This window comes from Dioscorea cayenensis, chromosome 8 (genome assembly GCF_009730915.1).
Source record: "Dioscorea cayenensis subsp. rotundata cultivar TDr96_F1 chromosome 8, TDr96_F1_v2_PseudoChromosome.rev07_lg8_w22 25.fasta, whole genome shotgun sequence".
Taxonomy (NCBI): Eukaryota; Viridiplantae; Streptophyta; class Magnoliopsida; order Dioscoreales; family Dioscoreaceae; genus Dioscorea; species Dioscorea cayenensis.
In genome coordinates this window covers 2,304,758-2,365,594 of record NC_052478.1, presented here as the reverse complement: position 1 = coordinate 2,365,594, position 60,837 = coordinate 2,304,758, and the positions used below count along the sequence as shown (strand labels likewise).

Genomic DNA, 60,837 nt, shown 5'->3' with positions numbered 1-60,837 from the left:
GGTGAATATGAATTATATGCAGTGGGTCGAATCCAGATACAAAGCCGTAGCACGCAAAATAGCACGACTCCCACGCACTAGAAAGGGCGCTCGCTCCTAATAACATCGACGGGCAATAACTGGAGTCTTTTAATTAATGACTTTCGCCAACCCATTTTGGGTATGTACACGAGCCACCTGACGCTCAACATGTATTCCAACCGCCATACAATAATCATAAATGATTTTGATGAAAAATTCGCCAAAGATTATCAAGCACGTAATTGTCTTTTTATGGGATAATCTGAAATTGTGCTTTAAGCCCTCGATAATTTGTGCCAATAACCTCGCAGAAATGCTACATTTCTAGAGATAGAAGTAAAACATGGGACCATCTAGTCGATGCATCGATTATAACCATAAAATACCTAAAACTGGGTCCACATGATGGATGTATCAGTCCACATATGTCTCCTTGTATTCTTTCTAAAAATTTAGAGATTCACTAGTCACCTTAGTTATGAAGGTCTCGTTATTAGCTTTTCCCATTGCAAGTCGAAACATGATATTCATTATGTGTTAGGATTTTATAATCCTTCAAAGGTGTCCATGAGAACTAGTAATAATCCTACGCAAATATAATAAGGCATCTCGAACGTCCAAGTCTTCATGCCATATTTTAAATATTTCTAGGTCATTAACCTCTCGTTAATATCGATGCGATTCCATCACTTTAAGACGTAAAATATAATCCCTCAAGAGTATATAGCAAAGTTTTCAAGTACACGCTTTTGGCATGAAATAACTCTGTGAATATAAAGATATTCTTTTCCTTCCTTATCAACCGCCCTCTAAATAATATCCATTGAGACGATATCTTTAAAGTTTGAAAAGGTTCCTCCTAGACTTAGGGGAATATAGTAGTATTTTTCATCCGCAAAGACGCTCCATTCTGGCAACATCAATGCCGCTTTCTCCAGATTCTTCAACCATGTCTCACGACCCTCGCTATTGTAGCTATACATGCCTTTCCTCATCGATAAGGATATAAAATATATTTTTCTTTGTCAAAATAGTGACTGCTTGTCCCTAAATCAATAATGTATTCATCATCAGCCATATTATAACAAAACAGAAGAAAAACATAATTTAATAAAACACAAATACATATTACAAATTAGTCTATAAGGAAATCTGACATATCTAAATATGTATTTTCAGTTACATTTAAATTATTTATAGAATTATTCTCAATTGGATCAACTATAGGTTGTCAAGAAAAATTTGTCTCAATAGCTTTACCTTCTTGTTTTTTGAGCGATTGTTGGTAAAGATGGACAAAAATGTTTAGGGGTCCCGCAAAATTCGACCAACGACCTTCCGTGCCACAACGATAGTGTGTATCATTCTTTGTCTCCTGACCCCATCTTGTGGCTTTATTGCTTTTGTTGATGTACATCACTTTTGCTATCGCTAGGGTCCGATATTATTTCGGCTCCCATCACGACTGGGCCGTCCCCCACTCACCATAATATCCTCGCTCACCGTGGTTTTAAAGCCAACATCATGACCACGCCATTTTCGTCGCCTAAAATTAATTTCCTGCAAAGTCAGTCGATCCAGATGGTCGAGATCGATGATTCTCGCATCAACAATTCATTTTTGCTCCGCCACAAGGAGACAAGAAATTAATCTCGTAAAAATTTTGTGAAATTCTTTTCTCTATATTGTTGTTGTAATATAACATTTCGTGTGTGAAATGTTGTAAATGTTTTCTCGAGCATCATACCTTCCACATCGCTTTCTCCATAGAGACGTAGCATCGAAAACAATTTTAAATAGCTCGTAATTATATTCTCGCACGCTTTTAAAGTCTTGAAACCCCGAGGCTTCGACCAATCATTACGTGCTTTTGGGGTAAGTAGACCATTCTCGAGATGTTCAAAATCGCTCCCTCGTGGATAACCACAATTCCTGTGGATCCTCAATGGTCAAATATTCATTCTTCAGGCCATCATCAATATGATGTCTTATAAATACTAAGGCTTTCGCCTTATTATCATTCTGACTCATCGTTATTAGCCCCAATAGTTTTTGCTCGTGTTCTTTTGCTTTCAAATGGAGCTCGACATCGAGGCTCCGTGGATATATAATCGCTCCCCCGAGATTCAAGGGTCTCGAATTCACTTTTTGCGATATTTACCATTCTCTTCAAAATAATATAGCAGGTAATTAGAATAGAGTGTACATAATAAAATATAAATCTCATATATGATACTGTATATACATATGGTACTATTCATATATAATACTATTCATACACGGTACTGTTCATACACTGCAATTATTGCAGCATTGGGAAATGAAAATTTGTTTGAAAAATAGTATGAGTTAAGAGGGAAGAGGAAGGAAAGATAAGGGAGAGAAGGCCGACGGAGAAGAGAAGAGGACCGGCGGAGAAGAGGAGATCGGAGGTTCGTCGGTGAAATTTTACCTGATTTTGTCAATGATTGCCAGGATCGGAGTTTCGCCATGGCAAACTTGGGGCAGATCATACCAGATGGTTTGGATTTGATAGAAAAACTCATTGTAATATTAATATTATTGTTTTTCATGTTTATTTTAGATGTACTAGTGTTATTAGCCTTAGTGGCTTTTGTACTGTATGTTTTTATGTATGCTTCTAAGAAAATCTTATATATGGTTGACTGAAATTATGAATTAAATAAAATATATGGTTTGCTAGCAGTATTATGCTTACCTGTCGAACCTCCCTTCATTTAGTATTAAAAACATATTTCATATATAGGATATATATTAGATGAGCCAAAGAAAATTAAAGTCATATATATGAGCAAGTTCGTGCTGATAACATGTTAAGAATATATATTATAAATGTAAAGATAGTAATAAGAATAGAGAGCCAGAATATTTACCAATACCCTTCAAAATTCAACTCTTCCTTTTCTTCCCTCTTCTTTATTTCTCTTTCTCTTTTCCTTCTCTTCTTACATCAAATATACAAATGAGTGGGGGTATATATAGAGTTACAAGGGTTAAATGAACTGCTAGGATCGATTTGATCCGAAGGTCCAAAATACCCTGGTAGGTGTAATAATAACAGTACCGGCGGCTACTACAGTGCCACATGGGCGGCTGCTACAGTATTTTCTAGATTGTTGCTGCAGTAATACCGTCTGCTACAGTGATTTATTATAGTAGCCATCCATTATAATATTTATTTATAACACATGCATCATTATTTTTTATTTTTATCATGAATTCTTGTTACCTGGTAATGAAACACTTAATTATAATGCTTACAACTATTTATCTTAACCATCAATATTTTATCCTTTCAATATGTTGTGAGGACTCTTTTATGTGTTGAACATGGACTTATAGAAATAGCTAGCTCAATAGTCTCCACATTTGAAACTTTAATCATGTTACTAGCTTATTAGTTTATATCGAATGTTTTCTTTGCAGGTTGATGATGATGATGTTGTTGCTATACTTTTGCAAATGGAGATAATACCTCTATGCATGCACAACATGGACTTTGCTTCTCCACTTGCAAAAGAGGTACGTATTACCATAAACCACTTTGATTTTTTTCTTCACTTTGTGAAGGCACTTCATGTGTGATGTTTGAGACATATCGAGTATTCTCTTGTATGTTTGTTTTAAGAAGGTAGGCTTATATCGCATCTATGCTTTTCTAACACAATAAATGGAGTTGTGAATGCACTTCTACCAAATCTGTAGAATTATTTTATGCTATATGTTTTACTTAGTATACCTTGCTCGATTTCCATTCCTAGCCACAAATCTGCATCATATTGCATTTTGCATATGAATATGACTTGCACTACTTATTTTGTATTGCAATGTGTTTTGCTTTTGTGGTTTAGTCATGTTAGGAATTGTAGATTATATTAAGGATTTAATGAGTTTTATCTTCATAGTTCAAATATTTCTTTTATGCATAATCAAGAAGAAAAGGAGAGGGAAGGAGAAGAAGAGTGGTTTGTCGAGGAGAAAATTGGATTATTCCCTTCACCTTCATTGGGAATTTACATAAATGACATAGGTTATAAATCAGGAAGATTACTAATTTTAGGAAAATTTTAGATCCTAAATTTATACAATTTAATACACGACCAACAACAAAGCATGCATCTCTCTCTCTCTCTCTCTCTCTCTCTCTCCATAATCAACATAGCCTGTACAACCTTACCATGCTCCAAATGCTCATCAATCCTAAGAATCACTTCTTCACAACACTATCCGATGATGACAATGATGATGTACAAACATACATGCAAACAGTTTTTGTGATGTAACATTATAAAGTTACAATTGACAATGACACTATACGCTTGATATGTGAAAGGTGACCATTGACCAACCTAGCTCCAAGAAACTTGAATAAAAATGACAAACGCCATAAACAAATATCATCATCTTAATTACAAGATATATAGTACTATACATTATGGACAATAAAATTTATCAACTAACTAATTAATTGCTTTTGCGCACCATATTGACAGAATAAAGAGGATAAGAAAACCGTTGAATTAATTCATGGGATCAAATTAAGAAGACTGTACTCCAGCGTATAAAACCTGACTGTATAACATTCTGGTTCTGAGAAAAACAGAACCATGCTGGATGCAACTCCAAGAATACAAGTCGATGCCATTATCAGAAACGATGACATGAAGCATTGCTGCCCGATGCAAGCGTGAATTGCAGAAGCCGAAGATTCCTTGTCGTATATAAACCCGACAATTCTAACAGAAAGGATGTAAGATCCGATTGGGCTTGCTATGGCAATGGGGTTGAAAATGGTAGCAAAATGCCTCAGACCAAAGATTTCTGACGAGATGCCCGGCATTAGCACACATATGAACCATAGCGCAAACCAACGAATGTAGAGCCCAAATACAGAGTACCAGGAAGACCGGACGAGATAATTACATGCCCGATGCTCATAACAGCAAGAGTTAAGACCATGAACAATGTCCGTGCATAGCCTCGTGAACGGAGGAAGTAATCTGAAATGTAACCAATTGCAAAACGGGCGGGAAAATTCCATATGCCCCACAAGGATACCATGCTACTTGTCTCCTTGGTTGAACATCCAATCTAACTTGCTATTTGGCTTATATTGTTTATTGTGGCTAGTCCTCAACCCAAGCCACAAGCTACCGCAAGAAAAAGTAACCAGAATTCACATGTCAGCATTGACTGTAATACATTCAAGTCTTCTCCTCTTGAAGTTTGGCACATGTCTTGGCTGGATAATGCCCGCCCAATCACACTGGAAGCCTCTTCTTCTATAAGTCCATCAGACCTCTGGTCAGTAACTACATAATTTCCAACGCCTATCAAAACACATAAGCAACAACGGAAGTATAGCAGGTAGGTATGCAAGCATTAGAATGAAATCCCCAGCATTTCCATTAAACAGAGTGATATATCTGAGTTTGGATTGCGCTACTAAGACCCACAAACCCCTACAAAGAACAATGAATCAGAAAGAGCTTTTAGATAATCAAAATGCTATCTAATATTTAAATGATAACGAATATGCCTTGAATAAAAGAAAAAAAAAATGATACAATAAACGAATGATTGATAATACCATGACAATAAGTCTAGTGGGTAACCACAACAAAAGTGTTTATAAGAGAACTAACAGTATCTTATAAATTCTTATCCATTAAAATCAGAGCAAATGCCCCTCCTACTTCCACAGTGAGAAAAAATTAATGTAGAAACAAACATTGTCCCCTCAAAAGTCTCCTTTCACCATCAACTAATTAGTATTCTTTGCATACAATTAATGAAGCCAAGAATAAATACTGTACAACTTGCTACTCCAAATGAATGCTGATTCAATTCTCATATAATTAATATATATTAAATACTTAAACATAATACCCACATATATAGGGTTAAGTTGATGTTTTTACCCTAGATTTCTCTCCTCACAGTATCTCTTTATCTTTCTACTTAAGCCTTAACACATGGCTACAAGACTGCTGTAAGGGACGAGTGCCGCGCGGTGATCGTTGGGGCGATCGGGAAGGCCGTGACAACTGCCACCTCTCGCTTCCATGCTATCTATTAGATCATTATTAACTCCAAATAATACCAGAAGAATAACAAGAAGAGCTATGGATTTCTGAAAAAATCTTCACTCAAACCAATATCAATGAAAGGTAAACCAGCAGGACCTAGCTAGTCTTCTCAAAATTGGGAAGAACAAAACCCAAGGAGATAATATAATCTTTTAAATATCACCCAGACAAAAGGCAGGATAGCAAGATTAAAACTTGTGCATAGTGCATGTACTGCAAATATTAAAATGGCAAGCAACCGTCAAGATGATCACTTTTTAAGAATCATGAGCACAAACTAAAGGAGTTCAAACAATTAAATTCAAAGATAAAACAATTATCATCATACATACACACGTTTATCAACATTTTCAATTCACAACAGCAATCATGCAAGTGAAGAACATATATAATTTATTTCACATCTCAAAAAACTTGGTTTGATCTTGATAAAACTAGTATTTTTGTTGAATAAAAGATAGATTTCGAATCAGAAAAAAAAAATTATATATTAGGATAAAAAAGAGGGTGTAGGGATTTTCACCTTCATGATCCCAATAACAGTGCCTCGATTTTCCGGAAAGTTCTCCACGGCGGTGACCACATCCGCCGTGTTAAAGGTCTGCGCCTGCACAGCAAGCAGCATCGACACGCACATGACCGGAAGTGGAGGGTGAGGGACAGTGGCAGTGACAGAGAACCAGATCAGGAAGTAACCAAAGAAGCAGAGCACAGAGCCGACCAACAAGACGACCCACGGTGCACCGACGCGGGAGGAGGAAAGGATTCTAGCAAAGACACCGAGGTTCTCGCTGACATCCTTGAAGAAGGCCACGGAATCGAGCGTGGATTGATCGTAGGCCTGAGAGTTCTCGAGAAGAGAGGAGTAGACACAGAAGCAGTAGGACGATCCTGAGGTGGACTGGATATAAATGCTCGCCGCCAGGGCCAGCCACTTGCCGCCGAGCACCGCCAATCTCGGCGAAGGGAGGCAGAGGAGCTTCATCTCTGGCGAGCTGGTGTCACTTTGTGAAATTCACCTCATTTTTATTTTTTATATTAAAACAAGCTATATTTCTGCTGCTCCTTATGACATCTTGTTTTGATTGAATAAAAAAAGCTTGGCAAGCTTATAATGTGAGTTTCGGTTATGGTGAGACAGAAGCACTCAAACTTCACAACTGTATCTGATGATGAGAATGATGATGTAAAATGATGCGAATTGTTGTTGTGATATAACATGGGAGCACATTTCCTAGAGACTTGTTAACATACACTAATTAGTGCCAACCATAACACCCTTATCTCACTCTCACTCTCACTCTCACTCTCACTCTGTCCCCTACTTTCTGTTCTCTGCACGTCTAATAACGGTCCCAGTATAACATATAAAGTTACAATTGACAAAATTGTACCACGCTTGAGATGTGAAAGATGACCAGCGTTCCAAGAAACTTGAACAACAATGGAATACCAAGCATGACAAAGGCCATAAACAGATAATCATCGTCTTACAAAACAAATAGTAGTCATTATGGATGATAAAATATATCAACTTACATGTCCGCCGTATTGACAGAATGAAGAGATAAAGAACACCATTGAATTCATGGGATGAAATTAAGAAGACTGTACTGCAGCATATATAACCTGACTGTAAAACTTTCTGGTTCTGAGAAACAGTGCCACGCTGGATGCAACTCCAAGAAGAGAAGTTGATGCCATTATCAGAAACGATGACATGAAGCAGTGTCGTCCCATGCAAGCATGAATTGCAGAAGACGAAGATTCCTTGTCATATATATATCCAACAACTCTAACAGAGAGGATGTAAGATCCGACTGGGCTTGCTATGGCAATGGTGTTGAAAATGGTACCAAAGTCCCTTAGACCAAAGATTTCTGAAGTGATGCTTGGCATTAGCACCCATATAGAACCATAGCACAGACCAACAAATGTAGAGCCCAAATACAGAGTACCAGGAAGACCGGATGAGATAATTACATGCCCGATGCTCATCACAGCAAGAGTTAAGACCATGAACAATGTCCGTGCATAGCCTCGTGAACGAAGGAAGTAATCTGAAATGTAACCAATTGCAAAACGCCCGAGAAAATTCCATATGCTCCATAAGGATACCAAGCTACTTATCTCTTTGATTGAATATCCAAGTGAACTTCCTATTTGGCTTATATTGTTTATTGTCGCTAACCCTGAACCCAAGCCACAGGCAACCGCAAGAAAAAGTAACCAGAATTCACTTGTCAGCATTGACTGTAATACACTCAAGTCTTCTCTTGAAGCTTGGCACATGTCTTGGCTGGATGATTCCCGCCCAATCACACTGGAAGAAGCCTCTTCTTCTACAAGTCCATCAGACTTCAGGTCTGTAACCGCATAATTTATGTCACCTATCAACGGCCGGATACTTTCGTCGCATGATTCAGATAGTGTCTTCCAATCATGAAGCTGAGCTTTCATTGCGACAATTAAAGGTGACATCAGCAGGAGGAGCAACAGTAAAAATGCCACTATGCGGACAGATGTTTCCAATGTTAGAATATTTTCTCCCAGAATAACCAGCATCAGATAACCAGCAATGATCAGAGTTATTATGGAGAAAGCATCTAAATGTTTTTTGTCATCTCTTCCATCTGTTTGATGAATTTTGACAAAATACATAAGCAACAACGGAAGCAATGCAGGTAGGCATGCAAGCATTAGAACAAAAGCCCCAGCATTTCCATTATACAGAGTGCGATATATCTGGGTTAGGATTGCGCTACTAAGACCCAGAAACCCCTACACAGAACAATGAAACAGAAAGAGCTTTTAGATTTACCAAAACGCTATCTGATGTTCAAATGATAGGAGAAAGAAAACATGATACAATGAACTAATGATTGTTAATACCATGGCAATGAGTCCAGTGGGTAACCACAACAAAAGTGTTCCAGGAAACTTCATATGTACTCTTAAGTCTTAGAAATAAACAGAGTTGAATATGAAAATCACCAACGGATTTGGTCCAAATTGTAATGGTTTGAGTCGTTTAAACAAATTGTTTAGTGTTTGACCTCTTATATATATATATAAAACCTGTTGGTGAGGTCATCCCACTTAAAAAGCTTCACTCTTGACTCTACCTGAAAAAAGGAAATCCAACTCCACAAAGCTACATACCAGACCGGTCCAGACGTGTAATTTATTTTTTCAAGTAATAGATGCTCTTCTCCAAAAAAATATATATATATATATATATATATAGAAAAAGCTATCAATGGTATTTAGATGAGACTTATCAACAAGGCATAAGAAAGTAAGACGGGTAGGACAGAGCAATATAACATAAGAGAATTAACAGTATCTTATCGATTCTTATCCATTGTAATCAAAGCAAACGTCCCTCCTACTTCCACAGTGAGGAAAAATTAATGTTGAAACAAACATTGTCACCTCAAAAGTCTCCTTTCACCATAAGATATATCTGATGTTGCATTGACAATGAAGGCAGACTAAATAGCGTACAACGCACTTACTACTCCAAATGAGTGCGTGGCTTGGAACTAGAATGTGACACATCAACAACCATACAATTAATACAAACCAAAATCCAAACCTAATACCTAAATATATATATATGATTGGGTTGATCTTTTTACCGTAGATGTTTCTCTCTCTCTTTAATACCTTAACACGTGGTTATAAGACTGCCGTGGTATCCATAGGATCATTATTAACTCCAAATAATACCAGAAGAATAACAAGAGGAAAATGGAATTTCTGAAAAAATCTTTCACTCAAACCAACATCTATGAAAGGTAACCCAGCAGGACCTAGCTAGTCTTCTCAAAATTGGGAAGAAAAAAACCCAAGGAGATAATATAATCTTTTAAATATCACCAAGACAAATGAATGCACTAGAAATATAAAATATTACAATAGCTAGCAACCGTCAAGATGATCACTTTTTTAAGAATTATGAGCATAAACTAAAGGAATGCAACCAAATAAATTCAAAGTTCAAAGAATCAACATCATACATTAATTTCTTCAATTTACAACAGCAGTCATGCACCTCAAGATCATATGTCATTTCACATCTCAAAAAACTTGACCTGATCTTGATAAAACGAATAGTTTCAATGATTAAAAAGATAGATTTTGAATCAGAAAAAAAAGGAGGGGTTTAGGGATTTTCACCTTCATGATCCCAATAACAGTGCCCCGATTTCCCGGAAAGTTCTCGACGGCGGTGACCACATCAGCGGTGTTAAAGAAGGTCTGGGCCTGCGCAGCAAGCAGCATCGACAAGCACATAACCAGAAGGGGAGGGCGAGGGACGGCGCCGGTGACAGCGAGCCAGATCGGGAAGTAACCAGAGAAGCAGAGTACAGAGCCAGCCAACAGGACAACCCACGGTGCGCCGACGCGGGAGGAGGAGGAGAGGATTCCGGAAAGGACGCCGACGTTTGCGCCAAAATCCTTGGAGAAGGCGACGGAATCGAGCGTGAATTGATCGTAGGCCTGGGAGTTCTTGAGAAGAGAGGAGTAGATACCGAAGCAGTAGGACGATCCCGAGGTGCACTGGATGTAGATGCTCGCTGCCAGGGCGAGCCACTTGCCACCGCGCACCGCCGATCTCGGCGGAGGGAGGCAGAGGAGCTTCATCTCCGGCGAGCTGGTGGCACTACGCGAAAACCTCCTCATATCTATACATTACATAAATACATGATGTTAATTTCATCCCTTTAGCGGTCTCGGGAAGTTGACACGTGGCACATCTTGCAATAAAAATCATCTTTTACAATAAGATTTTTAGAAAAGTGTCAAGCGCCGGAACCAAAAGATAAATACGTGGGGGGAGCCACGCTCACCATCAAACCGTACCCTCACTTTACGTGAGATGGGGATCGAACTCGCCATTATCTTCTCTTTTCAATTAGTTTGGGGATATATATATAACAAAGTTAATAAATACTAATTTATTAGAAAAAAAAATAGTATAAATATATCCGACACGAATAAAAGATAAGGAAAAAAATTTATAAACATCATTACAGAACGGATGAAAGATGAGAGACAATCACCATTCACAATGGGTGAAGTCCATCTCAAATAAAAAATAATAAAACCACGTGAAAATAATAAAAAATAAATAAAATAACCAGAAAGACGAAGGCCACCGTCTATTTACTGATTTGTGTTTATTTTTTTAATTTAAATCTTAGCCTTTCTTTTTAGTTAAGGGACAAAAAACACAACCCCATTAGCTCATCCGTAATATTTTCAACTCAGTTAGATATTTTTTAATCTGTCCGATTTTGATTTCATTTTTTTTATTTTTTTTTTGACACAGGACGATAAACGTCATGGTCCCCTCAATAAAGGAAGTCAAGAACAGAGCCAGAGCATCACTCCACAACACCCTTACCCAAACACAAAGTATCGCGTGAAGCAAGGCTCGAACACGCGATCTCTATGAAACTCTTAGGGACTCGGTACCATTAGGCCAGTGATATTTTTTTGTTTTTTCTAAACAAACTTCTCTATTGTTTTTTTAAAAAAATTGACTGTGTCTTAAGGTTGGTGAGACATCATAGATTATTTATTTGTTTATTATTTTATTTTAAATATTGAAAAAAGGGTGTCACATACTTAACATTGCGTGTAGACTTGAGTTTTATTAGTGAAAGAGATTCACAAAAATAAGAAATAAAGCGAATTTATTAAACGTGTTTTATGTTTTTAAAAAAATCAAAGAGGCCAAGTTTTAAAATGGATTTTTGCTCTGCTTGCAGGCCCTCCAAAAATGAGAAATGTTTTAAACATCCTTTATAAAAAACAATATTTATTTACATATCTATACAAATCATTTTTTTATTTTTTAATAAATTAATGGTTTATTCACATTATTGTAAAAAAAAATCATTTTTATTTGCATATCTACTCCTTTTTTTTTTAATAAGCATATCTACTTTTTTAAACTAAACATCAGCTAAAAAATTATAAAGAAAAAAAACTTAACTATTATATACCCTCTTTTCTTATTTCATTTTGAAAAGCATGAAGATAAAGAAAAAAAATAAAACATGACATATTTTTTCATAAAATTTATAATTTGATTTTCAGCCTTCAAAATATATAAGCATATAAAGACATGCATTTTATAGCGGTATATAAGCAAATTTATGCGGGTATATTAGCAATTATACAGTTTTACAAGGGGTAAACAAACAATTTTCTCCATTAAAAAATTTGGAAAGGAATTCCACTCATAATGTGGTTAACACAAGTTTGGAATGCAGATAGATAGAAACTTACATTTAACTGCATTTGATTGATCTGATACTGATATATCAGCATCAGCATTTCTTTTCTGAATTTAAATTTACAATAATTAAAATGAAAGAAAACAAGAAAATTTGGATTTTTCCTGAGACGCATGGATGATCATGTTTCAGCTTTGGATGCTTCCGTGTCAAATTTTATCGGAATTAAATGCAGATGCTTGTTTCAATGTTGAAAAGATCAAATTGAGAATGTTATAATTCATGTTAAGCAAAACAGATTTTGATTTTCATCTAACAAGTATCACAGTAAAATATTTGCTGTGAATTTCTGATGCTTAGCATTATTTGATTCATTCAAGTGAATACCTCCATTTCAATAAAAGCCAATGGCAGAAACAACACAATGAACAGAATGAACCGGTAACAGAGCTCAATTCTGACTTGATTTAGCTTTTCAGGTCATCCATACTGATTAATGACCACTTGCTACAGTGGGAACAGCTAACACACACACAAAAATAAGAGATAGAACATCAATCAAACAAACAGTTTGGTTAAATCTAGCTAAAAGTTTTGCTCTTTCAATGGCAATCTTGTAGCAAAAGTCTCCAATATTTTGTTGTTCTTCAGCTGATAATTGTTGTCTTCTTTGCAGCAGGATTTAGCAACCTCTTCATCTTGAGCATTTATATTCTTCAGAAACTTTGCTAGTTCTTTCTCACTGTTAGACAAATCCATAACCAAATTAGTGAAACATACAATGTCATCTTCCATCTTCTCTCCCGCTGATGAGAACTGTTCAATGACTGCATTAAGAGTTTCTATCTCTCCTTTGAGAATGCAATTGTTTGACAGCAGGCATTTCAATTCCTTCTCAATTTCAACTGTTTTGTTTTCTGCCTCAAGCTTTTCTTTCTTTGAGTCAAATGATAGTTTGTCTGCAATTTCAAGTTTTTTCTGTAGAACAAGCGATTCCTTTTCTGCTTCAACAAGGAGCAAGCTTTTGTACTGAAGATCCAGTTTGTCAAGGATATGAGTCGACACAATTTTTTCTAAAGTATCATGAAGTCCTCCATTATCAAACCTCATGTCAGAAGGTTTCAAACTGCCAGCTGCTTCAGCCAACTCTGCAAAAGCTCTTTTCAGTGAAGAAACTTGTTGCTGGATAACATAAATAACACATTCTTTCTCCTTCATGGCTTCTAAAAACTTTGCTTTCTCTTGTTCAATCATTGCTGAAATTTCAACCTCCCTTGCTGCATATTCTTGTTCCTGACACTTCAGTCTTTCATATTCATCTTCTGCAACTGAAACCTTTCCGATATCCTCCACAGACTGTCTTGCTTGATGTTCTTCAAAAATAACAATTTGCTGCTGAAGCTCTTTGATTAACATGTCTTTCTCTTTGATATCTCTCTTCAAACCATTTTTTTCTTGCATAAATTTTTCTTCAGCCATCATCTTCTCAAGAGTGCAGGCATCCAAATCCTTTCTAACTGCTATGCATTCATCATGTGTTTTACTCAATTCAATTTCCAAATCAGACCTCAGCCTCTCCAGTTTCTCAACTACTGATTTAATTTCTAGCATTTGATATTCAAACTTAGCCGCTTCACTTGTTTTGTCAGCAAGAGTAGAATTTGCTTGATTTAAAGCAACTGTTGCTTTCTTCAATTCCTCCTGCAAGTCATTTTCCTTCTGGGAAGCTTGAGACACCTGTTCTTTTAAGCGAAGAATAACCCCAGATGATTCTACAAGCAGCACCTTGGACATGTCATGCTCTCTTGTTTTCTCCGCAAGAGAGAATTTTGCTTTCTCTAAAGCATCTGAGAATGTATTCAATTCCTCTTGCAGGGCCTTTTCCTTCATACAAGCTTTTTCTTTGAAACGACTAAAACTCTGAGATGACTCTGCAAGCATACTATTACACCTGTCAAGTTCCCGGCTTTTTTCAGCAAGAGCAGAATTTGCATCATCTAATGCATCGGAGACTCTCCTCATATTCTCTTGCAGCTCGCTTTCCTTCTGAGAAACTTGGTCTTTGAAGCTACTGAAACTCCGGGATGATTCCTCAAGCTTCTCTTTGTAGATGTCTAGTTCTTTCAGCTTTGAAACATGCTCCAGATTCACAGATTCTACGCATTCCATCTTTCTCTGCAGTTCAAGCACCATCTCATGTTCCAGCTTGATTTCAGACTGGGATAGAACAAGAGCACAATTCTTCTTATCCAACTGCTCCATTAGACATGCAATTCTTTCTTCTTGTTTTGCATTTCTTCTTTCAATCTCAAATTTCAAGCTTTCAAGGTTCATGTAGGACTCCATTAATGCTGATTTGAAGACAGCAAGAACAATTGACATCTCTTCATTCTCCAACTTTTGTTGCAACAACAAAGAATTGGTGCTTTCTAACTCAAGCTGCAATTCAGATATCTCTGTATTTTTGCCGCTTAACTTCAACGTGCACTCATCCAAATCTCTCCTTAATTTCTCTGTTTGAGTACTCCATTCAGCCTCTTTAGCCCTGAATTCCTCGGAACAACTTCTGTGCTTCTGTTCCAAAACTCTAAACTTTTGACGAAGAGTCTTCAGTGAAGCAGTAGCTTCCACTGCATTAATCTGTGCTTCCTGAAACTCTTTCAGAGAGCTCCGAAGCTCTATATTATCTTGTTCAAGCTGATCATTTCTAAATTCCATTTCCTTGAAACATGCTTCTTTGGTGGCCAATGAGTTACGAAGTGTGGCAATCTCCTCATCTCGCTTAGCTGTCAATACATCAATGCTAGATCTAACCTCTTCATACTCCATTACAACATTCTCATACCGAGTTTCAAATTCACTCATCTGAATTTCAAGTAATTTTCTTCTACTTTCTTCATGAGCAAGAGCTTGATTACACATCTCTAATCTCGAACGAAAATCTTCAACAGCTCTCTTTTGCAAGTCCAGATTCATCTGCAAAGATGAAATCTCATCATGCAAACCACATTTCTCCAGCTCCCATACTTTCTTACTTGACTGAAACTCATCCTGAAGTTTACAATGTGCTTCTTCCAAGTGCCGAAACTGCTCATTCTTCCACTTAAGCTTATCTTCCAACTTCTCATTCTCCCGCTCTACTCTCTGAATCATTTCCTCTCTCCTCCTCACTTCACCAAGAACATGAGCCTTCTCCTCAGCATCAGAACACTTCTTTTGAGACTGCACCAATTGAATTCGAAGCTCTTCGATCTCTTTCTTGCAAGAACTCAACTTTCGCTCCCCGTCTTCTCTTCTCGAGTTTGCTTCATCCAAAGCAGAAATAAGAGTTTTGTTCTCTTCTTCCAACTTCATCACCCTCTCCCTAGAACTCATCCTGATGTTGTCATTAGCCAAGCTGAGATTTTTTAGCAATAATTCCTTCTCTAAAAGAGTATTGTTCACATCTTCATACATAATTCTGGAGAGATTAATCTCTTCAGATTTGGCAGCAAGCTCTTGAGTTTGCTTTTCAACTGTAGCTTTAGCTTCTTGGAGCTTGGAATTTTGTTCATCATGAGCTCTTCTCAAGCTCTCCAACAACTTGGATTTCACTTGGCAGTCATCTCTCAGAACCTCCATTGCATGCTTCAGTTCATCCAACTCTTTGCAAACTGCTTCCATCTCCATTTTGCCTTAATTTGGACAAACTCAAACTAAACTATATATATAAAAAATAAATAAATAAATAACAAAACAAAAAATCATCATGAGATTCTTGTAAAAAATTGAAACTTCATAGATTATAAAACCCTTCTAGGTCAAAACAATCACATTTCAAAATCCACACAACCAATAAACTACAACATGGGATAAAAATCACAACTTTAAAAATAAAAATGAATTAAAACCAAACTGAAACTGAAAAGGAAGCAGTAAACCAACATTAGCATAAAGGAACTCGAAAGATCAGCATTTTCTCAAAACTGGAAACTCAAAATGGAAACAATAAAAGCTCGAAACTTGCAAAAGGATTGAAAGATCTGAAAGAAAATGATCATTTTTACCTGGATTCTTGACGAAAATGGAGAAAATCTAGGGCATTAATGGGGAAGAGACGCGCTATGTCTCCGGAGAAGAGGAAGACAACGGAAAAGGTTTTGCGCCGCCGGGGCTTTTCGTAATTTTCTTAATTTGAGCGGGCTCTTTCCAAAATTTCAAATTTTTGGGTTGTTTTTCAAAACAGGCCCATGTTCTTATGTGATGTCAGGATTTTTGGTGAGGGTTTCTTATAACCTACCCCTGAAAAATAGCGAAATTTCCTCCCATCCTCTTGCATGGCAGAAATATTTATAACATTTTCTTTCTAATTTTATTTTAATAATATGGAAGATTTTTTGATTTTTTAAGATTTTTATTTGGGTTGGGATATATATAAATTATTTATTAATCCCTTTTTATTATAAAAAAATTATTTAAAAATTACTCTAATCTCATGAGTAATTTTACTATATTCAAGATTTTTTTTTACAACATGGACAATATGTCTTTTACTTATAGAGTTTTTTATTTTTCAAACATCAACAATGTATTGCGTGGGAGTCGAATATTCGATCTTCCACATATTTTAACTGCTAAAGCAAGTGGCTATTGAGTTTTCTTATTTTATATATATACACACCCTACAAATTATTTGTTATGAAACTTCTATTTATCTACATTATCTCACAAAATATCAGATGCATGAAAAAACAAAATAACAAAAAAAAATTCAAATGCATGAAAACATTATATACCCATTATTTACATTCATACCAGCGGTAAATTAATTTTACAAGACTATAAATTGTGACAATTAGTTTGTTATGAAGCTTTGTTCAGATGCACTCAAAACAAAGGATTTGAAATTTGTGACAAATTGCATATAAATAGAACCATTACAAATGTAAATATGCACACATTCAAGCATCCAAATTCCTGCAAATAACGAACCAATGAGCATACAAATTATTTTCAGATATAATATCACACATTGACAACAACAATTCATTGATCATACAGCTTACAAGTCACAGTTTAGTATAATATTTCAACAAGAAATAAACCAAATCATTTATTCTTGAACAAAGCTTCTGAAAATGAAACACTGAGGACACATTGCATAATCAGCGATTACAAAACTGTTGAAAATTAAGCAGTGGCAACTGGTGCAGTCCTGGAGATGGTGGGAAAAGAGTATTTCCACATTGTCATGAACTCCTTGCAGAAGTAGTTCACCTTCATAAGTAACAACCTTTCTCTTCTTGGCAGCTCTCAAGGTTCCGACCAATGCTTCAAATATGTTTGCACATTTATCATCGTTGAAAAGAACTCCAAACTTCACCTGCAAAACAAGATTTGCGGCTTATAAACATACGGCAAATATTGAAAAAAATACAACTTGAAAGAGGTAGAGGAATTCAAGAGTACATGAACATACATGAGTTAATTGTAACCCAAATTGTGGAAGAAAAAGCAGTATGTTTATAATTAAAGCAATTATTATTCATGCAAAGGGCTATGTATTTGTCTCAAGAACAAAGGCTTAGAAGCATAAATGGTTTAGTAGTACACTAATTGAGACAGATACTGCTAATAATTGGGACTAATGGCTAAAGGGTTCAATGCATCCAGTACAAGGGATAGAAACATACATGGGTAAACAGTGCACCAATTATGACAGAGAAGACATATATTTACTCTTAAAAGCAGAATATGGGCCATTCAAAGATATCAATACTTCAAGCACAAAGACGGTGACTTGCTCCATTTGATCATTTTGGAGTAGAAAATAGCAAAATTTAGAATCTTGCCATATTATGCCTGAGCACTTATTGAATAGGTAACAAAAAGTAATCAATAATAAAAATATAAAAATCACTATTCTTTTACAATTATGAAGAGTTGTAACTTTTTACCACTCCAGCCAAAGTTAAGATTTTGTTTAATTATGAACCGCCTTTTTCAGTGAAAAATGAGAAATCACTTGCACAATAGAAATCACTTGCTTCTTTATCAGACAGTTCACTCAATGATCAAAAGTTCCATCCTCACAAACCTCAAAGCGATGCACATTGCCATTGTTATAACCCTGTCAAATGAAGCCAAGTACTATCTCCTTGATCCTCGGGTTTTCAAGTGGAGTACAAATCTTTTTTTCAACTGAATAGAAAGAGAAGGCAGCAAACTAAATGGTTTTAAGGGTATTTGGATCATATCTATAATCCTTACTTCATATGTCTATCAGGAATGATCAAACAGATTGTATATTCCTTGTTTTCATTGTTTTTCATGATTTCTACATGGTAATTTATATTTTTAGCCACTGCCTGTGGCCTTTGTTCAACATTTACAAGGGGAAAAAGGACAGGCGTGCATTAGTGGGCAAAATATCTATGAGAAGCTCCTCTTTAAAAACCCTGTGACAATCTTACCACTCAACATGAACAAAATGTGAATATATTCAATTAAGATCTAGATTTATACAAGCAGATAAATCATTCATTGTTCGTGAAGAAACAATCTCTGCATTTTTTAGGGTTTTATAATACTCCTTTAAGCAAAAAAAACATGTGAACAAGACCTGAAACGCACGGACCAAACTCATGAACAAATAATTCTTCAAAATCATTATGACTGCTTATCATGAACAAAATGTGAATAGAATAAGATTTGCATTTGTTCAACAAACAATCTCTCTGTTTTTTTTAGGGCTTACTTATGTTTCTAAAGTGAAAGATCAATATCTCAAACTCACGAAACAAATTCATGAACAAACATTTTTTCATCAAATTCCCATTCCCCTGCTCACATACCCATCTTTCTTGATTTAAATTTACAAAAATCAAACTTTTCTTTCAATCATCAAGCTACTCAGATCCAATCAATCAATACCACTCCAAAATTCATCAAATTCCATTAAAAAACACATCCATCAAATCTCCATTCTACTAACAAACACCAACAGTAATTTAAAAAAACAAAAACAATAAAGACACGAACTTTAAGATCTGATTAATAAAAACATAGAAAAAAAAAAAGGTATAGATCTACAGAATGAAATGGAAGAGGATTGATTGATTACCTTGTAAGTACCATCAGATTGGAGCTGACCCAAGCGCTGGATCTCTTCTTTCAATCTCCCCACTTCCTCTTCTACATTCATGGCTGCTCTCTCTCTCTCTCTCTCTCTCTCTCTCTCTCTCTCTCTTTCTCTCTGAACTACAACCCAACCATCCAAACAGAGAGCTTGAAAAAGAGAGAACACCAATGCTTAGTTGGACGGAGGATGACGTGTCATCTAATGATTGGTCCATGTCATCTGGGTCCCAGAATATGGTATCATTTTTTGGTAACTTTGCGTGTGTCACACTGCATTAGTTATATTAAAAAAATTCTCTGGATTTTTCTCTGGGTCTAATTACCGGAAAGTCCTCAGAACATTTGTGTGTCTTTCTTTTGTTTTTTTTATATGAAATTCTCGTAATATGTCAATTTTCATTAGATTTCTTTTATATTATTTATTTATTTTTCAGTTACAGAAGGTTATGTTTGTGATTTTTTTATATTATTTTTTAATTTTGTGCATTGTTTTTCTCAAACTTGCAAGATAAAATGTGATTCACACCACCCATATAACATAGTAGAGAATTATATATCATATAATTTTTTTTTAAATCATAGTTGAAAATTTTATACATATATATATATATATATATAAGGAAATGAAATATAGATTGAAAGTAGGATATACATAAATACATATAAATACAAGAATATATATATGTGTGTGTGTAAAAATCAGTAAAATTTCATATCATGTTGCATAACTTTAATAACAAAATTATTTTGATAAAAAACCTGAAAAAAAAATTTCCCTCAAATCATAACATCGCACCAAACATTTCTGCCTCCAAACTCACTCTATTACAATTGATTACATCCACATTTGTCTTTAAAAAAAAAAAAAATCAATGCACTGACAGTGCTCTCTCTTTGATTTCTTTTCTTCATTTAATAATAATAATTATAATAATTATTATTATTATTGAAGATAAAGCAAAAAATATATTCATTGTTCATCACCCAACAAATCTTTTTTCTGTTTATTTTCATCACACTTTTCCACCAAAAAAACAAGGACAATACATACATAACTTAAAAACCCAGTGCACATAATATTTATAATATATCCATTACACTCAAAAGAAAGCAAATAAGAAAGAAGGCAAAGATCACAAACATGATATTCATTCATTAATAATAATTAAGTGACAAATATAATTGAAGGATCACAGCAGCACTCATCAATCAAGCAGCAACAACACAAAGCTGCTAAGCTGAAAAAAATTAATCAAAATCACAACAAATCAATCATTAATTTATCTAACCCCAAATTAATACAAAAAAGAAAAAAAAAATCCTCAAATTTCTCTTCTTATATACTCTTTTTAAAAAAAAACAAATACAAAAAATGAAAAAAAAATCCTTAAATTTCTCTTCTTATAATAATAATAATAATAAGAAGAACCCCAAATTAATACAAAAAAGAAAAAAAAATCCTTAAATTTCTCTTCTTATATACTATTTTTAAAAAAACAAACTTTTTTTAGTTGTTATGGCAATCCGCAAAACTTTTTAAAAAATATATTTAATAATAATAATAATAATAATAAGAAGAAGAAGAAGAAGAAGAAGAAGAATACCATCCTTCAAGAAAGCCAGAACTTCTTCTTGGTGGTGGAGCTGCATAGTACTGAGGAGGTGCCATCACTGGAGGTCCTTGATAATAACCTTTTTTTTTAAAAAAAAAAATAGAAAACATGTTTGTAATTATAAACCAAAAAAAAAAAAACTCTTAGATACAAACAAATAAAAGATTGATACCTTGAGATGGATATGGATAAGCATACTTAGGATTATTCATCTTGTTATTGTATGCTTATGTGAACTAAAAATAAAATAAAATAAAGGCTTGTGAAGATGAAGATGATGGTGAATATATAGAAATGAGAAGGCAATGAAAAGCTAGTGGAGTAGATAGAACTGCACAGCGGTGGCTATAAGAGGCTAGAGAATAGTCAAAAAAATATGCCTGTATACACATATATATAAATATATATTTATGTTGTTTGGTTGGTTTTGCTTTATTATGTAACAGAAGGACATGGCTACCGTGGCCAAAGACAAATGTTTTGGGTTTAAAATTTTTTAAAAATTATGTATATATATATATATATGGAAATAAACAAAATAAGCTAATTAACAATTCTGGCAAATTAGATCCTAATCCAGCCCTGGAGTAGTGTTTTCCACTCTCATTTTTATTGACCTGTGTCCTCTGTTGGTGGCTTTCGTCTACAGAACTGTTTTATCTTCTCGTTGTTTTTTCTCCTTGTTATGTTTTTAGAAGCACTTGTGCCTCACCTCTGGTCAGAGTTTATGTTCTTTCTAATCTACCTATACTGTGCTTGTATGCTGTGTTTCATTTTCAATAAATTTGTGGTTTATTCACTTTTATTAAAAAAAAAAACTTTGTGTTTGTAGGCAGAATGTTATTTATGTAGAGTATTTGTATTTTACTAAAAGATTTGTTTGAATCTCATTTTATACAAAATGAAGGTACTGATGTTTTTAAAAATTAACACTATATTTATATATATTTATCCACGTCTTTAATATAATTTATTTAGGAGATGAGTTTGCACTCACAAAGTGAAGGTACTGATGTTTTTAAAGATTAATTCTATTTTTTATGTATATTTGTGTACATTTTTAATACAATTTATTTATATTTTATTAAAAAATAAATAATATATTTATTATATATTTCATAATTACTTTTTTATTGATTGTTTTACTATCTATTGTAAGTTTAGTTTTTAGTTTACTATTTGTAATTCTATATTATATATGTATAAATAATCATATTTTGCTGTTATAAATATAAATCTAAAATTTAAAAATCAAACTTTCAATGGTTTGTTTAGTAGTAGGATGAAAATGATGGGCAATTAATTTTTTGACAAAATATTTTTGCCATAATATTTATTTTATAAATTCTGACTTAAAGAAGAAGCAAAGTAATTAGTGGAGTTGTTAGAGAGAGGAAAGACAACAGGGGGGCCCTTTCTAAAAGGTTTTGATCTAAAACATTTAATTTGGAAATATAAATTAATTATGGTATTAAAAATTTATAAGAATATTAAAAGCAACCGCTTATTCTTTGACACCTACTTGTTGTTTTATAAAAAGCAAGATTAATTAATTCATTCATTCATTCATTCATTAATTGAAAAAATGATATGCACTAACAACTAGCAAGACAACAACGAAAAGAAAATACTAGCCAGAATTGAACATTGTGATCTGAAATTTATGACAACAATGAATAGACTTAAAGGGAAAGCATACCCCCCACATTTGTTTTTTTATCTCCTAATTGATCAGACATTCAGACTGTATAATCTACAAATTATTTAAACTCATTAATATTAGTATATTACACACTTATGAATATATATATATATATATTATATGTATATACACAAGACATGATTAATATTTTAGAAGTCATTTAATTAATTTCATTGTTCTAATTATTCATACTGAATATCAAGTTAAGTATAACTTCAAAATGAGAGAGAAATCTTCTCATCCACAAAGATATGATATCTGGAATAAGAGATTTGAATATGATATCTAGGATAAGAGTTTTAAATTTTATTATTTAAAAAGTTAAAAAAGTCTTTTTTATAAAAAAAATTTAAAACTCTAATTTAATTTTCTTAATAACTACGCTCTCACAGTCTCACTTTTCTATTTTCCACATTTTATTCAAGTTAATGAACAAAAAATTTACTTGTTTTATCAAAAAGATTCCTAATCAAAGATAGGTACTAGTTCCATTATAAAAAAATATTATGAGACTTTCAAATGTCTTAAGTTTAAATTTCACTAAACCTATATGATAATGACATATCCCTAACTAGTGTGAGTACAGATTTATAATTTAGCCCTAAAATTTTTATGTTACTAGGTGAGAATACATGGATTAGATGACCAATTTCTGACCAGTGTGCACTTCTATGACTAACTGTGTTTATCGCAATATTTGTTAAAAAAAAATTTAATTTATTTCAAAAGTATTTTTTTAGTCATATATTAGAATTTAGAAGAGATATATATTACGCATGCCCCTTGAAATGGCGAGTTATAATTATTATTTATGATTTAAAAATTCATCAAACATCCCTATCTCACAAATCAACGGAATAATAATAATAATAATAATAAAATAAAATAAAAAATCAAACTAAAACTCTCCCATTCATAGATCAAACTCACCAAAAATAATAAAAATAAAAAATAAAAAAAAGTGAAAGAAAAAACACATGGGTCTTTTACTAATTCTTCCTAAAACTCAGGAACCACCATCATCCCAAGTCTCCCCCCTTCCAGATCCAAAAAACCAAACCACCTCTCTTTCCTCCATTAACTCCATGCAACTCCTCCACCTCCATGCACCACTCTTCATCATCATCATCATCATCATCTTCACCCATGACTCTCAAAGGTGGAACCAGCCAAGCTTGCGCTGCATGCAAATACCAACGTAGAAAATGCACTTCTGACTGCCCTTTAGCTCCCTACTTCCCTCCTGACATGCCCAAACAATTCCAAAACGCTCACAAACTCTTCGGTGTAAGCAACATCCTCAAGATCATTAACAAACTTGACCCTTCTCGTCGGCCGGAGGCCATGAAGACCATCATCTATGAAGCTAACATCCGTGACCGGTCTCCGGTCCATGGCTGTCTTGGCATCATCTATGCTATTCACTTTCAAATTCATCAAGCTCAACTTGAGCTTGATGCACTCAATCAGCATCTTTCTTTGTTGCAACGGCATGCGGCCACTGCATCCTCGTCGGCGGCGTCTAACGATGATTATATGCCTTTCGATAATGCCGTCCCATTCGCTCCTATTTCTAATGCTTGCAATATTAAGTCTATGTTGCATGATTATGATGAGATTTCGCCTTATTTCGATGCTCTTGTTCAAGATGATCAGCAATCTTTTATTGATTCTAGAGAGTTCAAGTTCGTGTTTGTTTGTTTGTTTGTTTTTTTAATTTTTTATTTAATTTGAAGTTTGTTTTTGATTTTTTGTGTGTACTCATGATATATGTTGATTTTTTGTAGTTCTGTGTCATCTGGGGAGAAGGAGGGTGGAGATCAACAAGGAGAGCATATGACTGAGAATGAGCTCAAGAATGCTGCTGCTTGTTTTACTCTAACAAGCATTATGAACTGATAATTAAACCCTTTTTTTTCTTGTCTTTTTTTGTTTCATTTTATTTTGATTAATGAAGAGAAAGAACAAGCGGTTTACAGATAGTTAATTAAAGTTTTTCCTTCATTTTGTTTTTATATGAGTGAGGAATAAGCAGGTGACCAATTTTTGTTAAGGTTTTGCAGAGATCATTGAGAATCATAAATTAATGGAGTAATTAAAGTTTTTGTTTCTCTTGTAATGCACACAAGTCTTAAATCATTCTTCATCTCTCTAGCTATATATATATATTAGTTTAGTTAGTTTTTTTTAGATACATATATTTAATTATATATATAAAGTTTTAGTTCATATATATGGAGTTTGAATTCCTTGTTTCATTGCATCTAATTATAAGACTAGCTCTAAGCCATCCTCTCCTTCCTTTTGTGTGTAAAGCTCTTGCTTATGACATTAATTTGAACTCGTTGTTTTTGTTGATAAAATTAAATGGCTATAAGTGATACAGTTAAAACAATTGCATTAGAAAAGTTGGGAGGAGGTAAGAGCAGCAACAACATAAGGAAAAAAATACAAAGAATAAGTATGAGGGGTTTGATATTCGTGATAGAGTTTTTTTAGTTAAAATCTGGACTACATATATATAAAAAAAAATTAGAATACAAGTTTTAACAGATTAATGGGTGCATCAGTGTATGTGTGTGTGTGTGTGTGTGTATGAAAACATGTTTAAGGTTGTACATTATACAATATGTGAAAATGGCGAATTAATGTTCAGACATGCAAGCAAGTTTTATTTTTATTTCTTTTAATTAATTATATATATATGCTGAATGACTAACTTTTGTGTCTGATTAACTTCAATTCATTAGCTTTGTTTATGCTAATGTTTTTATGATCTCATCCAACTATTTTCTCTAATAAAATAATTATATTATTATCAAATTTTAAAATCATAATCAGGTGTTAGTAGTTCAGTACTGTAATAAATATAAAATCCCTTTTTAAATAATAATTAGGTGTTAGTCTATAATTTTATTCAATATTATTACAATATATGAAGAATGGGATTCGGTGATTGGTGTTACTTAATTGTTTCATGAATGTTTACATAGTTTACATGGGAGAGAAGCCTACAGGGGAAATCTCAGCTCATTCTCTCCGCTTGAAACTCCTTAATCAAGTCCTTGATGGCTTGTATGTTGTCTTTGTCTTTGCTCATAGCGATCATATGCAACACTGTTTGAGAGTTCTGTCACGCCCTGAATCCAGCTCTATGGACCCGAAACGTCGACAAACGGCCGTACATCTACAAGGCCGAAACCAACCAAACATACAAAGCCTCAAAACCTGATCCAAAACAAAACAAAGAATCAAACTCAGTGGATTGCAAAAACAATACAAGCTTATTCAAATAAAACACAGACCCACAATAAACGAGACTTATTACATGTTAAAACTTGACGATTGTTTAACGATCCCCGCTAAGCTATCCGCCACTCAACTCTACTCTTGATCTCAAAAATTATTAAACAACAAATTATATGAGCTTGACAGCCCAGTAATCACCCACTTAAAATTATAGGGATCATTTACAGAAAATCATAAATTATCAAAATCAAAATCAAATTTATTTTAAATAAACACAGATGTCAAAACCAAGCATATAGGTCCCCCAAATAACTATTGCCAAAACAAAATAACAGAACTCATATATTTACGCTCGGTGACTCGAGCTAGAATATCAGAGCTCATAAGTTTACCCTTGGTAATCCGAGCCAGATTTATCAGAGGCCGTTATTCTTCACCAACGGAAAGCGGTGGAAAACTATAGTTTTTATATCATAGTACATGTTGACACGGTCAGTGTTTAACCGCTAGTGACAGGGTTATTACAAAGTTAGTTTGGGGACTACGAGTACTGTGTTAAAATATTTCATGTTCACAAAACAATAAATTATCAGAATTCATATTGGGCAAAATGCAAGTTATTTGTAGTCGCGTGATCCCATTGTGAGCCCCACCCCTTAATCAAATCTTAGCCATTGCTTTTATTTTTAATCCTAGCCGTTGCTTTTACTTTTAATCCTAGTCGTTAATTTTGTTTTTTAGTTTCAAAACCCTAGCCGTCTCTTCACCTTCTTCGGTTTTAGATCACCGTTTAAAAGGAAAAAAAAAGAGAGAGAGACTTGCCTCATCTCTTTCTCTCCCTATTTGCGGGTGGTGTCAGCGATGAGGATGGGAGAAGGGTCTCGTTGTCACGGATTTCGTTTCACTATTATTTTTGAGGTAAAGTTCTGATTTATTTTTAATGCTCTTTCTTGATTGTTGTGACATGATTCTAGTTAGGGTTATGGTTTGATAAGGATGTTGATTTGATTTAAATTGAGGATAAGATTCAGAAATTTCTGTTAGCATAGCAGAAACCCCTCTTCGATTTTAGAGGCCTTAGAGGCTGAATTTGGAGGAGAATATAACAATAAACTTGATGACATGCATAGCTCCGAGGTAAGCACCCATAAGAAGGGACTTGAACAAGTTGGTCACCCTGTAAGAAGTGAATACTCGGCCGGGCATACTGAGGTTGTTTGGCATTGAGGGTAAAGGAGAGGATGATGATAAGGAGGATGTTTGGGTGGATGAGCATGATAGTTTGCCAACTCTGCCATGGCTTGGGACGAGACTCATTTTCACTGCCAATGGGCATCCGGAATATGTTCCGATCTATGCCAACTATCCTCATGCTAGTGCTCCCCAACCACAGCCGGTGTCACGTGAAGAACTTGTATTCTGTCCGACGGTGAATCACAAAGCCATGCATGAGATTGCACCAAGTGAAAACGGGTAGCAACCGATGTCAAGCCTTGCTCTCATCCAGGCGACGACTAATTAATCTGCAGCCTTCGGGGGTGGTTGAGCCTAGCTCTCATCCAGGCGAAGGAAGTCGTAGCACGTCGTCGGTTATGGGTGTTGACGGTAGCCAAGAAGGAACAAGCACAGAGAAGATTCAGGCAATGGTCGAGCTATGCTCCCACGCCAGAGGAAAAGGAGGCCTAATGGGTGGAATTTCGGAAAGTGGAGGACGATGGTGGTCAATGCTCATCGTTGACAAGTTTGGAAGCCATGAGGGCTAGTAAAGCTTGGCTCTCACCCCGGTGACAGAAGTTCTCGTGAGTCAATAACTAACAAAAGATCAAAGATTTCCGCATGGAAAGATGTTTCTTTGTTACTAAGAGAAGAAGGAGATGAGGGGTGGAGAGATACTTCGGTTAAAGGACTAGTGAAGATGGAAGGTGGCTCCCACGCCGGCATGGTGGTGGTCAAGCAGGGAAGGGACTTTCATGTTAAAAGTTCAGTGATGGTTGAGCGATGCTCTCACGCCGGCATGGTGATGGTGGTCGAGCTTAGCTCTCACTCCGTGAAGGGTGACTGTGAGTCCAAGGGCCGTGCTCAGGTTTCAATGTGACGGACGGCCGACTGGCAATCCGATCAACGATGTACGACTGGTGGACTAATGGAGGACCGTTCCCTCGGCTGTGCACTGTCCGTGAGGGGTCAAGTCACGCGGGGGAGTGGCTCGAGAGAGGCACGCGTCGTAAGTTGGCAACCTAGGCAAGGGTATGTTGTCGCACAAGGAGAGGTTAAGGTTGCTGGAACAAGTGTCGGGCATGAACTGGATCCTAGAGGTATAGATGTTGGACTTGGAGTGGCCTTTCATGGGACAGATGTTGGGCTGGGAGGGAAAGCTGGAAATGAAAGAGAGGTTAAGGTGGCAACTTCGAATGTAGGGAAAGGAGCTAATCAGCCAAAAAGAGTTGGCCATGTTAACTTGTTTAATGAGGGGGCCTGGTGGCTTTAGATATGGGGTTTAATGAGGTGGACCCCTTGCTTTCTATGATGTGGGCTGGAATTTGGCCCAATCGAGTGAGGGGCTAGCCCATTTGGGAGTTATGGGCTAGGAAGAGCCTGTAACTAGGCTTGACCTGGATGGTGGGCTGGACAGGATCCGTTCTGATTCAAATGGTACTCGGGCTAAACCGGAAGATTCCATTACTGTCATTTGTTGCAGTTTGGACTTCTTAGGACCATGTTCAGAGGCCGTTGGTGGGGCCGCCACAGACAAGGAGGCGTAGATCAGTGTGGCGGGCTAATTTATTTATTTTTGGTTGGGCTTGAGGAGGCCCGTTGTTCCTTGTTTTGTTCTTCTTTCTTTCTATTTGTTATCGGATCACGTCTAGTGGTCAGCTTTTCTTGTAGCTCTGTGTTTGCTTGTTTTATTTAATTGAAGTGGTTTATCCCCTTTTAAAAAAAATAGCAATCTTTTTTCTTTAATTTTATTTTGCTTGTGTCATTTTAATTTTAGTATAAATGATTTTTTTTTAAATCTCTGCTTGTATAAATCATTTCATGTGTAACGTATGCTATTAAATACCAAATATATAATTATTTTAATAAATAAATAATGGATTTTTTTTATTAAAATAAAGACTACATAATTGATCTCAGTGAAAAGTTTATGTGGGTTTCTAATTAAAAATAAAAGCTATTTTCCTATTTTAAAAATAAAGAGGAAGGAAACGAAAAACTTTACATACCTTACCAAATCCATTCAATTATGTCAAGTAATCAAAGACTTAATATCCAATAAATGAAGGCAATAGAAACTTGCCTTTCCTGAGAGTGTAACGTTTTAAAAAATAATGAGATTTTAGAAAGTAATTATTGTGAATAATTATTATATTAAAAAGGAGAAACCATATAGGGCTTGACATGCACCTCCATATATAGCCATGTATGTACACTGAAAAAGTGCCACCATCCCCATTTACTGAACATATGGCTTCCTCCTTGATGTCTTGTCCATGGTTTTGTCTAAGTTTCATCAGCCTTCTCTCCCTTGTTGCTGCTAACACAGAGAGACAGGTTGATCATCTAATCATAAACTTTCACTAATTATCTTATTACTGAATTTATGAAGAAATGTGATTAATTACATGATCGATGCTATTTTAATATCTTGCATGAAGGTTTACATAGTTTACATGGGAGAGAAACCTAAAAGAGAAATCTCAACTCACTCTCTCCCCTTCAATCTCCTTGATCAAGTCCTTGATGGCATGTATGTCTTTGTCATTGCTCATATCTATGTTAATTAATTTGGAATTAATGCTGAGATAAACTAGCATGTTATCACTAATATATTCATGCAGCACTGCTAGAGAGACCATTGTCAACATCTATGGAAGGAGCTTTAGGTGGATTTGCAGCCAAACTCACTGAAAATGAGCGACAAAAACTAGCAGGTCTCCTGCCATTTATAACATTTCCTTTTGATCGTAACCAGAAATGTTCTTTTCTCAGTTTTGTAATTAGTTAGCGCCAAACAATGAACTTGCAGAAATGGAAGGCATAGTCTCAGTCTTCCCAAGTAGAACCCTCCATCTTCACACCACAAGATCATGGGATTTTCTAGGATTGGCGAGTACCACCACACACAGCCTGACATTAGAGAGCGATGTTATTATTGGTATGATCGACACCGGTATATGGCCAGAATCCAAATCTTTCAGCGATGAAGGACTCGGCCACCCACCTAAAAGATGGAAGGGCACTTGCCACAAATCCTTCCCATGCAACAAGTTATATTCTCTCTCTCTCCATCGTAATCTTTGATTTGCATTTCTCCTTATTAGTTTTCACTAAACACTAAATATCATGTTTGTCATTGTCTTCAGTAAGATTATCGGAACAAGGGACTACATATCGAATTCTACTGGGCATACCCCAGCAATTGATGTTGATGGCCATGGTAGTCACACTGCATCAACAGCAGCCGGCCGCAGTGTAGCTAATGTTAGCCTGTATGGACTTGCTGAGGGTGATGCTCGGGGAGGTGTGCCGGGTGCAAGGTTGGCTATCTACAAAGCCTGTTGGTACGGAGGCTGCAGAGGAGCTGATATCTTAGCAGCCTTTGATGATGCCATTGCCGATGGTGTTGATATCATATCTATCTCGGTCGGAGGAAAGCCAAATGACTATTTTGAAGATGAGATAGCAATTGGATCATTTCATGCGATGAAGAATGGGATTCTCACTTGTGCTTCATCAGGGAATGATGGTCCAAACCTTAGTTCTGTAGCCAATGTTGCTCCATGGCTAATCTCTGTAGCAGCAAGCAGCATAGATAGGCATATTGTTGACAAACTGGTGATTGGTGAGAATAAGACCATTGAGGTAGTACTCTCATCATAACTTTGTAATTTTCTTTGAGTTTCATTACTAAATCTTCTCATTGTTAATTTGAGCAGGGAGTCTCTGTCAATCCCTTCCCTTCACTAACCAAGTCTTTCCCTTTTGTATATGATTCAAGGTATTTGCTTTGCAACACAATAAGTCATATATCTATATATATATCCTGTTTGATCTCATCATGTATTTGTTCTCAACCTTTATAGCTGTGTCCCTGATGACATGAATGATGATCTATTAGAAGAGAGTGTTCTCTTGTGTGACGGGGATTTAGGTGCAATTGGAGAATTGGAAGACATGGTTAAGGGAGTGGTGATGATCGATGACAGTTATCTCGATTATGGATTCCAATATCCTCTTCCTGCACTTGATGTTAGCAATGCTGTTGGCGAGGAGATTAAGAAATACATAAATGAAACAAAGTGAGCTTAATAAAGAAAATTTGATAGTGCATGTTATAATAACTCTTAGCTCAACAATGCTGTTCATTTGAACAGGAATCCAATAGCTAAAATACTTAAAAGCCAAGAAATATTCGACGCAAATGCTCCCGTCGTTGTTAGTTTCTCTTCTAGAGGACCAAACATCATTACACCAGACATTCTTAAAGTGAGTTAATTAACAAAAAAAAGGTTAGCATTCAAGCTTTACTGAATTAATGGTGATTGTTGTTTCTACAGCCTGATATCAGTGCTCCAGGAGTGAATATCATCGCCGCATGGTCGCCGAATGCATCAGTCTCTGAAAATGATGCAGATAATCGCTCTGTGGTGTATAACATACAATCAGGCACTTCCATGGCTTGTCCTCATGTTTCTGGCGTTGCTGCCTATGTCAAGTCCTTCCACCCTTTCTGGTCTCCTTCAGCTATTATGTCCGCAATAATTACTACAGGTAATTCGATGGTTTTTTTTTAAGATGACCAAGCTCTGATACTATATTAGGTGTAAGTTGATAGACCCATATTCATATGTTTAAATCCATATTTTCTAAATTAATTGACATAGGACTATTAGTTACTCTAATTAATAATTATGAGATATTTATTTGAATGTATTATAGCTACACCGATAAAGGCAACACACAACCTTGAGGCCGAGCTCGCTTATGGAGCCGGACAGCTCAATCCAGTGAAAGCTTTAAATCCGGGTTTAGTCTATGAGGCCACCGAAGCAGATTACGTTCAGATGCTTTGCAACCAAGGCTACAATGCAAAAAATCTCCGGATAATAACCGGAAACAATAGCACTTGTAATTCCCGCAACAATGACATTGGAAGTACTGTAAGAGATCTGAACTATCCTTCTATGGCTTTCAATGCTACACCAGGCAAGCCAGTGAGTGTGAATTTCTCAAGAATAGTAACTAATGTTGGCAATAAGAAATCCATTTACAAAGCAGTGATCACATCCAATTCTGAGTTGAAAATTAGTGTAAACCCTAATGCTTTGCACTTTGAATCTTTGAACCAGAAGCTGAAGTTCACTGTGACTGTTTCAGGGCCACAAATGAGGCCTAAATCAGTGGCTTCAGCTGCACTTGTTTGGTCTGATGGCCAGTATAGTGTAAGAAGCCCTATTCTTGTCTATACTATGTAGGAATGATACAATGTCTTTTATTTAATTTGGGATCTCATAAACAATTATATCATTTTTGTATTAAGTTATAGTGTAATTTGTATTATTAGTCAACCATTGGATAGCCCAATAGTATGACATCAAAGTGTAAGGGGAGGTCATGGGTTCAAATCTCTCCCCAGCAGATCTGCTTCCCACGTCATCGTTCATACACTGCTTACACGAGATTCTATATTATTTTCATACTGTACATACACTGTACATCCGGGTTCAAGATCTTGTTTAGATCTTGCTTTCTATTCATAAAAAAAGTGACTTGTTGTCTATTATTCAAAATTGTTTATTAACTCACATAAATCTGGGTCATATATATATATATATATATATATATATATATATATATGCATATTCACTACAAGAGAATTGCATTTTACAAACTGCATTTTCTGTTTCTAATCCGTTGCTAAATTAAATTAACAACGGATTATAAACAAAAATTTTTTGTTAGAAAAGTAGGTGTTGCTAATTTATTACAGACAAAATAACAGTCCGTTGCAAGACTTTAGCAATGGGTTAGTAACGGCAAAATTTTCGTTTCCAAATTTTGAAAATAGTAACATAAATTAATCCGTTTCAAAAGTGTTGCTACATTTTGCAACTTAATGTATGTTATTACTAATCCGTTTCAAAATCTAACAACAGATTTGCAACGGAATAATTGTCATTCCAAAAAATAGAAACGGATTTGTAACGGAACATATTTTGTTTTAAATTTGTTTTTTTTTATTAGAAACAAAAACTATTTCATTGCAAATCTGTTGCTACAATGAAATATATATATATATATATATATTGAAACAAATTAATCGGTTCGTAATCCGTTGCTAAAAAAACTAAATATTCATGTTGAGGTGCATGATAAGAACCCAAGAGTCTCTAAGGTGTATGACAGGTACATGCCGGGTATTATACTTGCACTGCAGCAGCGAGCCTATTGTTATGGAATACCACAACTTTATTATTATTATTATTATTATTATTATTATTATTATATATATATATATGTTTTTTACAATGATAATAAATTGTCTGCCCATAAAAGACTGTCAGAGACCGACAGATTTGACTACTAAATCGAGCTAAATTTTTTTTTATAATTTAATCTAAACAGAAGAAATACAATGCATCCCACAGAGAACACACAATAATTTTTTATGTAATAATGTATTGATTGGACTATTATGATGTTAACCAATTACAGTAGAGGATGAGACAATAATATTATAGTATTAGCGAATCAAAAAAGAGTATCGTTGCAGGAGTATGTTACAAAGACGTAGTTTGGTACTAGTGACAATTTGTTACAAAGGCTTATGTTTCAAGTGGAGTAAATGAAAATGATCAGAGAGGACCAAAGAATATTTTTTTCTAAATAAATTATGATTTATCCACTTTAATTATGAAAATCCCTTTTTCTTTTACCACTTCTTCTTCGCGTCCTCACTTGTCTGATCACTCCTCATCCCCTTCTTTGTCTCTACTCCCCCATTCTCTCCCCTTTTTAGGCCCTACCTATTTGGTTAAGTAGCCAACATATTTGATTACAAAATTAAAATGCATGAAGGAAATAAACACTAGACTATCTTGACATTTAAAATTTAATTACTTCCATTTAGTTTCATGACAATCAAAGATGAATGTCACTAACCAAATAAACAATTGACTATCTTGACATTCAAATTTTAATTAATTCTATTAAATTAGTTTCATGACAGTCAAAGATAAATATGCATTGACATTAATGAAAGAAAGCATAATAGTCAATTATTGGATAACCCAATGGTATAACATGAACAGTGCAAGGGGAGGGTAATAGTTTAAATCCTTCCTCTAATAGTATTGTTCATGCAATGTACACATGGGGTCCACTACTTTTTTTGTATTGTTTACCGATTTAGGTGTGGGTCTTTTGTATTTACCTTCCATGATTGTAGGGTAAATAGATTTTTCTAAGAGATTTGTAAACCACCATAGCTGATGCACCTCGATATCTGTCGATATGTCCCTTTGACAATCCTTTAAATATGGGGCACTTGTCACCTGTTAGTCAAAAAAAAAAAAAAGCATAATGCATGAACAAAATAAACACTTGACTATCTTGACGTAAACATTTTAATTAATTCCATTTATTAAATTTGTGACCATCAAAGATGAATGTACGTATACATTAATTAAAGGAAAGCAAAATGGAATTTTTTTTTTTCAAAAACTTAATTTCTAAAAGAGATCCAGCAAATTTGGCAGTAATTGTTATGAAAACCTCAATAAATCAAAGCGATTGATTCCATGCACAATTTAGAAAATTCTTCACTACATCTATCTATCTATCTATATATATATATATAAACAAGTAACAGAGGCTCTCCGAATCAAACAAATCCTCTGAAATTCATGGCTACCTTCATCTCTTCTTCACCATGTCTAAGTTTCATCTTATTATCCATAATTTTCATTGCAAAACACTCCATTACTGCAGCTGATTCAGACAGAAAGGTTAGTGATTAGTCCTTAATCTTAGACTTAATTTTTAATTATCATATAATTAATAGTTCATGATATGCATGTAGGTTTACATAGCTTATATGGGAGAGAAGGCATCACTAGAAACATCAGCACAATCTCTTCATTTCAACCTCCTTAATCATGTCCTCGATGGCATGTATGTATATATATCTCTCTTTTTCTCTCTTTCTTTCTATAATACAAAATATCCTCATACTCATATGAAATTATTTATATATAGCACTGCAAGAGAGTCTATTGTTCATAGTTATGGAAGGAGCTTCAATGCCTTTGCAGCCAAGCTCACTGAAAATGAAAAACAAAGACTTGAAGGTATTCATAAATTCATTTATAAATATATATATATATATATATATTCTTTTTTATCACAAGTACTCATGAACTAGTGGGAACATGCAGACATGGAAGGGATAGTATCAGTGTTTCCTAGCAAAACACTACACCTTCATACAACAAGATCATGGGATTTTCTAGGCTTCACAGAGACTATGGAACTGGGTAAAACCTTGAAGAGTGACGTAATTGTTGGCATTATTGACACTGGAATATGGCCTGAATCTAAATCTTTCAGCGATGAAGGTTTTGGTCCCCCGCCTAAAAAATGGAAGGGCAGCTGCAACAAAAATTTCACTTGCAACAAGTCGATCTCCATTTCAATTTTCATATTATTATATAATATTATCTTTAATCAAAAACTTAAACATCATGCTTGATATGTTATGTTTTCAGTAAGATCATTGGAGCAAAATACTACGCAAGGGAAGGAATTAGCGTGAATGAGCCATCACCGAGAGATACAGAAGGCCATGGTAGCCACACTGCATCTACGGTTGCAGGTGTCACCGTCAGAAATGTTAGTTTCTACGGCATTGCCAAGGGAAAAGCTCGAGGAGCAATGCCGGGTGCTCGCTTGGCTATTTACAAGGTCTGTTGGCCTGATCAAGGTTGCTCAGATGAGGACTTGTTAGCAGCCTTCGATGATGCAATTGCAGATGGTGTTGACATTATATCAATCTCGATAGGAGGAGTTATAAGAGAGTATTTCTCCGACTCGATAGCAATCGGATCATTTCATGCCATGAAGAAAGGGATTGTCACTTCAGCTTCGGCCGGAAACAGAGGTCCTTCTAGGGAAAGTCTAAGTAACATGGCACCATGGATGATCTCTGTGGCAGCAAGCAGCATAGATAGAAAAATTATTGATAAGGTTGTTGTTGGAAATAATAAAAGCTTTGTGGTAAGTGAATCAATTAAATCACTCTTTTGATCACCATTTTATGTGTTTTATTGTATGCTTATCTACATCTCTGCATACTCAATCAATGCTTGAACAGGGAGTTTCAGTGAATCCTTTCCCTACAACAAAGTTTTTACCATTCATATCTCCTCCAAGGTACAGTATATAGATTTAGTGCATCTTTTGGTTAGTTTCATTTTACGGATCACATATTCTCACATTCTTTTCATGCATTGCAGTTGTTATACAGGTAAGCCAAAGGCGAAAGGGGATATTATTCTATGCTCAGACGATGACGGTGGGGAGGCAGCTATTTCTATTCATGCAGCAGGACTTGTATCGGTTGATTCCTCCTCATATATTGACTTTGGAAGGCAGTATCCTTTGCCAGCTCTTGATGTTATCCCTGAAGTTGGTCTTCAGCTGAATAAGTACATCAATAGCACTAGGTGAACTTCATCACAACCTTTGCATCCCTTAAAAGATCGTTTCCTTCATTTATTTTTTCTTGTTAATTTGAGCAGGAATCCAGTTGCTAAAATTCTAAAAAGCGAAGGAATCTTCGATCCAAAAGCTCCTGTTATCGTCTCATTCTCTTCAAGAGGGCCGAGCGCCATCACTCCCGATATCCTCAAGGTTATTCATACTCATTTTTACCTTCATATTTATATTTACTCACTTAACCAATGGGGGACTATTAATTTCTTTTCTGTAGCCTGATATAAGCGCTCCAGGAGTTAACATTATAGCAGCATGGTCGCCGAAAGCTAAACTGACTAGTATTGAAGCAGATAAAAGATCAGCGAACTACAACATAATATCAGGTACATCTATGGCTTGCCCTCATGTCGCTGGTGTTGCCGCCTATATCAAGTCCCCGGCTGCCGTTTTATCTGCATTGGTCACAACAGGTAATTAATATCTAAAAATTTTGACAAGATAAAAAACACTCATGTATATATATATATACAATTATTAATGTATGCTTTGTTTTGTTATATAACTATCTTCTAGCGACTCCTATGAATCCATCATACCATCCTGATGCCGAACTAGGTTACGGTGCCGGTCAACTTAATCCGATGAATGTTGTGAAACCTGGGTTAATCTATGATGCTAATGTTGCTGATTATATTGAGATGCTTTGCAACATGGGCTACAACACAACCAAACTCAGAATTATAACCGGAGATAAGAGCACTTGCAATAGCTCTAAGACTAAGAATGGCAGTGTGAGGGATTTGAACTATCCTTCTGTGTCTCTCAAAGCCAAAAAGGGAATGCCAGTACATGCAAGCTTCCCAAGAACAGTGACCAATGTTGGATTAGCTAATTCTGTTTACAAGGCAAGGATAATAATTACATCAAATTTCAAACATAATATTACTGTGAAACCTCAAGTTTTGAAATTTGAAGCTTTGAACCAGAGGTTGGAGTTTGTTGTCACCGTTTCTGGACCAGCAATGAAGGTTGGCTCTGTGGCTTCTGCTTCACTTGTTTGGTTTGATGGCAAGCATAGCGTCAGGAGTCCCATTGTTGTGTTTGTTTGAAGAATGATCAATGCTGATTCTGTGATCAGTATTTTGTTCAGACATTAAATAAATAATTATATTTGTTATTAATTTTATCTTATTTATTTATTTATTTATTATAAAAATAGATAAATCAATGCATTACCTGATGGTTAAAAAAAATAAATAATTAAAGCATGAGGAGAGATAAAAAGAACATAATAAATTGGTATAATACTCGATTTAGTCCCTCTAATATAGTCCATATGCCTCTTTGGTCTTTTTAATATAGTCAGTTTCTTTGTTCTCTCTAATATCATTTGTCCCTATGAGATCCTTCTATTTTAATATTTAAAAAATGTAATTCACTCTCTCTAATATAATTTGTCCTTAGGAGGTTCATATGAGAGCTTACATTCAAATATTCCAATAAAAAGATCTCTTAGGGACAAATCATATTATAAAGACTAAAACAATAGATTGACTATATTAGAAAGACTAAATATGATATTTTACCTAATAAATCATCTTCTAAGTAAAAAAAATATAACAATTAAGGCAAATAAGATGAAAAAGAAAAGAGATATATCTCCATTTGTTTTTCTAATAATGGAATCCAACTAGAATTAACAGAGAATAATAATAATAAAAAAATAACAAAAACAAATTTATGGTGTCCTCAAGACTAATAAGGGGTGTCATTGACTCAGGTGACACAAGCAAGTAGTGATAATGTCGCATATTAGCCGGAGACCCAAGATCATTCACATGCAACCCAAAAACTATAGGTTTTTGAAAAAAATATGGATAAACCACGACCTTTTATTGAAATAGCAAAGGATATGGAAGATCAGTCCCTCTCACCGAGGTGAGGAACAAAAACTAAGTACAACATAACAACAACGATGTAGAAAAGCGAGGAAAAGCCAAAGATAAAAAGTCGGGACGGGATTTGAAAAAAACACCGTCTCGAATCATCGAGCTCGTCCGATCGAGCAGTGTAGGGACTACTCCCTGCTATATCTCGGATCTTGATCGCCGAATGAGTGAAGACTCTGGCACTAAGGAAATTGAGGGAGCGCTTGATTCGTAGGGATGCCTCGGAGAGAGATTGCTGGTAAAGAAAACCAAGAGAGCAGCATGTTAGCAGATTTAAAAATAATAGTGTAGAACGGTAAAGCATTAAGTTGAAAAATACGGGTATTCCATTCAAAGGTTTCTTTTCATGATCGTGGATTTGAGCTCCTTTTGTTCTACAAAATAAAGAGTATAGAAACCCATGGTTCTACATGTGATTCATTTTAATAATAATTGAAATTTATTGAAATAATTTAAAATTAAAAATATGATTATGAAGCAATCTAAAATTAAAAATAAAGAAAATTATTTATTAGTCCTTACAACTTTTCAAATATTCCCTGCAGAACCTCTAACATTTCAATTTTCTTGAGTCCCTCTTTTTTAGTTTACTTATTTTTCAATACATGCATCAATTTATTTTATTTAAAAATCCAATTTTGCCCCACTTATGAAATGCACTTCTTGTTTATTAAATATATTTTTTATTTAACATTGTGTGTTTACATGTAACTATATAAGTTTTCATTTAAAATATAACATTTTTGTATTTAATATTTGTTTTTTATGTTTAATATCTTAGTTTCTTATTTACTATTTTGTGTTTATGTTAAAATCGATGGGAGGTATTTTTGATAAAAGTATTGAAAAATAAGCTATCACATGTTAGAACAAAAAAGGACTTTTTGGGAATATAAAATAATCCATAGATTTTTTTTTTATTAAGTGAAAAAGTTTGATGAATGATATGAACAATTTCTCTTAAAAATTTGATTATTCTCTAAGTCAAATGTTTAAAAGATAATAACCTAAGAAAAATTTGTTTCATGGAGTCCCACAATATGCCCATGTACATATATTAGTTTTAAATGTTTCTTATTGATTTGTTTGAATATATATATATAGTAAACTTTTATTTATGAGTATGGTTAAATAATACAATGTACATAAAAATAATAATAAAGTTTTCAGATGTATAGATGAAAAGAGAAACTTTGTAAAGGTTAATATGTAATTAAAGGATTTAATTAGGGTCTACTAGATTTAAGCCCGGAAAGCAAAAACTATTATTTCATTTCTTAAAATTACAGGGATTGAACCGCAAAAAAACTCAACCTATAGCTTTGGGGTTTTGTACCTTTGGCGTTAACCGGCGGGAAACTCGGGGAACGCCCTCGCCGGCGCTCTGGCCAGGCCTGAGAAGTGCCGAGACAAAGCCTCGTTGACGATGGAGAGATGTGGAGGTGTCGTCCTCCACTCCAATCTCCGAATCCAATCCTCCATCCCTCGTCGCCGGACTCCCTTCTCTCGTTCTGGCCACCCGCTTCCTCTTCCTGGCTGCGCTGCACGTTGAAAAATTTTCAGAACGGTTCCCAGGGCTTCCCCTCTCGTTGATCACTTTAGGTCCAGCTCTTGATTCTCAATTCTTCTCGTTTCAGCTCGTTTTGTGTTGAGAGTGACTAGGGTTTTGGGCTTTCCAATGAAAGAGGATTTTTTTATGAATAATATCTAAGTTCATAAGTTTATTTTTTTAGGGCTCATGGGTGCTTTTTTTTTTTTCTCTAATCGTTCAATTTATGGGTTTGATGCATTCAGGAAATTGGTTGTCTAAAAATTTTTTAAGATGAAAAAAATGCTGCCATTTTTATCAGAATTTTCATTGGCAATGACTAATTAGAATTTTCTTTTAAACTTTTGGGTAGTTTGGCTTGAACATAGATATGACATTTAGAACTTTAATCAATCTTGGATTTAGGAATCAATTCAAGATTCATTAACCATCTAAAGGTTACAATGTTCACAGGATCCAATCTTCCATGCCAAAGATCATAAGACTTAACATTCAAGACAACAGATGAAGAAGAATGATAATCAGAACTTTCATTAACAGATAAATCAGTACATTAAGTTTGAACAGACCACCAAATACAAAACTTTTACCAACAAAAAGATTACTTCTAGAGATTACAAGACGGTCTAACTCAAGTACAATCTTATAACTAGATTGAATCAAAAGTGAATCATTTATCAGATTTTTTCTAATATCTGGTATATGCTGAACGTCTAATAGGGTGAGAACTTTTTCAGATGTCATTTTCAAATCAATCCATCATCTCTCTAACATGTGTGCTACCGACCCGTTTTCAAGAGTCACACATCCTCCACTTGAGACCTGATAAGTGGAGAACCAGTAATGCTAAGTACAAACGTTGACGTTAGCACCAGAATTAGGAAATCACTCTAGAATTTAACAAGTCAGATTGACAGAAGGAATGAATGAAATTGACCTAAAGAAAGTCCCAGAGGAAGGTTCACCCATCTTAAGCACATTTGTGGTTTGGGTGGATTGGAATTTTTGTTGACAGATTCAGTCTTGTGGAAGAAGCAATCACGAGCAACATGGTTTGTCCTATCACAAACAAAACAGTGTTTAGAACTTTTCTCAGAAGGTTTATGAGTAGAAGATTTGGGTTGCTAAGAGTTATGAGAATGAGAGTGGGTTGGCTTGCCCTTGGCCTTAAAGGGTTTCCCTTTGGGGGAAAACTTGTGACCTCTATCAGAAAAGTGGGCACTCCTAAAGCTCTTAGAGCTATTAGGGGTACCACTATGTTCAGCTAGATAAACCCGATCCTTATGAGAATATACACCCTTAGAGAAGATCCGGTTGGCTTCCTCAATTCTAATGGTGTTGTAAACTCCTGCAAGGTCTAAGGAATCAATCTTGTGTTTAAGCCCATTTGCAAAGCCTAACCAAGAAGGTGGTAGCTTATTCAGGAGAATGGATACAATGTGACTCTCATTGTACATGGTACCACACTTTTCTATGGCACTAAGGTAGTCCTGAAAGGTATGAATCTGTTCTCCTATCTCTACCCCATCTACCATCTTGTAGTTCTCAAACTCTATGCTCAGGTGGCTGATCCTAGTGGCATTATCATGGTCATACTCCTTTTCTAGGACACCCCATATATTTTTAGCAGTCTTATAATCAAAGCATTTGCCATAAAGACGATCAGAAAGAATGCTATGAATTCATGATGACAATGGAAATCGATCTCTTCAGGAGTTTTACTAGGAGCAAAGGAGTTAGAGGCTTGGTCTATAGTCGAGATGGATAATCGGCAAAGTCTAGTAGGATCAAGATCAGAGGAATCAGAATCAGAGGGTAGAGTAAGGGTTGTGGATACTCCTAAGGTGTACAACCAAAATTCAGTATGATGTTTCCACCTCCTAAAGTTCACCTTGCCGTCAAATTTGACAAGTTTACACAAATTATCAGATTGTCCATCCATGTGTGTGCAATGTACATTAATCAAGTTCAAGGTCTACTTATGTGACACAAGCAAGCTTAACTTTTTCAGAAGTTAACAATAGTATATGTATGGAAATATGGTATTCTACAATATTATATATACAAAGTACAATGTTGCATAAATTTGGTTATAAAATACAGAAATATACTTGCAATCAAACATATTACGTATAAGACACCAATTCAGCATTAGAATATTATAAGAAATACACCCCGTATAGCATGCAAATACTACAAACTAATACTATAGAAATCAAGAAGAAAGCATCAACCACAAACTGCTACTGTAGAAATCAGAGATATAATTTCAGCAAGCATGTAAAATCTGAAATAAATCAGAAATAATAGCAAGACATTCGTAGCTTGGGGTAGGCGTGCGTAAGCACTGCCCTAATGCTGAATTGGCCTCCTTTCGTGCAGAATTTGCTGGCCTCAGTCCAAGCGCCATGATACACTAACTCGGGAAGGATCAACTCTTCGCCTAACACGTTCGGCGACGAGGTTTCCAAGTGCAGCAACACCAAGTGTGGGTCCCAAAGCCTGACCCACATCCAACAGAAACTCCTTAACAAGTCCTTGATGGTATGTATGTTGTAATTGTCTTTGCTAGGCGCTCATATCTTTATACATATGTTAAATTAAAGTTGCTGAGATAAACACGTTATCACAAATTACATCATATACAACACTGTTTTAGAGCCCATAGTTAATGGAAGGAGTTTGTGCATGTTTGGATGGTAGTAATGGTTCCCCCTACACATTCCCATACTCTTGTTTGAGAGTATTTTTGTGGAGGTTATCATTACCCTGTGGGGGTCACCATTAACCCCCACAAGGTAATGAAGAAGGATGGAGGGGAATGGGTACAAAGTACCCATTTTACCCCTCACAATATATTAATATTAAAATAATTAATATTTAATTATAACAATCATATAATAATTATTTTAAATAAATATTTATATTTAATATAAATGTATTAATATTAAAATAATTAATATTCATTTATAATAATCATATAATAATTATGTTAAATAAATATTTATATTTAATATAAATGTAATATTATTAAAAATAAATATTAAAAATAATTAATAGTTAATTATAATAATCATATAATAATTATATGAAATAAATATTATTTCAAATATAAGTCATACATTAATTAATAATTAATAAGTAATTTAAATAATTAATTATAATAATTAAAATTTATTTTAAAATATTCTATAAACAACAAAATTTATTACTTTACATTAAAGGCATAAAAGTAATTTTACATCATATCTTTTCATTAATTTTTCAATTCCCAATAAATTACTTCTCCAACCAAATATCTTTTTCATTACCATCCCCAACCCATTCTTTTCCCCTTTTCTTCATTACCTCATTCCCCTTCATTTCATTACGGTAATCCAAACGCACACTTAAATTTGGTGGATTTGTAGCAAAGCTCAATGAAAACGAGCAGCAGAGTCTCTTCAGTTGTCATGTGTTTTCCTTTGTGTTGTTAAGTTGTGTTTGGAGGGTTTTTTTTTTTTTGCATGATGTATTCATTTTATTTTAATACAAGTGATTTATCCATATTTTTAAAAAATTATAGTAAATGCTAACAAGTTTCCAGCCATTTATAACTTTTTACTAATTGACAACGAGCACCCCTATTTAAAAGATTGTGAGAAAGAAAACAAGTAGGAATAGAGGTGCACCAGTTATAGGCTTACGGACATTCTATGAAAATCTCCTTACCATACAATCTTGATGGGGTGAAATTACTATTCCTTTTATAGGGATCCACACTCGGACGAGCCAGATCCAATGAAGGTTTTGATGAACGGTAGTACTTGAGTCCAAGTGTATAATGTATAAATAGTATAAGAACAATACTGCAGAGGGAAGGATTCACACACTTACCCTCATATGTTATAACTTTTTCTTTTTTATCACAACGACAGGCTAGTTAGATATTATCATCCAACTTTTTTGTTTTTTAATTTTATTTTACTTGTCATTTTAATTTAAGTTTAAATGGTTGTTTTTTAAAATCTTTGTTTGTATAAATAATTTTATTTGTAACATATGTTATTACATATCAAATATATAATTATTTTAATTATTAAATCATGGATTATTTTTATTTAAATAAAGAATATATAATTGATCTCAGTGAAAAAATTATAGGATTTTAAATTAAAAAAAAAAGTATTTTTCCTATTTTATATGTAGTATCTCATAACTATCATTATAGAAAATTTTTATTCATAGGACAAGGTAAAAATTTGTTCTCTGTCAAACAACAATTCTTGACAAACTTTAATAAAAAATGCAAAAAATAAAAATAAATAAAATAAATAAATAAATAAAAACTTTACAAACCTGATTGATTCCATTCAATTATATATGTCAAGTAAATGAAGTCTTAATATCCAATAAATTAAGGCAATAAAAACTTGACTTTCCTGACACTGTAACGTTTAAATAAATAATGAGATTTTAGAAAGTAATTATTGTGAATAATTGTTAAGTAAAAAAGGATTACCATATATGGTTTCACATGCACGTCCATATATAGCCACTTATGTGCATTGGAGTGGCATCCTCCACATCTAACTGAACATATGACTTCCTCCTTGATGTTTTCTCCATGGCTCTGTCTAACTTTCATCAGCCTTCTCTCCCTTGTTGTTGCTAACACAGACACAGAGAGACATGTTGATCATCTGATCATAAATTTAATTTCTCTAATTATCTTATATACTGAATTTATGAAGAAATGTGATTAATTACATGATTGATGATATTTTCCTATGTATGTTGCATGAAGGTTTTCATAGTTTACATGGGAGATAAACCTAAAGGAGAAATCTCAGCTCACTCTCTCCCATTCAACCTCCTTGATCAAGTCCTTGATGGCATGCATGTCTTTGTCTTTGTCTTTGTCTTTGCTCATATCTACGTTAATTAATTTGGAATTAATGATGAGATAAACTAGCATGTTATCACTGATATATTGTATCAAATATATGCAGTACTGCAAGAGAGGCTATTGTCCACATCTATGGAAGGAGCTTTGGTGGATTTGCAGCCAAACTCACTGAAAATGAGCATCATAAATTTGCAGGTCTCCAGCCATTTATAAGTTTTCCTTTTAATCACAAACATACTTTTTGTTTTTCAGTCTTGTAATTAGTTAACCAAACAATATTGAACTTGCAGAAATGGACGGCATAGTCTCAGTGTTCCCAAGTAGAACCCTCCATCTTCATACCACAAGATCATGGGATTTTCTAGGCTTCCCAAGTGCCACCGAGCCCAACCTGACATTAGAAAGCGATGTTATTATTGGTATGATCGATACCGGTGTTTGGCCAGAATCCAAATCTTTCAGCGATAAAGGACTCGCCCGCCCACCTAAAAGATGGAAGGGCACTTGCTACAAATCCTTTCCATGCAACAAGTTATATTTATATATCTTTCCCACATCGTATCTTTGATTTGCATTTCTCTTTATTATTTTTTACTAAGCACGTACGAAATATCATGTTTGTCATTGTCTTCAGTAAGATCATCGGAACAAGAGACTACATATCGAATTTTACTGGTTATATCCCAGCAATTGATGTTGATGGCCATGGTAGTCACACTGCATCAACAGCAGCCGGTCGCAGTGTAGCTAATGTTAGCCTGTATGGACTTGCTGAAGGCCATGCTCGGGGAGGTGTGCCGGGTGCAAGGTTGGCTATCTACAAAGCCTGCCAGTACGGATTCTGTCGAGGAGCTAATATCTTAGCAGCCTTTGATGATGCCATTGCTGACGGCGTTGATATCATATCTATCTCTGTTGGAGACCAGTATGATGACTATTTTGAGGACGTGATAGCCATTGGATCATTTCATGCAATGAAGAATGGGATCCTCACTGTTGCTTCATCAGGGAATGATGGTCCAGGCCTTGGTACCTTAGCCAATGTTGCTCCATGGTTGATATCTGTAGCAGCAAGCAGCATAGATAGGCGCATTGTTGACAAACTGGTGATTGGTGAGAATAGAACCATTGAGGTAGCTAGTACTCTCATCATAACTTCGTACGTGTTTGTTTTTTGAGATTCATTACTAAATCTTCTCATTGTTAATTTGAGCAGGGAGTCTCTGTCAATCCCTTCCCTTCACAAACCAAGTCTTTCCCTTTTGTATATGATTCAAGGTATTTTGCTTTTGCAACACAATAAATCATATATATATATATATATATATCATGTTTGATGTTTATCATGTATTTGTTCTCAACTTCTATAGCTATGTCCCTGATGACATGAATGATGATCTGTTAAAAGAGAGAGTTCTCTTGTGTGACGGGGATTCAGGTGCAACCAGAGAATTGGTTGACCTAGTTAAGGGAGCGGTAATGATTGATGACAGTTATCTCGATTATGGATATCAATATCCTCTTCCTGCACTTGATGTTAGTAATGTTGTCGGCAAGGAGCTTAAGAAATACATAAATGAAACAAAGTGAGCTTAATAATGAAAAATTTAATAGTGCATGTTATAATGACTCTTAGCTCATCAATGGCGTTCGTTTGACCAGGAATCCAGTTGCTAAGATACTTAAAAGCCAAGAAATCTTTGACGCAAATGCTCCCATCGTTGTTAGTTTCTCTTCTAGAGGACCAAACACCATTACACCAGACATTCTTAAAGTGAGTTAATTAACTTAAAAAAAAGGTTAGCATTCAAGCTTTTCTGAATTAATGGTGATGGTTTGTTTCTACAGCCTGATATCAGTGCTCCAGGAGTGAATATCATCGCGTCATGGTCATTGAGGGCATCAGTCTCTGATAATGAAGCAGATAATCGCTCTGTGGTGTACAACATACAATCAGGCACTTCCATGGCTTGTCCTCATGTTTCTGCCGCTGCTGCCTATGTCAAGTCCTTTCACCCCTTCTGGTCTCCTTCAGCTATTATGTCCGCTTTGATTACTACCGGTAATTCTATGGTTTTTTAAATATGACCAAGATCTGATAGATACTATATTAGGTGTAAGTTAATTGATAGACTTATATTCAAATTCATATTTTCATAAATTAATTGACATAGGATTATTATTTACTCTAATTATGAAATATTTTTTTGAATGTATGATAGCTACACCGATGAAGGCAGAACACACCCCTGAGGCCGAGCTCGCTTATGGAGCCGGACAACTCAATCCAGTGAAAGCTCCGAATCCAGGTTTAGTCTATGAGGCCACCGAGGCAGATTACGTTCAGATGCTTTGCAACCAAGGCTACAATGCAAAAAATCTCCGGATAATAACCGGGAAACAATAGCACTTGTAATTCCAGTCACAACAACATTGGAACAGCAAGAGATCTAAACTATCCTTCTCTGGCTTTTAGTGCTGCAACAGGCAAGCCAGTGAGTGTGAATTTCTCAAGAATAGTTACTAATGTTGGCACTAAGAAATCCATTTACAAAGCAGTAATCACATCCCATTCCAGCTTGAAAATCAATGTAAAGCCTAGTGTTTTGCACTTTGAATCTTTAAACCAAAAGCTGGAGTTCACTGTGGCTATTTCAGGACCACCAATGGGGTCTAAATCAGTGGCTTCAGCTTCACTTGTTTGGTCTGATGGCGAGTATAGTGTCAAGAGCCCTATTCTTGTCTATACTCAGTTGGAATGATATAATTTCTTTTATTTAATTTGAGATCTAATAAAAGAATTATATCAATTTCGCATTAAGCTATGGCAATAAGATTTACGGTGTAATCTGTTTAATTTGTTTATAGACTCACAAAAATCTAGGTCAAATATATAAATATATATATACACACACAACTATACATATTCATACTGAGATGTATGATAGGCACATGTTGGGGATAATCCTTTTTTTTTTTTTTTTGACAAAGTGGATAAAAAACGTTTATTAGAAAGTTTAAGCAGTTACATGCCAAGGTGACAACAAATAGCGCCAACAGTGACACATGTCACCAAAGTCTGAAACGACCACATAACCAAAACAGATACAAGCGAACAACATAGTCCACTAGAAATGGAGCGGCCAGATACAAAAGAAAACAAAAACACCTAGGGGAAAAGGAGAGCTCCCTGGGAGGCATTAGGGACATCGTGAATCTGGCCCGTACTAAGCCTGATTTTCCTGGGTGGCACGGCTCACCACACTTGGGTCAGTAAACTCCAGGCTTCTCTTGATAACATGTGCAGACTCGTCCAATTTTTGTCTTTTGTGATTAGGAGCTGCAGACACCCAAAGCAGAAACGTATGAGAAATTTTAGAAATTAAAGATAAATAGGAACAAAAGCATTCATAAAAAATTCTCCTGTTTCTTTCAAGCCAGACATTCCAGATTAGAGCTCTAGAGAGAGTATCCCAAGAAACCTTCGCCTCTTTTCTAATGTTTTTTCTCCAGGGACCCCAAAGGTCAGTAAGAGACGAAGGTAGATGATTGAGAGCAAGAGTACGGCGGAAGTGTTCCCAAATCTGAGTAACAAAGGGGCAGCTAATGAACAGATGATTTGCCGATTCAATATCATTGAGACAAAGGATGCAGGTTGTTGTTGAGAGTTTGTTACATCTTCTTTTTAGCTAGATTTTCCAGGGTAAGGATCTTGTTGTCCCAGCAGAGCCAGGTGAAAGCCTTCACCTTTCTGGGGCAAATATCCTTCCAGATGAGCTGGGGATGATACTTGCACTGCAGCTAAGAGTCTATTATCACAAAATATTAGGATTTTATTATTATTATTATTAATAATATTATTATTATTATTATTATTATTATTATTATTATTATTATTATTATTATTATTAGGTAAAATAAATTATAGGTCCTTGAAAGTTTTAAAATTTCCCAAAAAAATCCTTTGGCATTTAAATTTTTCAGATACACCCTCCTTTTTCAGTTTATTCTATCTTACAACATATTCTTCATGCTTAATATATATAGTTTTCATTTAACATTGCGTGTTTACGTGTAACTACATAAGTTTTTACTCAATATATACTACATTTTCATTTAATATTTGTTTTTGATGTTTAATATATGACCTTTCCATTTACTATTTTTGTTACCGTTTAAAAACCTGAAGGGCATTTCAATTAATGTCAACTACTATGACAATACAGTTGAAAATTAAGTAAGTTGTCAGAGAAACAAAAAAACTTCTTGGGAATGCCCAAATTTTGGCCTTTGAATAAGTGAAATAATTTAATTAATTTAATTTAACAAACTATTTATTAAATATAAAAAACATTTAATAATTTTTTAATTTCTTTAACATCCTTTATTTCACAAAATTAAATTGCAAATGACCATAACTAGAATAACATTATTTTGAGATAAGAACTATAATCATCCCGTGCCATAAAAGAACACACATAAAAACAAATTAAAAAATTTTAAAAATTTAGAGGGAGGCCTAATAACCTCGTATCGGGTTTATTTTCACCCTGACGCCGGGATTAAAAGGGTGTAACCCAACATAAAAAGATAAAATAATAAAATAATTTTTTTTTTAGTGCGAAAGGATTATATGAAATCATATTTGAATACATTTATAAAAATAAATGTTTAATTGGTACATTTAGAATTTTTTTTAATTATTTTTTGAAAGTTTTTTAATTTAAAAAAATCAAAAACAATTTTTTTAAAAGTGAATAAGATAAACAAAATGAAAGTAAAAGGGGAGAGATGAAAAGAGACTATATTTTTTTTTTATTTTGTTTATTTTATTTGATTTTCATAAATAATTTTAAATTGTTGGTTATTGAAAAATAATTAGTTATTTCATTGATCAGGTCTATTCATTATTCTATCTAGGGTATTGCTTTATTTGATTTCAAATGCTAATCTATTCAATCGTTTAATAATATAAATAATTTTTTTAACTTTTTTAAAAGATAAATACATAACTTTTTTTTATTCATGATACTCTCTATTCTCTAATCTTATCTCTTAATCTCACAATCCCTAATATATTTATTAATTAATTAATATAATGGGATCATGGATGGTGGCACCCATTTACTCTATTGCTTAATTTTAATATATCATGTATATTATCTTCAATAGTATATATATTTTTTAATATAAATAAGTTTTCAGTTTTAAAAAAAAATGAATAAAGATTTCTTTTTTAATCCATGGAAATCACCGTCTAACTTTTTTAAATAAGTTTACAATTTTATTTAATTTTTATGCTAATCTTCATATAATTATTAATAATTTGCTAATTAAATAAATATATGGGCTCTTGTTTAATTTTTATTTAGATATTTATAACATAAAATATAACATATATATATATATATATATATATAAGATTTTGGGGCTGGGACGTGGCGGGGACGATATAACATAAATATATATTTAGATATTTATAACATAAAATATAACATATATATGTGTGTGTGTATAACATTTAAATTAAATATTTAATATTTTGGGGCTGGGACGTGGCGGGGATGATATTACTCGGCCACGGCCCCAACCTTGACGGAGAATTACTTTCCTGCCCCAGCCCCGACGGAGGCGGGGAATCGGGTTCTCCGTCGGGGCCAAGGCCCATTGACATCTCTAAAAGAGTTGGTCAAGACCATCCAAGTATTACATGGGGCAATAGAAGTCTTGTCATGTGAATGACTAGAAAATTTTCAGAAAGTAGAGGACCCACAAGACTTTATTATGAAATACAGTTATTATGGTGTTAGCCAATTAAAGTAGAAGATGTGTTAGTATAAGTTGGTCTTGGTTGGAATATTATTATTATTATTATTATTGAAAAAAAAGGATAAATCACATACATTAAAAAAAAGTACAAAATACAACATCGTCCACTAGCTATGGAACCTGACAAAGGACAACAAAACGGGTACACAGTCCGCATACAGAACAAGATGAAACAACAACAAAAAACAAACACCAACCCTAGAAGAAAGCAGGGGGGGTCCCTAGTCCCCGAGGAGAACTAGCTAGAAAACTACCAACCAAACAAATTAAAGAGCTTCACCCCTTTCGTTGTTGGTCTTTCTTCGCCTGAGCCTGAAGGTTGTCTAAGGAACTCCAGAGTGCATTTGGCAGTAGGAGCTGGTTCTTCTAGTCTGGGTTTTTTAGACTCAGGAGCTGCATTAATCCAAGAAATCAACATGTAAATGCATTTGACAATGACATTAATTAATAGAGACAGTGTATTTATCATTGAAAATGCGTGCATTTCTTTCCAACAAAATATTCAAAGTTATTGCTCTAATAATGATATTCACGATTTCTCTCGCTCGAGAGGAAGCTGGGGTCTCCACCTAAACCAAAGATCTTGCAAGGGAAGTCGGTGGTTCAGGAAGAGAAAAAGCCTTAGTGAAGAAATGTCATATTTGCTTCGCCACAGGACAAAGATTAGCAAATGATTCACGGTCTCATTATCCGAGTTACAGAGAACACAAGTAGTCATTAGGAGCCTATTGCACCTCCTCCCCGTCAGATTGTCCAAAGTCAAGATGCTATTGTCCCAAGTCAACCAATTAAAAAGATTAACCTTCTTAGGGCAACGGCTTTTCAAGATTATATTGGTTGATGCGCACTAAACACCTCAATTCCTGAGAAATCCATAAAAGGATTTGACCAAGAAGGAACCATTCGAAGTTAGATTCCAACGTTTCCTTTTATTCTAGTCCTGCTGGGGAGCTCCCCAAAGTGGGATACTACCAAATGGACACCAGATCTAAACCAGTCTAAGTTAGCCAAGTGTTGCAGCTCCCTCACAGAAGTACATAACCCAATTGGAGTTGCGAAGTTATGAACTACTCATGCCACAAATCCCTTGGTGCCCGGTTGTCTACCCATTATGTCCCACTAGAATAATATGGCAGCACCGTCACGGATAATAGGAGAGATGCAAGCTCAAAAAGATGGTAGACAATAAAGAAGACCATTCCAAAAGAATGATTTTCGAGGTGGAGGATGGTAGTAGAGGTTCCAAGTTGGGAAGTTTTGATAGTAGTTAAACCTGATCATTTTGTCCGCACCCTAATGGGAACCAGTAGCAATTTTCCACCACCATTTTCCAAGGAAAGCAATGTTGAAGTCTACCAGATATAAAATCCCCCATCCCCCTTACTCACGAGATTGACATAAATGCTGGCAATTTACCAGTCGGGTTCTTGGATGCTTAATATCCGGGCCTAACCAGAGGAAATCCATTCTTATTCGATCAGTGAATTTTATCACCCAACTAGGGAGTTTAAAAATAGACATCCAATACAATGGGGATAAAGAGGGAACAGAGTTTACCAACGTGAGTCTTTCTCCTAAAGAAAGGAATTTGAACTTCTAAGTGGATAACTTTGAGCAGATTTTAGCAATCAACACTTCCCAATCCTGACATCTAGGTTTCTTCCCAAAGATGGGCACCCCTAGGTAGGTAACTGGGAGTAAACCTCTACCATAGTTCAGGGTTTGAGCAAGAGATTCCGCAGGCATTTGACTAGTGTTTAACGAAAGGATTAAGTCTTGTGGAAGTTTATGGCTAACCCCGACATACCTTCAAATAGATACAGAATTAATTTGATGATTCTCAAATCCTTAATTCCTCCGGCCATCATAAGCAAGAGGTCATCTACAAATTGTAAATGGCACATCTTTCCAAAGTGACCTAATGGAATGCCAACCAAGACTCCATACTCTAAAGCATGGTTGAACATTAAACTTAGAACATTAGAAACCAATGCGAAGAAGAGTGGAGACAGAAGGTATCCTTGTCTGATCCCCCTTAGGTATCGGGTATAACTCTTATGTGATCCATTTATAAGGAAGTTGGCCTTAGAAGTGAAAATAATCGATCTAACCCAACCTATCCACCTATTCCCAAAATCGTAAGCCTCCAACAACTCGGTAAGAAAATCCCAATCCACCATGTCAAAGGCCTTCGCAGAGTCTAATTTAATGACAAGTACTGATAATATTCTCTTATGCATACTGAATAAAAGCTCTTATGCAATGGTAATGTTGTCCAAGATACAACATCCTTTCATAAACGCAGTTTGAGAGTGGTCAATAAGAAAATTTAATATCCTGCTCATGAGCGAGGCCAAGATCTTGGATAAAATCTTGAAGGAGTAGTTAATTAGGCTAATTGGGCGGAAATCCGCTGCACTTTTCTGGTTATCTTTTTTAGAAAAAAGTGCAATGCTAGCCCAATTAATTCTCTCTAAATTGACTGAACCATCATAGAAACTTTCATAGAGTGAGATGATATCATGTTCTACAATGGTCCAATATTTTTGGAAGAAGGAGAGCAGGAATCCATCCAGACCAGGGGCCTTGTCGGCCCCTAGATCAAAAGTAACTTTTTTGATTTCTTCCTTAGAGAAAGGAATTTCCAACGCATAGGGGTTTATTCTTGGTTTACTCCTAAGAAGGGTATGTTAAGAGAATTTAAAGCGAGTATCCCTTCTCTTGCCAAAATGACCATGAAAAATGATTAGCCATGACTCACCCAATCTCCTCTATGACTTCAACCAAGCGATCCTTATCTAGAATCCGTGGAATATTCTTCCTCCCATTTGCCACGGCATGGAAAAATTTAGTATTTTCATCACCCTCTTTTAACCACTTTAACCTTCAACGTTGCTTCCAATATATTTCTGCCTGTTCAAGAATGTTTTCTAATGTGAGACGCAGTTCAGCGTCCTGCTTGGCCTCAACCTCAGATAGGCTTCTAACTTCTTTAACCTGATCAAGGCCATCAAGCTCAAGCAAGAGGGTTTGCTTTTTCAACTTGATAGACCCAAAGCTATGTTTTGCCCAGTTTCGTAACTTTTCACTTAGGAATTTGAGTTTCTTGGCCAGGATAAAGCCGCCACATCCCATTGGTACACTTTATTCCACCAAGCTAAAATAAGATCTCACAGACAATCATCAAAGAACCAAGCCAGTTTGAAGAAAAATGTTTTAGGTTGGAAGGAATGAATTCCTGATTATAGTCTTAGGGGAAAGTGGTATGATCCTAGCCTAGGAAGGCTGACTTGTTAGACCTTGGGGAATAAACCTAACCAATCTTGGTTAATTAGGAAGCGATCAAGATTAACCCATGTGGGATCAGATTGCCCATTTGTCTAGGTGAACTTTCGTCCAATCAAAGGCGATTCAATGAAGTTGAGGTCTCACAAAAGATTTTGAGCGCATTGAATGTCATCTAAATTAGGGACACCCCGGTTTTGTCCCCAAAGGAAAAAAACGGGCATTAAAATCCCTACAAATGACCTATGGCACATGTGTATGACACTTTCTAATCTCATCCAAGAACTCATGTTTGAGATGTCTTAGGTTAGAGCTATACACAGTGGTGCACTCCCATACCGAATTATCTACTAAGTTGGTGAATTCAACCAAGAGACAGAAGGTGCCAACATGAGTGACCACCCTTATTCAAGGAGCTATTCCATCCTATGATCAGACCCCCAGAGGATCCTTGGGAGTGCATTAAGCAAAACTGATCTAGACGGGAACCTCCTTTAGATTTCTAGGTCGGTTGATTAATCTATGATAACTTTGACTCTTGGATGCAGCAAATATTTGCAAGGTGGATCATAAGAAATCCTTAACTAGGTACTTTTTGCTAGCCTACCAAGGCCCTTAACATTCCAATTTACAACATTCATGGATAACTAGAATGACCTAGTTATGGGCCATCTAGGCGGTCTCCACCGAGCTCCTAGATGGAGCCTTACGACTGGATTCTAGTTTCGAATGTAGTTAAAGCAAGCTTTTTTGTGAGAATGAGTGTCAACTAGATCTACTCCACAAGCAATATAGTAATTATCAAGTTGAGCATTTGACCATTTAGAAATTAAAGGAGGTGCAAAATCCATACATTCAGGGGAAGGAGCACCAGATCCTCCATCCTTTTTCTTAGTTGAACGCAAAGGATGAGCCAAATATTGAGATTCCTCAGTCCACCCAGTTGAAGGTCTCTTAGGCCTTTCACTTCTCCTGGCCCTAGGAAGATTTGCCACTTCTGACTTGTCCTTGTCAGTAGTCGTTGTGTCGCTATAAGAGTCGGGGAACATTTTAATTCTTGATCTTTTCAGGAAAGTCAGATTCTGAGTCCTTAGAGTCATGGTTGTCTGAGATTTGTTGTTCGAGGGTGGCTTGTGTGTCACTATAGTGCCCCCTCGATCAGATCATCCTCCAAATTTTCTTCACAAACCTCCTCTTCCGAGTTAGCTGAAGGGGGATAAGGATCCTCCGACTGCTAGTCAATTTTGACACTTTTCAAGTGGCTTTTGGGAACAAGACACCAAACTCTACTTGTGAAGTACCAAGTATATCCTGGAATAATAGTATGGGGGAGTGAAGGTTTGGAAGCATCAAAGCAAGTTGCTGAAACTTGATCAGAGTCAACATTCAATGCCACTTGGGGCCATCAAGATCTGGAGTGACAACCGAAAAAACCATCGAATCAGTCTCCTTGAACTTATCATTAAAACAAGAGTTACAGGAGAGAGTATTACAAGCAGATTCTATTGGGTTTTCATTAATTTGTTTTACAACTAAAGTGGATGAGATTTTATCTCCACTACTAATTAAGCCCAGCCCAGTTGTAGGTCCAAAATCATTGTGGCCTCATTGTGCATACATGGCTTGTAGATGGTGCCATGATCTAAATCAGCATTGACAACCCGAAATTTGCCACTTGTCCGTTCTTCATTGGATTGCATGGTTTCCAAACGGATGAACCAACGGTCCGACATCGTTCCAAACTTGGAAGAGACGTGTCTTTCTCCAGCACAATCGTACCATGACTGCCGTGGTCGGAGGTGCCACCGGATCGGCCTGAGACGCACTAACCCGGGACCTATAGGAGTTAATAGCCTCCACTACATAGGATTTGTTACAAGATAGAGTATGGTTATGGCAGTTTGTTACAAATGGAGTTTGTTACAAATGCTCAGTCAGTTACTTGTGCATGGCAGTCTGTTTCAATATTGCCATTTGTTACAAGTGGAGCTACTAAAATGGAAATGGTGAAGAAAAAAAAAATGGAAATGGTGAGTGGGCCAGAGAGTATATTTCCTTTTTAAAATAAATTATGATTTATTTATTTTTATAAAAGAATATATATATATATATATATATATATATTCCCTTTTTCCTCCTAGCCTCTTCTTCGTCACCTTCTCATGTCGGTTTGTGTTTAGGCTCTTTGGGTAAGTAGCCCAATATATTTGGTTAAATAAACACTTGACTGTGGTTTCTCCACTTTAATAAAACAAAAAATAAAATAAAAAACTAAAATAAAATAAAATAAACACTTGACTATCTTGACATTCCAATTTTAACTAACTCAATTTAGTTTCATGACAATTAAAGATGAATGTGCATTACATTAATTAAAGAAAAGCATAATGCACTAACCAAATAAACACTTGACTATCTTGACATTCAAATTTTAATAAATTCCATTTAATTAGTTTCATGACAATCAAAGATGAATGCGCATAGACATAATTAATTAAAGGAAAGCATAATGCATGAATGTAATGAACATTTGACTATCTTGACATTCAAATTTTAATTATTTCCATTTTAGCTTTATGATAATCGAAGATGAATTAATGCACGTATCCATTAATTAAAGGACAACAAAATGGAATTTTTTTTTTTGAAAACGTCCGAAAAGGGATTAAGAAAATTTGTCAGTAATTTTGATGAAAACATTAAGAAATCAAAGCCATTGATTCCATGCACAATTTAGAAAATGCTTCGCTATAAATATATATAAACAAGTAAAAGAGTCTCCAAATCAAACAAATCCTCTGAAATTCATGGCTACCTTCATCTCTTCTTCACCATGTCTAAGTTTCATCATCTTATTATCCATGATTTTCATGGCGAGATGCTCCATTACTGCAGCTAATTCAGACAGAAAGGTGAGTGATTAGTCCTTAATCTCAAACTTAATTTTTAATTATCATATAATTAATAGTTCATGACATATATGCGTGCAGGTTTACATAGCTTATATGGGAGAGAAGCCATCACTAGAAACCTCAGCACAGTCTCTTCATTTCAACCTCCTTAATCATGTCCTTGATGGCATGTATGTATATATATCTCTCTTTTTCTCTCTTTCTTTCTATATAATATCCTCATACTCATATCAAATGATTTATATATAGCAATGCAAGAGAGTCTATTGTTCATAGTTATGGAAGGAGCTTCAACGCCTTTGCAGCCAAGCTCACTGAAAATGAAAAGCAAAGACTTGAAGGTATTCATAAATTCATATATATATATATATATATATTATTTTTTTATCACAAGTACTCATGAACTAGTGGGAACATGCAGACATGGAAGGGATAGTATCAGTGTTTCCTAGCAAAACACTTCACCTTCATACAACAAGATCATGGGATTTTCTAGGCCTCAAAGAGGCTATGGAGCGGGGAAAATATTGAAGAGTACTGATGTAATTGTTGGCATTATTGACACTGGAATCTGGCCTGAATCTAAATCTTTCAGCGATGAAGGTTTTGGTCCCCCGCCTGAAAAATGGAAGGGCAGCTGCAACAAAAACTTCACTTGCAACAAGTAGATCTCCATTTCAATTTTTCATATTATTATCTAATGTTATCTTTAATCAAACACTTAAACATCACGCTTGATATATATGTTATGTTTTCAGTAAGATCATTGGAGCAAAGTACTACGCAAGGGAAGGAATTAGCGTGAATGAGCCATCACCGAGAGATACAGAAGGCCATGGTAGCCACACTGCATCTACGGTTGCCGGTGTTAAAGTCAGAAATGTTAGTTTCTACGGCATTGCCAAGGGTAAAGCTCGAGGAGCAATGCCGGGTGCTCGCTTGGCTATTTACAAGGTCTGTTGGCCGGATCAAGGTTGCTCAGACGAGGACATATTAGCAGCCTTCGACGATGCAATTGCAGATGGCGTTGACATTATATCAATCTCGATTGGAGAATTTACAAGAGAGTATTTCTCCAACTCGATAGCAATTGGATCATTTCATGCTATGAAGAAAGGGATAGTCACTTCGGCTTCGGCAGGAAACGCAGGTCCTTTTAGGGAAAGTCTAAGTAACATGGCACCATGGATGATCTCTGTGGCAGCAAGCAGTATTGATAGAAGAATTATTGATAAGGTTGTTGTTGGAAATAATAAAAGCTTTGTGGTAAGTGAATCAATTAAATCACTCTTTTGATCACCATTTTATGTGTTTTATTGTATGATTTATCTATATCTGTATACTCAATCAATGCTTGAACAGGGAGTTTCAGTGAATCCTTTCCCCACAACAAAGTTATTACCATTTATATCTCCTCCAAGGTACAGTACATAGATTTTGTGTATCTTTTGGTTAGTTTCATATTACGGATCACATATTCTCACATTCTTTTCATGCATTGCAGTTGTTATACAGGGAAGCCAAAGGCTAAAGGGGATATTATTCTTTGCACAGGCGATGACGGTGGGGAGGCAGCTATGTCTATTCATGCAGCAGGACTCGTATCAATCGATTCCTCATATATTGACTTTGGAATTCAGTATCCTTTGCCAGCTCTTGATGTTATCCCTGAAGTTGGTCGTCAGCTGAATAAGTACATCAATAGCACTAGGTGAGCTCTCACAACCTTTGCATCCCTTAAAAAGATCTTTTGCCTTCATTTACTTGTTAATTTGAGCAGGAATCCAGTTGCTAAGATACTAAAAAGCGAAGAAATCCCTGATCCAAAAGCTCCTGTTGTCGTCTCATTCTCTTCAAGAGGACCAAGCACCATCACTCCAGACATCCTCAAGGTTATTCATACTCATTTTTACCTTCGTATTTATATTTTTCAATTGCCTATTAATTTTTTTGTTTTCTGTAGCCGGATATAAGCGCTCCCGGAGTAAACATTATAGCAGCATGGTCACCGAAAGCTAAACTAACCCCTATTGAATCAGATAAAAGATCGGTGAACTACAACATAATATCAGGTACATCGATGGCTTGTCCTCATGTTGCTGGTGTCGCCGCCTATATCAAGTACTTTTATCCGTCCTGGTCTCCGGCCGCCATTTTATCTGCATTGGTCACAACAGGTAATTAATATCTCCAATACATTTTAAAAAAATTTCGACAAGATCAAAAACACACATATATATAATTACTAATGTATGTTTTGTCATGTTTTGTTTTGTTATGTAATTGTTGTCTAGCTACTCCAATGAATCCATTATACCATCCTGATGCCGAACTTGATCATGGTGCCGGTCAGCTTAATCCGGTGAATGCTGTGAAACCTGGGTTAATCTATAATGCTAGTGTTGCTGATTATATTGAGATGCTTTGCAACATGGGCTACAACATAACCAAACTCAGAATTATAACTGGAGATAAGAGCACTTGTAATAGCTCTAAGACTAAGAATGGCACTGTGAGGGATTTGAACTATCCTTCTCTGGCTCTCAAAGCCAAAGAGGGAATGCTGGTGCATGCAAGCTTCCCAAGAACAGTGACCAATGTTGGATTAGCAAATTCTGTTTACAAGGCAAAGATAATTACATCAAATTCCAAACTTAATGTTACTGTGAAACCTCAAGCTTTGAAGTTTGAAGCTTTAAATCAGACGTTGGAGTTTGTTGTCACCGTTTCTGGACCAGCAATGAAGATTGGCTCTGTGGCTTCTGCTTCACTTGTTTGGTTTGATGGCAATTATAGCGTCAGGAGTCCCATTGTTGTGTTTGTTTAAAGGTTGATCAAAGTTGATTCTGTGATATGTCTTCTGTTAAGACATTAAATAAATAATTATATTTGTTAAGACATTAAATAAACAAATGATAGTTAAAAAATAAGTAATTATTTAATACATTTGGTTTATTTATTTTAAAATAAATAAATAAATAAGTAATTAAAGCAAAACGAGAGAAAGAAGAAGAACATAATAAACCACCTCGTGAAAAAAAAAATTCAACAATTAAAACAAAAAGATGAAAAAAAAACATATTTTTTCATTGTTTAGGAGTCCAACTAGAAATAATCTAGAAAAAATAACAATAAATATATAACAATAACAAATTTGTGGTATCCTCAAGACTAACAAAGCGTGTCATCCATTCAAGTGATACAGGAGACCCCCCCAAAACACCAAGATCATTTGTGTGAAACCCCAAAAACTAAAGGCTTCTTTTCATGGTTGCCAATAAATCCTGAATCTTAGCTCCTTTTATTTTTTAAAATGATAGAAACCTGTATTTCTACATGTGATTCATTTTAATAATAATTAAAATTGATTGAAATAATTTAAAATTAAAAATATGATTATGAAGTAATTTAAAATAAAAATATGATTATTCCGTGAGCCAAATGTTCGAACCAAGATAATAGCCTGGGAAAAAAGTGTTCCATGTGCTCTTGATCAAAGGATCAAGACTGTTGTTTCAGGTAGTCTCACAGTTTGCCCAATTACATATATTAGTTTTAAATATTTCTTAGTGATTTGTTTGAACATTTATATATATATAGTAAATTTTTATTTATGAGATTGGTTAAATAATTCGATGTAAAAA

General features: G+C 35.1%; 7 protein-coding genes, 1 long non-coding RNA gene and 3 pseudogenes across 11 annotated transcripts; 5 read left to right on the top strand and 6 right to left on the bottom strand.

Annotated features, from left to right (window-relative positions):
- Positions 1-4,406: 4,406 nt before the first annotated feature.
- On the bottom strand, positions 4,407-5,338 carry LOC120267793. Its single transcript, XM_039275478.1, has one exon. The coding sequence runs from the start codon at positions 5,081-5,083 to the stop codon at positions 4,568-4,570; it is 516 nt and encodes a 171-aa protein (XP_039131412.1). The 5' UTR covers positions 5,084-5,338; the 3' UTR covers positions 4,407-4,567.
- Positions 4,418-7,456, bottom strand: LOC120267792 (annotated as a pseudogene).
- Positions 7,457-7,578: 122 nt separating this feature from the next.
- LOC120267790 (protein NUCLEAR FUSION DEFECTIVE 4-like) lies at positions 7,579-10,816 on the bottom strand. 2 transcript variants are annotated; one of them, XM_039275476.1, is made up of 2 exons: positions 10,314-10,816; positions 7,579-8,912 (listed from the first exon to the last, which is right to left on the bottom strand). In XM_039275476.1, the coding sequence occupies exons 1-2, from the start codon at positions 10,779-10,781 to the stop codon at positions 7,731-7,733; spliced, it is 1,650 nt and encodes a 549-aa protein (XP_039131410.1). In that variant the 5' UTR covers positions 10,782-10,816; the 3' UTR covers positions 7,579-7,730. The 2 variants fall into 2 exon arrangements, with proteins under 2 accessions (XP_039131410.1, XP_039131411.1); XM_039275477.1 differs by lacking the exon at positions 10,314-10,816 and adding an exon at positions 9,024-9,167.
- Positions 10,817-12,829: 2,013 nt separating this feature from the next.
- On the bottom strand, positions 12,830-16,547 carry LOC120267789 (uncharacterized protein At4g38062). Of its 3 annotated transcripts, none has more exons than XM_039275473.1 (2): positions 16,429-16,547; positions 12,830-16,082 (listed from the first exon to the last, which is right to left on the bottom strand). In XM_039275473.1, the coding sequence occupies exon 2, from the start codon at positions 16,049-16,051 to the stop codon at positions 12,968-12,970; it is 3,084 nt and encodes a 1,027-aa protein (XP_039131407.1). In that variant the 5' UTR covers positions 16,052-16,082; positions 16,429-16,547; the 3' UTR covers positions 12,830-12,967. The 3 variants fall into 3 exon arrangements, with proteins under 3 accessions (XP_039131407.1, XP_039131408.1, XP_039131409.1); XM_039275474.1 differs by having other exon boundaries at positions 12,830-16,077; positions 16,429-16,546; XM_039275475.1 differs by having other exon boundaries at positions 12,830-16,056; positions 16,429-16,546.
- Positions 16,548-17,356: 809 nt separating this feature from the next.
- On the bottom strand, positions 17,357-19,637 carry LOC120266567 (costars family protein). The gene is made up of 2 exons (XM_039274208.1): positions 19,485-19,637; positions 17,357-17,744 (listed from the first exon to the last, which is right to left on the bottom strand). Exons 1-2 carry the CDS (start codon positions 19,563-19,565, stop codon positions 17,475-17,477), a joined length of 351 nt encoding a protein of 116 aa, XP_039130142.1. The 5' UTR covers positions 19,566-19,637; the 3' UTR covers positions 17,357-17,474.
- Positions 19,638-20,569: 932 nt separating this feature from the next.
- On the bottom strand, positions 20,570-21,488 carry LOC120267698. Its single transcript, XR_005538535.1, has 3 exons — positions 21,287-21,488; positions 21,106-21,193; positions 20,570-20,739 (listed from the first exon to the last, which is right to left on the bottom strand). It is a non-coding gene; the product is annotated as an uncharacterized LOC120267698 (long non-coding RNA).
- Positions 21,489-23,835: 2,347 nt separating this feature from the next.
- Positions 23,836-24,788, top strand: LOC120267859 (protein LATERAL ORGAN BOUNDARIES-like). Its single transcript, XM_039275534.1, has 2 exons — positions 23,836-24,501; positions 24,604-24,788. Exons 1-2 carry the CDS (start codon positions 23,921-23,923, stop codon positions 24,713-24,715), a joined length of 693 nt encoding a protein of 230 aa, XP_039131468.1. The 5' UTR covers positions 23,836-23,920; the 3' UTR covers positions 24,716-24,788.
- A 4,742-nt stretch (positions 24,789-29,530) lies between these two features.
- On the top strand, positions 29,531-32,541 carry LOC120266855 (annotated as a pseudogene).
- Positions 32,542-34,971: 2,430 nt separating this feature from the next.
- On the top strand, positions 34,972-37,890 carry LOC120266854 (subtilisin-like protease SBT4.3). The gene is made up of 10 exons (XM_039274504.1): positions 34,972-35,073; positions 35,148-35,239; positions 35,324-35,415; positions 35,503-35,743; positions 35,833-36,340; positions 36,438-36,496; positions 36,580-36,789; positions 36,865-36,976; positions 37,056-37,251; positions 37,355-37,890. Exons 1-10 carry the CDS (start codon positions 34,972-34,974, stop codon positions 37,888-37,890), a joined length of 2,148 nt encoding a protein of 715 aa, XP_039130438.1.
- A 7,190-nt stretch (positions 37,891-45,080) lies between these two features.
- LOC120266853 (subtilisin-like protease SBT4.12) lies at positions 45,081-47,929 on the top strand. Its single transcript, XM_039274503.1, is given in 10 exon segments — positions 45,081-45,157; positions 45,271-45,362; positions 45,458-45,698; positions 45,802-46,300; positions 46,384-46,445; positions 46,538-46,753; positions 46,830-46,941; positions 47,016-47,229; positions 47,390-47,562; positions 47,564-47,929. Coding segments are annotated over 10 exon segments (2,052 nt in total).
- Positions 47,930-57,151: 9,222 nt separating this feature from the next.
- Positions 57,152-60,020, top strand: LOC120266852 (annotated as a pseudogene).
- The last annotated feature ends 817 nt before the right edge of the window (positions 60,021-60,837 follow it).

What these genes read in the sequence shown, in the direction of transcription:
- LOC120267793 (XM_039275478.1), bottom strand. Translation starts at nt 5,083, where the DNA reads ATGGAATTTTCCCGCCCGTTTTGCAATTGGTTACATTTCAGATTACTT.
- LOC120267790 (XM_039275476.1), bottom strand. Translation starts at nt 10,781, where the DNA reads ATGAAGCTCCTCTGCCTCCCTCCGCCGAGATCGGCGGTGCGCGGTGGC. An exon ending in CTGTTATTGGGATCATGAAG is followed by an intron (nt 8,913 to 10,313) that starts GTGAAAATCCCT and finishes TGTTCTGTGTAG; the next exon opens with GGGTTTCTGGGTCTTAGTAG.
- LOC120267789 (XM_039275473.1), bottom strand. Translation starts at nt 16,051, where the DNA reads ATGGAGATGGAAGCAGTTTGCAAAGAGTTGGATGAACTGAAGCATGCA.
- LOC120266567 (XM_039274208.1), bottom strand. Translation starts at nt 19,565, where the DNA reads ATGAATGTAGAAGAGGAAGTGGGGAGATTGAAAGAAGAGATCCAGCGC. An exon ending in AATCTGATGGTACTTACAAG is followed by an intron (nt 17,745 to 19,484) that starts GTAATCAATCAA and finishes CTTGTTTTGCAG; the next exon opens with GTGAAGTTTGGAGTTCTTTT.
- LOC120267859 (XM_039275534.1), top strand. Translation starts at nt 23,921, where the DNA reads ATGCACCACTCTTCATCATCATCATCATCATCATCTTCACCCATGACT. An exon ending in ATTGATTCTAGAGAGTTCAA is followed by an intron (nt 24,502 to 24,603) that starts GTTCGTGTTTGT and finishes GATTTTTTGTAG; the next exon opens with TTCTGTGTCATCTGGGGAGA.
- LOC120266854 (XM_039274504.1), top strand. Translation starts at nt 34,972, where the DNA reads ATGGCTACCTTCATCTCTTCTTCACCATGTCTAAGTTTCATCTTATTA. An exon ending in TGAAAAACAAAGACTTGAAG is followed by an intron (nt 35,416 to 35,502) that starts GTATTCATAAAT and finishes GGGAACATGCAG; the next exon opens with ACATGGAAGGGATAGTATCA. An exon ending in GAAATAATAAAAGCTTTGTG is followed by an intron (nt 36,341 to 36,437) that starts GTAAGTGAATCA and finishes ATGCTTGAACAG; the next exon opens with GGAGTTTCAGTGAATCCTTT.